Source organism: Rana temporaria, chromosome 2 (assembly GCF_905171775.1).
Source record: "Rana temporaria chromosome 2, aRanTem1.1, whole genome shotgun sequence".
In the NCBI taxonomy this organism is placed as follows: domain Eukaryota; kingdom Metazoa; phylum Chordata; class Amphibia; order Anura; family Ranidae; genus Rana; species Rana temporaria.
This window is the reverse complement of record NC_053490.1, coordinates 108,457,268-108,529,356: the sequence shown is the minus strand read 5'-3', so window position 1 is coordinate 108,529,356 and position 72,089 is coordinate 108,457,268. Positions and strand designations below refer to the sequence as shown.

Here is a 72,089-nt window from a genome sequence, read left to right as displayed (position 1 = left end):
GCAACCTCATCGGTAAATTATTGTTTTTACCAAGCTGACAGCCCCCCCCCCAGCCTGGGTCCTGTGCTTTGCCTGGCGGCCATTTTTTGGTACACCCCAGCAGCAGTGACACCCAGCATCCCCCCCCCCTTTTCCCCTCCATAGCCGTCAGTCTTTTGATCCAGGGTTTTGATCCGATCGCCTTCAGGGATCAGGAAGGAATTTTTTTCCCTGCCGCAGCACATTGGCCAGCTTGCCCAGGGTTTTTTTGCCTTCCTCTGGACCAAACATAATTCCCCTTGAGCAAGGATTCTGCGAATCCTCTCTCACCCAACACCCGCACTCCCGCCCACGGTGACTGGCAACAATGGTTAAATTGCGATACTCTGCAGAAACCATTTGGGGTCTGAGACAATTCGCAACTATATTACCTGCCGTCACCACAATAGCCTTAAAATCAGATCAACTCTTGAGATTCGATCATCGATCGATCATCAAAAATTTCAACCATCCAACACAGCTCAAGCACATATCATGTGCGTTGCTTAACACTAGATCGGCAGTTAAACACCGATCAGAAATCCATGATTTCTTACTACAAAACGATCTAGACTGCCTCTTTATTACAGAAAGTTGGCTGTCGGACGATTGCAACACCATTCTCGGAGAACTGGTACCAGCAAATTACCGCATCTTAACGGAAAATAGAATAGGGCAAAGAGGAGGAGGCCTGGCGGTGATTCATAAGTCTCAGATTGCAATCACTAAACCGGTCCTTCAAAATCCTCTACCTTTTATGGAAACCCTTACGCTTCAACTTCAAGCTCACTCTCAGGAGACCGTTCACATTCTCCTCTGCTATAGGCCCCCTGGGCCTTAATCGCAGTTGCTTCCAGCATTAACGGAGTTTATATCCACTTACGCCCTTAACAGCAATCATCTTTTGCTGCTCGGGGATTTCAATCTGTGGGCCAACTCCTCACAGGATCCCATCGCGGAGGCCTGCATCGACCACCTGGAAGGGATAGGACTTCAGCAACTCATATGCGGACCCACGCATGCTTCAGGTCACACACTCGACCTAATTTTCAGACAAAATCTGAAAATAAACATTGTGGGCAATGAACCTTTGCCATGGACAGACCACCATGCAATTAGCTTCATAATTCCCAGAATTCCACTAGCTATGAAGGTTCCCAAGCCGGTCACAATACACTGGGCTAGATCTCAGAAAAGGCTCCACTCGGAACTTTTCAGATCCACCCTGGGAAACCGAATTGAGGGTATTCCTCCTCAGCTAGCAGCTTCAGATACACTGGATGCCATAAATACAGCTCTGCTACAGTCAGCCGACTTAGCAGCACCAAAGCGCAAAGTCCGCGGCCGGGCAAAAAAGTCCAGCTGGTTCAATAACCAGCTGTCGCTTCTGAAGCAAGAGCGCAGAAGGGCGGAAGCCGCCTGGAAAAGAAGTCCTTCAGATGACCGCCTCAACTTCTACAAAGCAGTAACAACACGATATCACAAGGAAATTTTCAAAGCCAAAAAACTTCACTTTTCCATGGTGATTAACAGCGCAATGAATCGCCCACGCGAACTCTTCAGAATGGTCACCAAGACCATGAATCCAGGATGTCTTGAAGTCCCCACTTCAGACTCCCAAGAGTTCTGCAATGAACTATCGGATTTCTTCATCAACAAAATTGAAAAAATTCGGGTAAGTATTCGGCAAAACAATACTCCACTCAGTCCCCTCTTCAATCAAAACACCGACAGAAAGCCTCTACAATCAACTAAGTTCACTTTGGAACCCATCTCCATCGATACCACCAAAAAATTAATTGGTGCGTTGAGGAACAGCACTGCACCCAACGACATCATTCCCACCAAGCTACTGAAGGAATGTGCCGACATCCTGGCGCCTCCAATCACACAGCTTATAAATCAGTCATTTAAGGAAGGCATAGTGCCTTCCCTGCTGAAAGAGGGCACAATCCTGCCGATCTTGAAAAAAACTAATTTGGATCCTATGGACCCAACTCACCGCCGTCCCATAACAGGCCTAAATGCTCTGTCCAAGATAATGGAGAAAGTGGTGGTAAATCAGCTGCAACAGCATCTGGATACCCACAACCTACTTGATCCATTTCAGTCCGGGTTCCGCCCCGGACACGGGACAGAAACGGCTTTACTGAAAATATGGGACGATGCGCTCGAGGCCGCAGACGAAGGAGAATCTTGTCTCCTGGTTCTACTGGACCTAAGCGCAGCCTTCGACACAGTAGACCATAAATTGCTACTGAGACGACTCACAGAAGTCGCCGGAGTCACAGAAGACGCCTTACCATGGTTCTCCTCTTTTCTCGGAAACCGATCACAAACAGTGAAACTGGGATCTTTCACGTCAGAAAAACGCACGGTGCCATGTGGGGTCCCCCAAGGATCCCCCCTTTCACCAGTGCTGTTTAATATCTATCTTCGTCCTCTCTTTGATATTATCAGTAGCCAAGAACTACTTTATCACTCTTATGCAGACGACACGCAATTGTATTTTCGCATCTGCCACAAAAAGGATCATCATCTCAGATTAGAGAAATGTCTCTCTTCAATAGAAAACTGGATGACTAAGAGTTATCTCAAACTCAATAGCGCTAAAACAGAACTGTTTATCTTCGATGCCAGTCGGAAGAGACTACCAGTAACAAACTGGACACCATCGCCCATTCTGGGACAAATCATCGCCCCTAGCTCCAAAGTCAAAAGTCTAGGAGTCACGTTTGACACCTTCATGACAATGGACGCACAAATAGGGTCAGTAGTCAGCGGGGCCCACCATTTGATGCGCCTACTACGCAGACTTATTCCATTTATCCCCAAAGAAGACGTAGCAGTCGTGGTGGGAACAATCGTGAATTCCAGACTGGACTATGCAAATGCCCTTTACCTCGGGCTCCCCAAGTACCAAATCGCTCGTCTTCAAGTCGTACAGAATACGGCCGCAAGACTTGTGACTGGGAAAAAATCTTGGGAATCAATCTCACCTTCACTGAGATCCCTTCACTGGTTGCCAGTGAAAGACAGAATTGTATTCAAAGCACTCTGTCTGACACATAAGTGCATCCATGGGAAGGCTCCTAGATATCTATGCGACAAGATCAAACCGCACAATTGCAACCGCATTCTGCGTTCCACCGACCAAAAATTGGTCATGGTTCCTAAAACCAAATACAAATCTAAAGGAGAAAGAAGGTTTGCTTTCCAGGGCCCCAGGCTTTGGAATGCTTTACCAACCAGCATTCGGTTGGAGCAAAACCACCTGTCTTTCAGAAGGCAGATCAAGACCCTGCTTTTCTGATGGCATGAGACACAAACAACCAGCGCCCAGAGGCGATTCAGTTCGCATGTGCCGCGCTATATAAATTTTTCATTCATTCATCAGGGCCCCATCAGGAATTATGGGGCCCCTTACACAGCTGCCGCCTGAAATTGAGAAGCGGGGAGGCTGCCACGAATTGAGAAGCGGGGGGGGGGGGGGGCTTTACAAAGAAATAAAGAAAAATATATATAAAAAAGGGGGGTAGCCATCCGGGGGCCCTGGGGGCCTCTGTCTGGACCCTTTAATAAAAAGAAAAAAATATATATAAAAAATATATATTTAAATGTATTTATTTTTAAAAAGGGGGGGTTGCCATCTGGGGCCCTGGGGACCTTTAATAAAATACATTATATATATATATAAGGGCCCAGAGGTCCCGGATGGCAACCCCCCCTTTTTTTGTAATTAATTTTTCTAAAAAAAAAATGTGTGTGTGTGTGTGTGTGTGTGTGTGTGTATATATATATATATATATATATATATACATATATACACACACACATTTTTTTTTTTTGAAAAATTTATTACAAAAAAAGGGGGGGTGCCATCCGGGACCTCTGGGCCCTTTAATAAAAAATTAATAAAAAAAAAAGGGGGTTTGCCACATGGGGCCATGGGGACCTCTGAGCCCTTTAATAAAATATATATATATATATATATATATATATATATATATATATATATATATATATATATATATATATATATAAAAAATAATATAAAAAATAAATAAAAATAAATTATAAAAAAAAGGGGGGTTGCCCTCTGGGCCCTTTAATAATAATAATAATAATAATAATAATATAATATATATAAAAAATAAAAGAAATAAAAAAAAAATATAAAAAAAAATATTTTTTTTTTATAAAAAAAGGGGGGGGGGGTTGTCATCCAGGGCCCTGGGGATCTCCGGGCCCCTGGGGACCTCCAGACCCCTAAAAAAAATGGCCCTTTAATAAAAAATCACAATAAAAAAAATTAGCTACCTAGCGGCAAAAGTGACACTAATACAGCGATCAGAAAAATGATCGCTTAGTGACACTGGCAATAGGGGGTGAAAGGGTTAACTAGGGCAGTGATCAAGGGGTTAAAACTTTATTAGGGGGGTACTGGGCTACCCTGAACCTAACACTAACTGCCTGTCACACTAACTGTCACACTGACACTAAATGCAGTGATCAGTACGAATATGATCACTGCATTCAGTGACACTGTGACAGGGGGGTGGGGGGGGGGTGATATGAAGGGGTTAATGTGCCTATGTGTACAAGTGTCAGTGTAGTGTTGGTGCGACTTACTGTGACGTCTTATCTCCTCTAGGCGGTTTGAAAATACCGCCGACAGGAGAGCTGCATCACTTCCTCTGCCAGTGTTTACATTTTACAGGCAGAGGAAGTGACACGGCGGGACACGACGGGATTGGCCGAGAGCGATCACGAGGGGGCGGACAGAAACGAACAGCCGCCCTCTCAAGACGGATCGTTCCCCGAGGTAAGCCGCCCGCCGGAGGGGGTCCCGATCGGACCCCCGACCCGCTAGAAGGCAGGGACGTATATATACGCTCATCTGCCTGTACGTACCATTCTGTGGACGTAAATAGGCGTGCGGCGGGCGTTAAGTGGTTAAAGGGGGTTGCCATCCGGGCCCCTGGGGACCTGCGGGCCCCTTACAGGTTTACTGCCTGTACCCCCTTGATGGCGGCCCTGCTAGACATTACCCAATCAGGAAGTTTCAAGCCAGCCATAGAGGCACTAAAAGACAAGGCATGCAGAGCCTACTATGCCATCAGGAGACTGCTGTACCACCTAAAACCACCCGTGAGAGTCTGGCTCAGAATATTTGATAGCGTCGTCGCCCCAATCCTTCTTTATGGCAGTGAAGTTTGGGGTCCTGTCACCTACCCAGACCAATCCAAATGGGACCCCAGCCCAACAGAAATATTCCATCTGGAATTCTGCAAGCACCTCCTCCAAGTCCATCGGAGCACCTCCAACAGTGCTTGCCGGTCCGAGTTGGGCAGATTTCCCTTACTTCTCGCAGTACAGAAGAGGGCGCTATCATACTGGGACCACCTACAAAACAGCAGTCCCAACTCCTACCACCATAAAGCCTTACTGGACAGTAAGAACCAGTCCAAGCCTTGTGGCCTGCAACAACTCATCAACACCTTGTCTATCCCAAACTCTCAACAATTCGGCCTGACAAAATCTCAAATAAAAACCATAATGGATAACTCCAAAGAAAAACACGTGGGAGAATGGAGATACGAAATAAAAAACTCCAAAAAACAATTTACCAGTCACTGCAGAGAGACTACAAACTGGCCCCGTACCTGGAGGTGCTACAAGACCCCAAAGACAGACAGACAATGAGCCTGTACAGACTGAGTGCCCACAGCCTGGAAATGGAATTAGGACGGCACAGACAGACCTACAAGCCCAGGGAGAGGAGACTGTGCCAGCAATGTGACCAGGGGGTCCCTGAGGATGAGGAACACTTCCTGTTACATTGCCCCAAGTACTCATCAGTGAGGGACACTCACTTCCAGAGACTCTCCACTCTCATCCCGGACTTCAATTCTACAGGAGAGAAGAGGAAACTCCAAATTCTACTGGGAGAAGAGGAGCCAATGGTGAAGAGAGCTGCCCAATATGTGACAGCATGTCACAGACTGAGAGGGACATGAGAAACTGAGGACTTTCACAGACTTATGTCCATTCCCCTTTATATTACCCCCCTTCCCCTTTTCCTATACAAACTCAACTGCTTTGGCAATGTATTTGGTCCTGCCAATAAAGATTATTTGAATTGAATTGAGAGAGGAATATAGAGAGGAGTATAGCGAGAGAGAGAGAGAGAGAGAGAGAGAGAGGTATAGAGAGAGAGAGAGGAGGATAGCGAGAGAGAGGTATACAGAGAGGAGTATAGCGAGAGAGAGAGGTATACAGGGAGAATAGCGAGAGAGAGGAGGATAGCGAGAGAGAGAGTGGAGGATAGCGAGAGAGAGAGAGGAGGATAGCGAGAGAGAGAGGAGGATAGCGAGAGAGAGAGGAGGATAGCGAGAGAGAGAGGAGGATAGCAAGAGAGAGAGAGAGGAGGATAGCGAGAGAGAGAGGGGAGGATAGCGAGAGAGAGGAGAATAGCGAGAGAGAGAGAGAGAGAGAGAGGAGGATAGCGAGAGCGAGCGGAGGATAGTGAGAAAGAGGAGGATAGAGCGAGAGAGAGAGAGAGAGAGAGAGAGAGAGAGGAGGATAGCGAGAGAGAGAGAGAGAGAGGAGTATAGCGAGAGAGAGAGGAGTATAGCGAGAGAGAGGAGAATAGCAAGAGAGAGAGGAGGATAGCGAGAGAGAGAGGTATACAGAGAGGAGTATAGCGCGAGAGGGAGAGAGAGAGGAATACAGAGAGGAGTATAGAGAGAGAGAGAGAATACAGAGAGGAGTATAGCGAGAGAGAGAGCGAGGTATACAGAGAAGAGTATAGCGAGAGAGAAAGAGGAGTATAGCGAGAGAGAGAGAGATATACAGAGAGGAGTATAGCGAGAGAGAGGTATACAGAGAGGAGTATAGCGCGAGAGAGAGAGTAGTATAGCGAGAGAGAGGATAGCGAGAGAGAGAGAGAGAGGTATACAGAGAGGAGTATAGCGAGAGAAAGCAGGATAGCGAGAGAGAAAGAGAGAGAGGAAGATAGCGAGAGAGGAGGATAGAGAGAGATAGAGAGGAGGATAGCAAGAGAGAGAGAGAGGAGGATAGAGAGAGATAGAGAGGAGGATAGCAAGAGAGAGAGAGGAGGATAGAGAGAGATAGAGAGGAGGATAGCAAGAGAGAGAGAGGAGGATAGCGCGAGAGAGAGAGAGAGAGAGAGAGAGAGAAGTATAGCGAAAGAGAGAGAGAGAGAGAGAGAGGTATACAGAGAGGAGTATAGCGAGAGAAAGAGGAGGATAGCGAGAGAGAGAGAGAGAGAGGAGGAGAGAGAGAGAGAGAGAGAGAGAGAGAGAGAGAAGAGGAGCCAATGGCGAAGATAGCTGCCCAATATGTGACAGCGTGCCACAGACTGAGAGGGACATGAGAAACTGAGGACTTTCACAGACTTATGTCCATTCCCCTTTATATTACCCCCCTTCCCCTTTTCCTATGCAAACTCAACTGCTTTGGCAATGCTAAAATGTATTTGGTCCTGCCAATAAAGATTATTTGAATTTGAGAGAGAGAGAGAGAGAGAGGAGGATAGCGAGAGAGAGAGAGAGAGAGAGAGAGAGAGAGAGAGGAGGATAGCTAGAGAGAGGAGGATAGCGAGAGAGAGAGAGAGAGAGAGGAGTATAGCGAGAGAGAGGAGTATAGCGAGAGAGAGGAGTATAGCGAGAGAGAGGAGTATAGCGAGAGAGAGAGAGAGAGAGGTATACAGAGAGGAGTATAGCACGAGAGAGAGAGGAATACAGAGAGGAGTATAGCGAGAGAGAGAAAGAGAGAGAGAGGTATACAGAGAGGAGTATAGCGCGAGAGGGAGAGAGAGAGGAATACAGAGGAGGAGTATAGCGAGAGAAAGAAAGAGAGAGAGAGGTATACAGAGAGGAGTATAGCGCAAGAGGGAGAGAGAGGAATACAGAGAGGAGTATAGCGAGAGAGAGAGAGAGAGAGAATACAGAGAGGAGTATAGCGAGAGAGAGAGAGAGAGAGAGGTATACAGAGAAGAGTATAGCGAGAGAGAGAGGAGTATAGCAAAAGAGAGAGGTATACAGAGAGGAGTATAGCGAGAGAGAGGTATACAGAGAGGAGTATAGCGAGAGAGAGAGAGGAGTATAGCGAGAGAGAGAGAGAGAGAGAGAGAGAGAGGTATACAGAGAGGAGGATAGCGAGAGAGAAAGAGAGAGAGAGAGGAGGATAGCGAAAGAGAGGAGGATAGAGATGGAGAGAGAGAGAGAGAGGAGGATAGCGCGAGAGAGAGAGAGAGAAGTAGAGAGAGAGAGGAGAATAGCGAAAGAGAGAGAGAGAGAGAGGTATACAGAGAGGAGTATAGCGAGAGAAAGAGGAGGATATAGAGAGAGGAGTATAGCGAGAGAGAGAGAGGTATACAGAGAGGAGTATAGCGAGGGAAAGAGGAGGATAGCGAGAGAGGAGGATAGCGAGAGAGAGAGGAGGATAGACTTATGTCCATTCCCCTTTATATTACCCCCCTTCCCCTTTTCCTATGCAAACTCAACTGCTTTGGCAATGCTAACATGTATTTGGTCCTGCCAATAAAGATTATTTGAATTTGAGAGAGAGAGAGAGAGAGAGAGAGAGAGGGGAGGATAGCGAGAGAGAGAGAGGAGAATAGCGAGAGAGAGAGAGGAGTATAGCGAGATAGAGAGGAGTATAGCGAGAGAGAGAGAGGTATACAGAGAGGAGTATAGCGCGAGAGGGAGAGAGAGAGGAATACAGAGAGGAGTATAGCGAGAGAGAGAAAGAGAGAGAGAGGTATACAGAGAGGAGTATAGCGAGAGAGAGAAAGAGAGAGAGAGGTATACAGAGAGGAGTATAGCGCGAGAGGGAGAGAGAGGAATACAGAGAGGAGTATAGCGAGAGAGAGAGGAGTATAGCGAGAGAGAGAGAGGTATACAGAGAGGAGTATAGCGAGAGAGAGGATAGCGAGAGAGAGAGAGGTATACAGAGAGGAGTATAGCGAGAGAGAGAGGAGGATAGCGAGAGAGAAGGAGAGAGAGAGGAGGATAGCGAGAGAGAGAGAGAGAGAGAGAGAGAGAGAGAGAGAGAGAGAGAGAGGAGTATAGCGAGAGAGAGGAGAATAGCGAGAGAGAGAGGAGTATAGCAAAAGAGAGAGAGAGAGAGAGAGAGAGAGAGGTATACAGAGAGGAGTATAGCGAGAGAAAGAGGAGGATAGCGAGAGAGAGAAAGAGGAGTATAGCGAGAGAGAGAGAGAGAGAGAGAGAGAGAGGAGTATAGCAAGAGAGAGAGAGAGAGAGGTATACAGAGAGGAGTATAGCGAGAGAAAGAGGAGGATAGCGAGAGAGGAGGATAGCGAGAGAGAGAGAGGAGGATAGAGAGAGAGGGAAGTATAGCGAGAGAGAGAGGTATACAGAGAGGAGGATAGCGAGAGAGAGAGGATGATAGCGAGAGAGAGGAGGATAGAGTAGAGAGAGAGAGAGGAGGATAGCAAGAGAGAGGAGGATAGCGCGAGAGAGAGAGAGAGGAGTATAGCGAGAGAGAGAGGAGAATAGCGAGAGAGAGAGGAGTATAGCAAAAGAGAGAGAGAGAGAGAGAGAGGAGTATAGCAAGAGAAAGAGGAGGATAGCGAGAGAGAGAGAAAGAGGAGTATAGCGAGAGAGAGAGGAGTATAGCAAGAGAGAGAGAGAGGTATACAGAGAGGAGTATAGCGAGAGAAAGAGGAGGATAGCGAGAGAGGAGGATAGCGAGAGAGAGAGAGAGGAGGATAGAGAGAGAGAGAAGTATAGCGAGAGAGAGAGAGAGAGAGAGGGGTATACAGAGAGGAGGATAGCGAGAGAGAGAGAGGAGGATAGAGAGAGAGAGAGGAGGATAGCGAGAGAGAGAGAGAGAGAGGAGTATAGCGAGAGAGAGAGAGGAGAATAGCGAGAGAGGAGTATAGCGAGAGAGAGAGAGAGGTATACAGAGAGGAGTATAGCGCGAGAGGGAGAGAGAGAGGAATACAGAGAGGAGTATAGCGAGAGAGAGAAAGAGAGAGAGAGGTATACAGAGAGGAGTATAGCGAGAGAGAGAGAGAATACAGAGAGGAGTATAGCGAGAGAGAGATAGAGAGGAGGATAGCGAGAGAGAGAGGTATACAGAGAGGAGTATAGCGAGAGAGAGAGGGGAGTATAGCGAGAGAGAGGATAGCGAGAGAGAGAGAGAGAGAGAGAGGAGGATAGAGAGAGAGAGAGAGAGAGAGAGGAGGATAGAAAGAGAGAGAGAGAGAGGAGGATAGAGAGAGAGAGAGAGGAGGATAGCAAGAGAGAGGAGGATAGAGAGAGAGAGAGAGGGAGAGGAGACTGTGCCAGCAATGTAACCAGGGGGTCCCAGAGGATGAGGAACACTTCCTGTTACATTGCCCCAAGTACTCGTCAGTGAGGGACACTCACTTCCAGAGACTCTCCGCTCTCATCCCGGACTTCAATTCTACAGGAGAGAAGAGGAAACTCCAAATTCTACTGGGAGAAGAGGAGCCAATGGTGAAGAGAGCTGCCCAATATGTGACAGCATGTCACAGACTGAGAGGGACATGAGAAACTGAGGACTTTCACAGACTTATGTCCATTCCCCTTTATATTACCCCCTTCCCCTTTTCCTTGCTTTGGCAATGCTAATATGTATTTGGTCCTGCCAATAAAGCTTATTTGAATTTGAATTTGAGAGAGAGAGGAGGATAGCAAGAGAGAGGAGGATAGAGAGAGAGAGAGAGAGAGAGAGAGAGAGAGAGAGAGGAGGATAACAAGAGAGAGAGAGGAGGATAGTGAGAGAGAGAGAGAGGAGAATACAAAGAGAGAGGAGTATAGCGAGAGAGAGAGAGAGAGAGGTATACAGAGAGGAGTATAGCGCGAGAGGGAGAGAGAGAGGAATACAGAGAGGAGTATAGCGAGAGAGAGAAAGAGAGAGAGAGGTATACAGAGAGGAGTATAGCGAGAGAGAGAGAGAGAATACAGAGAGGAGTATAGCGAGAGAGAGATAGAGAGGAGGATAGCGAGAGAGAGAGGTATACAGAGAGGAGTATAGCGAGAGAGAGAGAGGGGAGTATAGCGAGAGAGAGGATAGCGAGAGAGAGAGGTATACAGAGAGGAGTATAGCGAGAGAGAGAGAGAGAGGAGGATAGAGAGAGAGAGAGAGAGAGAGAGAGAGAGGAGGATAGCAAGAGAGAGGAGGATAGAAAGAGAGAGAGAGAGAGAGAGAGAGAGAGAGGAGGATAGAGAGAGAGAGAGAGGAGGATAGCAAGAGAGAGGAGGATAGAAAGAGAGAGAGAGGAGGATAGAGAGAGAGAGAGAGAGGAGGATAGCAAGAGAGAGGAGGATAGAGAGAGAGAGAGAGGGAGAGGAGACTGTGCCAGCAATGTGACCTGGGGGTCCCAGAGGATGAGGAACACTTCCTGTTACATTGCCCCAAGTACTCATCAGTGAGGGACACTCACTTCCAGAGACTCTCCGCTCTCATCCCGGACTTCAATTCTACAGGAGAGAAGAGGAAACTCCAAATTCTACTGGGAGAAGAGGAGCCAATGGTGAAGAGAGCTGCCCAATATGTGACAGCATGTCACAGACTGAGAGGGACATGAGAAACTGAGGACTTTCACAGACTTATGTCCATTCCCCTTTATATTACCCCCCTTCCCCTTTATATTACCCCCTTCCCCTTTTCCTTGCTTTGGCAATGCTAATATGTATTTGGTCCTGCCAATAAAGCTTATTTGAATTTGAATTTGAGAGAGAGAGGAGGATAGCAAGAGAGAGGAGGATAGAGAGAGAGAGGAGGATAACAAGAGAGAGAGAGGAGGATAGTGAGAGAGAGAGAGAGAGAGGAGAATACAAAGAGAGAGGAGTATAGCGAAAGAGAGAGAGGTATACAGAGAGGAGTATAGCGAGAGAAAGAGGAGGATAGCGAGAGAGGAGGATAGCGAGAGAGAGGAGGATAGCGCGAGAGAGAGAGGAGGATAGCGAGAGAGAGGAGATAGCGAGTAGGGGTGCAACGGATCGTGCCCGATCCGCGATCCGAACGGGTCGACCTGTTGGATCGGCACAGTATGCGATCCGCGGAATGCACCGGCGCTGCAGCCTTAAGAAAGACCGCGGCTTCGACCTAGCTCCGGAGCGGTCGGCCATCTTGGTACACTCGGCGGCGGTGCGCGCTCGTGGATCTTTTCTATTCTGCAAGAGCGCGCTGACTCTGCATGCAACCTGAGTACAGTGAGACGGACCGAGTACATCAGTACAGTGAGTTGGCTAATGGCTATTACAGGGGAAAAATGGCTATACACACAGTGTTACTGTTTACTAGTGTGGGGGCAATGTTGGCTATGACTATTATTACAGTGGCAAAAATGGCAATTACAGTGTTACTGTTTTACTAGTGTGGGGGCAATGTTGGCTATGGCTATTAATAATAGCCATAGCCAACATTGCCCCCACACTAGTAAAACAGTAACACTGTAATTGTCATTTTTCCCACTGTAATAGTCCCAAAAATGTGTCAAAATTGTCCAATGTGTCCGCCATAATGTCGCGGTCACGAAAAAATAAATCGCTGATCGCCGCCATTGGTAGTAAAAAAAAATAATAAAAATGTAAAAAAAGACAAAACTTTTGTTTGCCTTGTGTTTTTTTTTTTTTTTTTACTGATCCGAAAATGATCCGATCCGTGACTCCTGATCCGATGATCGATCCGATCCGTGTGTTTTTTGATCCGTTGCACCCCTAATAGCGAGAGATAAGTATATGCCTTTAAACGCACTGCAAACACACTAAAATGCATGTAAATGCAGATGCAGAAATGCACAGTGAACACAGGGATTGTGGTGTAAACAAGCCTTAAATCATGAAGAAAACAGTTAAAAAAAAAAAAAAAAACATGCAGGAGGCTCCGCCCACCTAAGTATATTCTAGTGTTCTGAAAAAAGAAAGTTCCAGGCCCTGCACAGTGACATCACAAAGCTAACCCCCACAGAGCCTTTATATTCCAGACGCATAGGGCTCAGCCTCAGATAACACAGAGCGTTGAGGAGTGTGGATGTGTTGTTATTTGTCTCTGACAAAACAAGCGAAAATGAACAAGTTATTGTCATTATTTCTTATTGTGTTGGCCATGCCAATTGCAATGATCAACGGATTACCGATTCCATCAAAAGGTTAGGACTCTATTATATATTTGTAGTTTTCATTGGAATAAAGAAGAGTACACATTATACACATTGCACTTTCATATTCGGAGCTTTGCTTTACTCATGTGACTTAAATCTTCCTGGATTCATTTGAAATCAAACTGTCACTTTGTAAAACATGAACCTTCCCCTCCCCCGAAGTGTCAGTTATTTATGAAAATGACAAAGACCCTGAAAGCTTTGTGAAGTGAGCCCAATACACTGCAGTGTAGTAGATAATAGAAGCCATAGAGATCCATCCTATATACAGGACATGGGAATCCCAGTGTACATCACATGGAGGGAGGAGATTACAGCTTCTTTACAATTACTTACATATGGTCACAACACCCGTGTGAGAAGGCTGTGCTGGAAGCAACTTCATCACCCTAGAAATGGCATTCAGGGAACGGTTACTAGACATACAATAACCCGCCCCTCACCTAAGTCACGCCTATATCCACCCCATACCCGCCTCTCATCTCCACCCCCTACATACCTTCTAGCACCGCCCCCTTTTGAGAATAGGGAACCAAGTATGATTCGTAAGGAGGTCTGGCTGCAGAGTGGAGCTCCACCGATGACAGGAAACATATGGCCTCCACTCCAATTTTTTTTATTACTGAACTTCATTGGGAATCTCTGCAGCTGAAGCGCCATAGGAAACATGTGTCCTCCACCTTTTTTTAAATGAACTTTAATGTAACAAAACAACAAATAGACAACACTACAGGAAGTGGAGCCTGGGATTTGCAGAAACACAAGATATTTTTGGGAGGTTTTGTACTTCCTGTTAAAGTGCTGTCCTTCAGTTAAAGCGGAGTTCCACCCAAAATTGGAACTTCCGATTATCCCACTCCTCACCCCCTTACATGCCACATTTGGCATGTAATTTTTTTTGGGGGGGGTGGGGGCTTTAGGAGGAGTGGGACTTAGGGTTGCCACCTCATCCCTTTAAAACAGAACACATATTAATTACACAGGTTCTGTGGCTAATTAAGGTGGTAATTAGGACTCATTTGGTGCCTTACCTGCATTCAATTAGCCTCAGAACCTGTGTAATTCATATGTGTTCTGTTTTAAAGGGATGAGGTGGCAACCCTAGTGGGACTTCCTGTCCCACTTCCTCCTCCCGCTGAGAGGCTGGTTAGGCGATTAAGCTTAAATGCCTACAACAGCCCCCCCCTGTAGGCGATCGCCTAGGACACGTCACAGGTCCTAGGTGATCTCCTGTCCAATCAGACGGCGCCGGGCCATGCCGCGCGCACATGCGCAGTGCCGCTTGCGCATGTGCAGTGGGTGCATGGCCGTGAAGCCGAAAGCTGTCACGGCCGGGTGGCCCACAGTTGAAATGAAAACGCCGGCCGGGGAGGGGGGGAGAGGAGCGGAGCCCCGGCCGACGCGTCGATGGAACGCTGGAGCAGGTAAGTGTATTTTTATTAAAAGCCAGCAGCTACACTTTTTGTAGCTGCTGACTTTTAATAAACATAAAAATTGGCTGGAACACCCCTTTAACTTTGTAAACTGTATTGGTTTGTAAACAGCGATTGTTTAACCACTTCAGTCCCGGAAGGATTCCCCTCCCCCTTAATGACCAGAGCATTTTTTTGCGATACGGCACTGACAATTGCCAATCGTGTGACGCTGTACACAAAACACAAATTTATGTTCTTTTTTACCCACAAATAGATTATTTAGGTGGTATTTGATCACCTCTGCAGTTTTTATTTTTTGCGCTATAAAACACAAAAAGAGCGACAATTTAAAAAAAGAAAAAATAAATAAATTGTTTTTACATTCTGCAATAATAAATACCCCAACCCCCCCCCCCCCCCCAAAATATATATATATATATATATATATATATATATATATATATAATGAATTTATTCATCAGTTTAGGACAATATATATCCCTGTACATATTTTTGGTTAAAAAAACAAAAAACTCACAATAGGCGTATATTAAGTGGTTTGCACAAAAGTTATGGCATCTACAAACACTGGGATAGATTTTAGGGATTTTTATTTATTTTTTATTGTTTTTACTGGTTTGTGATTTTTAGCGCGGACAAATCTGACCCCAAATAACACTTTTTGGGGACCAGTGACATTATTACATTGATCAGTGCTATAAAAATGCACTAATCAATGTAAAAATGACACTGGCAGGGAAGGGGTTAACTGTGTTCCCTGGGTGGCTGCCTGGGACATGACAGATATCACTGTTCCCGATCACAATAGACAGTTCCCAATATCTAGCAAGAGAGACAGTCCCATATATACAGCAAGAGAGACAGTCCCAATATCCAGGCAGCATTATAAGACATCCCCATATCCTGACAGCGGCATTACTAGACAGTCAAGCAGCCCCTATATTCATCCAGCAACAACACTGACAGTTTTAAATAATTACCAAAATCAATGTACAGTCTTCCTCAGGCAGTGAGCAGTCAGAAGTTTCAGGACAGGACACCACACTGCAGCTCTTCCTCACACTCACAGGAACATCCACTCTACTACAGGGAGAGGCAGAGTGCAGCTGATATTGCTCCACTCTCTTAAAGGGGTTATAAAATAAAATAAAAAATCCCCCCTAAATAGCTTCCTTTACCTTAGTGCAGTCCTCCTTCACTTACCTCATCCTTCCATTTTGCTTTTAAATGTACTTATTTCTTCTGAGAAATGCTCACTTCCTGTTCTTCTGTCTGTAACTCACCACAGTAATGCAAGGCTTTCTTCATGGTGTGCAGAAAGCCTCTTGAGGGGGGAGGGGGCGAGTAGGCAAGTCAGGACACTCTCTACTTTGCAGATAGAGAAAGGAGCTGTGTGCTAGTGGGCATCCGGACACTCCTGCTCGCCCTTTCCCCCCTCAAGATGCTTTCTGCACACCAAGAAGAAAACCTTGCATATGGTGGTGAGTTACAGACAGAAGAACAGGAAGTGAGCATTTCTCAGAAGAAAAAAGGACATTTAAAAGCAAAATCGAAGGATGAGGTAAGTGAAGGAGGACTGCACTAAGGTAAAGAAAGCTATTTAGGGAAAAAAAACATTCCTTTACAACCCCTTTAAGGCTGCTGCCGGTACTATAGGAGCTGTGTCGGCTTATGTGGCCGCCAGCTGACTCTGCGGGCTGAGAGCTGCTTAAAACAAGCTATATATTAAAAAAAAAACTCTGCTCCCTGTCAGAAGTACCAGAACTCAGTTCTGGCACACACACACAAAATAACTGAATATAATATAATAGGATTGTACTTATCTTTCTTAGATAATATAAAATTAATATTTGTATTTATTTTCTCTTCTGTGATTATAGATCCGAATGAACGTTATAGATATGTTGTGTATGAGCCGTCAGGCAAGGAGTACAAGATTGAGATATTTCTACCTGAGCCAATAGTTGAAGATACCAAAGCTGATGAGAAGGATTTACCTGCGGAGTCCAACCTCACACCTGAGGAGCACAAAGTAGACGTGCTATATGCACCTGAAGAATCCAATCTCACAGCCGAGGAACACAAAGCAGACGTGCTATATGCACCTGAAGAGTCCGAGCTTGCCCCCGAGGAACACAAAGCGGACGTGCTATATGCACCTGAAGAGTCCGAGCTTGCACCCGAGGAACATATAGCGGACGCGCTATATGCACCTGAAGAGTCCGAGCTTGCACCCGAGGAACACAAAGCGGACGTGCTATATGCACCTGAAGAGTCCGAGCTTGCACCCAAGGAACATATAGCGGACACGCTATATGCACCTGAAGAGTCCGAGCTTGCACCCGAGGAACACAAAGCGGACGTGCTATATGCACCTGATGAAACCAATCTCACAGCTGAGGAACACAAAGCAGATGTGCTATATGCACCTGAAGAGTCCGAGCTTGCCCCCGAGGAACACAAAGCGGACGTGCTATATGCACCTGAAGAGTCCGAGCTTGCACCCGAGGAACATATAGCGGACGTGCTATATGCACCTGAAGAGTCCGAGCTTGCACCCGAGGAACACAAAGCGGACGTGCTATATGCACCTGAAGAGTCCGAGCTTGCACCCGAGGAACACAAAGCGGACGTGCTATATGCACCTGAAGAGTCCGAGCTTGCACCCAAGGAACATATAGCGGACGCGCTATATGCACCTGAAGAGTCCGAGCTTGCACCCGAGGAACATATAGCGGACGCGCTATATGCACCTGAAGAGTACGAGCTTGCACCCGAGGAACACAAAGCGGACGTGCTATATGCACCTGAAGAGTCCGAGCTTGCCCCCGAGGAACACAAAGCGGACGTGCTATATGCACCTGAAGAGTCCGAGCTTGCACCCGAGGAACACATAGCGGACGCGCTATATGCACCTGAAGAGTCCGAGCTTGCACCCGAGGAACACAAAGCGGACGTGCTATATGCACCTGAAGAGACCGAGCTTGCACCCAAGGAACATATAGCGGACACGCTATATGCACCTGAAGAGTCCGAGCTTGCACCCGAGGAACACAAAGCGGACGTGCTATATGCACCTGAAGAATCCAATCTCACAGCTGAGGAACACAAAGCAGATGTGCTATATGCACCTGAAGAGTCCGAGCTTGCCCCCGAGGAACACAAAGCGGACGTGCTATATGCACCTGAAGAGTCCGAGCTTGCACCCGAGGAACATATAGCGGACGTGCTATATGCACCTGAAGAGTCCGAGCTTGCACCCGGGGAACACAAAGCGGACGTGCTATATGCACCTGAAGAGTCCGAGCTTGCCCCCGAGGAACACAAAGCGGACGTGCTATATGCACCTGAAGAGTCCGAGCTTGCACCCGAGGAACATATAGCGGACGTGCTATATGCACCTGAAGAGTCCGAGCTTGCACCCGAGGAACACAAAGCGGACGTGCTATATGCACCTGAAAAGTCCGAGCTTGCACCCGAGGAACACAAAGCGGACGTGCTATATGCACCTGAAGAGTCCGAGCTTGCACCCGAGGAACATATAGCGGACGCGCTATATGCACCTGAAGAGTCCGAGCTTGCACCCGAGGAACATATAGCGGACGCGCTATATGCACCTGAAGAGTACGAGCTTGCACCCGAGGAACACAAAGCGGACGTGCTATATGCACCTGAAGAGTCCAAGCTTGCCCCCGAGGAACACAAAGCGGACGTGCTATATGCACCTGAAGAGTCCGAGCTTGCACCCGAGGAACACATAGCGGACGCGCTATATGCACCTGAAGAGTCCGAGCTTGCACCCGAGGAACACAAAGCGGACGTGCTATATGCACCTGAAGAGTCCGAGCTTGCACCCAAGGAACATATAGCGGACGCGCTATATGCACCTGAAGAGTCCGAGCTTGCACCCGAGGAACACAAAGCGGACGTGCTATATGCACCTGAAGAATCCAATCTCACAGCTGAGGAACACAAAGCAGATGTGCTATATGCACCTGAAGAGTCCGAGCTTGCCCCCGAGGAACACAAAGCGGACGTGCTATATGCACCTGAAGAGTCCGAGCTTGCACCCGAGGAACATATAGCGGACGTGCTATATGCACCTGAAGAGTCCGAGCTTGCACCCGAGGAACACAAAGCGGACGTGCTATATGCACCTGAAGAGTCCGAGCTTGCACCCGAGGAACACAAAGCGGACGTGCTATATGCACCTGAAGAGTCCGAGCTTGCACCTGAGGAACATATAGCGGACGCGCTATATGCACCTGAAGAGTCCGAGCTTGCACCCGAGGAACACAAAGCGGACGTGCTATATGCACCTGAAGAGTCCGAGCTTGCACCCGAGGAACACAAAGCGGACGTGCTATATGCACCTGAAGAATCCAATCTCACAGCTGAGGAACACAAAGCAGATGTGCTATATGCACCTGAAGAGTCCGAGCTTGCCCCCGAGGAACACAAAGCGGACGTGCTATATGCACCTGAAGAGTCCGAGCTTGCACCCGAGGAACATATAGCGGACGTGCTATATGCACCTGAAGAGTCCGAGCTTGCACCCGAGGAACACAAAGCGGACGTGCTATATGCACCTGAAGAGTCCGAGCTTGCACCCGAGGAACACAAAGCGGACGTGCTATATGCACCTGAAGAGTCCGAGCTTGCACCCGAGGAACATATAGCGGACGCGCTATATGCACCTGAAGAGTCCGAGCTTGCACCCGAGGAACCCAAAGCGGACGTGCTATATGCACCTGAAGAGTCCGAGCTTGCACCCGAGGAACACAAAGCGGACGTGCTATATGCACCTGAAGAGTCCGAGCTTGCACCCGAGGAACATATAGCGGACGCGCTATATGCACCTGAAGAGTCCCAGCTTGCACCCGAGGAACACAAAGCGGACGTGCTATTTGCACCTGAAGAGTCTGAGCTTGCACCCGAGGAACACAAAGCGGACGTGCTATATGCACCTAAAGAGTCCGAGCTTGCACCCGAGGAACAAATAGCGGACGCGCTATATGCACCTGAAGAGTCCGAGCTTGCACCCGAGGAACACAAAGCGGACGTGCTATATGCACCTGAAGAGTCCGAGCTTGCACCCGAGGAACACAAAGCGGACGTGCTATATGCACCTGAAGAGTCCGAGCTTGCACCCGAGGAACATATTGCGGACGCGCTATATGCACCTGAAGAATCCGAGCTTGCACCAGAGGAACACAAAGCGGACGCGCTATTTGCACCTGAAGAGTCCGAGCTTGCCCCCGAGGAACACAAAGCGGACGTGCTATTTGCACCTGAAGAGTCCAAGCTTGCACCCGAGGAACACAAAGCAGACGTGCTATTTGCACCTGAAGAGTCCGAGCTTGCACCCGAGGAACACATAGCGGACGCGCTATATGTACCTGAAGAGTCCGAGCTTGCACCCGAGGAACACAAAGCGGACGTGCTATATGCACCTGAAGAGTCTGAGTTCACAGGTGGATGGCGACAGACGGCAGTTGAGGAGGATTTAGCTACAGAGTCCAATCTGTCAGCTGAAGATACCAAAGCAGATGATACAAGTGTACCTGCGGAGTCCAAGCACACAGGTGAAGATACCAAAGCAGATGAGATGGTTGTACCTGCGGAGTCCAGGCTCACAGGTGAAGATACGAAGGCAGATGAGATGGATGTACCTGCGGAGTCCAAGCTTGCAGGTGAAGAAACAAAGGCAGATGTGACGTCTAAGCCCCCAGACACCCAGGATACAGGTAAGAGAATATAACGTGATCATTTGAAGTCAGTGCTCTAACCAATTACTTAAATTTTGTCTGATTCTTGCTTTAATGGCCACAATTCAAGACACGGGTGGGTCTGCAAGCATCACCCATCCCTACAAAAGTCTGTTTAAAATTCAGGGGGTAAATTATCGGGCAAACAGTGACTGCATCCTATCAGATGTAATCATTGTTTGGCAGCACCAGCAGCCATGGCTGCCTGAATATAATAGAGATCCCTTCATCCATGCTGCTATTAGGGAAGACTTACACAGTGGGCAGGAACACTATTTGAGGGGTTTGAAAACTTGGGTGACTTCTGGGGAATTGAATTCCATGCACATTCTGTCTGTCTCATAAATCCCCGGGGGCCAGGCCAAAACGGCAGCAGGAGGTGGAACACAGAGTACCCTCCGTTCTTATGCTTGGCTGTGCACCGACCAGCTGCCGAGTCCATAATTTTATAGATGCTTGCACAGTCTTTTATTTTTTGGTAGTTCTAGGGGACTTCCATACACCCCTCTGGTGCTGTCCCTGCATGGATGTATATTTTATAAATGTCCAATAGTAAAAGCACTTATGGAATTTGGGGTTCTAAAAAAGAAGGGCCATTATCAGTTCTAAGCAAATACACATTCTTTGTCATGAAGTAAAACGCCTGTGTGAGAAGGAAGTAACCATCCCCTGACTCAGGAGCCACACACCTATGTCAAGTCATTGCCTCAGTGAATAGGTTCTGGCCCACTGCCCCAGAACTAGCATGCAGCACATGAGCCAGGGAATATCTACTTCAAGCCAACAAGGCTTTCTCTCAGGCCCCATACACACGACCGAGTTTCTCGGCAGAATTCAGCCAGAAACTCGATCGGAGCTGGATTCTGCCGAGAAACTCGGTCGTGTGTACACTTTTCAGCAAGGAAGCCGACGAGGAACTCGTCGGGGCGAATAGAGAACATGTTCTCTATTTCCTCGTTGTTCAATGAGGAAAGTCAGCCCGCCGAGATCTCGGTGGCTTCCACACTGAACTCGACGAGGAACTCGATGTGTTTGGCACGTCGAGTTCCTCGGACGTGTGTACGGGGCCTCACTTATTTTATCACAGCCACAACGGCCAGAACGGTGCAAGGCAGGCTGGAATCTGATTGCCCGCTGTGGGGAAATAATAGCCGTTCTTATGCTGACAATTATCTAGAAAACCCAAAGGACTTCTAAACTCTAATCAAATTTTTAATGTATAAATAACATTCATGATTTTGTATCCTTGTAGATAATGTACCTGAGAAATGTATATCTTTGTTTCTTTTCTGTTATTCTAGGACTAGATTTGCTGGGTAGAGACTATCAGTATATTCCAGCCCTGGGAAAAGACAATGAATATCTGGCCATTTTGCCAGGTGGTCAGAGGATGCTGGATGAACCCGAAGGCCAAGATTCCTCAGAAGATGTCCGGGCTTGGTATCACACCAAGGTGCAAGGTAAGTGAAATGTTCTGAAATAAGAATGGGCTTAATGCAGCTAGTGTAATATTAATTATGATTTAAAGCACAGCTCCAGCCAAAACTTTTATTTTTTTAGTTAATATGGTGTGGGGAGGAGTTGGGAAGATTTCTTCTTACATCCTGTGTGCTCTCCAGAACACAAAGGGAGGTAATCTCCCCAAGTGAGGAGACATAACGTTTGTTCGCAATTTCCCCACCTGGAGTTCCACATGATTAATTTTACCCAGCTATGTTATCCCGATACATTGAGGCCCCGTACACACGGCCGAGGAACTCGACGTGCTTGGCACGTCGAGTTCCTCGTCGAGTTCTGGGATGAAGCCGCCGAGGAGCTCGGCGGGACGCCTTCTCCCATAGAACAACGAGAAAATAGAGAACATGTTCTCTATTTTCTCGTCGAGCTCCTCGGCGGCTCCATCGAGCCAAAACTGTACAGACGACAGAGTTTCTCGGCAGAATCCGGGTTTTGACCGAGTTTCTCGGTGAATTCTGCCGAGAAACTCTGTCGTGTGTACGGGGCCTTAGAAGTTCTTACATGTGCTCTTATCATTGACAATAACGCTTTATTTCCTTCTTTTTGTTGAAGTCCCTATTTGGCTCCTGGCTATCATGACGGTGATACTCAGTGGATTTATTTTCATGTTGGTCGTCATCTGCATCTGCAAAGCAAAGAATCAGTAAGTATCCACAATTTATACAATTGAAAATATTTGTATTTATTTTTCTGTTTGGCCAGTACTTCAAGACATGTGCCGGTGACAACCTGTGCTATTAAAAATGGGTCACTGATCCTGTACTTCGAGGCATGTGTTGGTGACTACCTGTGGTATGACATGGGCCACTGATCCTGTACTTCCAGGCATGTGTCGGTGACTACCTGTGGTATGACATGGGCCACTGATCCTGTACTTCCAGGCATGTTTTGGTGACTACCTGTGGTATGACATGGGCCACTGATCCAGTACTTCCAGGCATGTGTTGGTGACTACCTGTGCTATGACATGGGCCACTGATCCAGTACTTCTAGGTCTGTGCCAGTGACAACCTGTCATACCACAGATCTCTAATCCAGAACATTCATGCCTGTTTTGGTGTCATACCATGTGGGCCCCTGATACAGTGTTTCTAGGCTTATCCTGCTGTTTACCTCTGACTGTATTTGTTGCCCATTTTTTCTATTGTCCACTATAAACTAAACTTTTTCTTCTTTTTGCAGGTGGAAACAAAAATCAAGATTAAATGAAACAGACCAACTGACAAGCGTTGTTGTAAAATAAAACAATAGATTTTACAAGGAAAGGAAGTTTTTTACCAAGCCAACAAATGAGGAAATGGAACTATATCTTCGAGGACGTGATTCAGGAATTGGAAAGAGAAGGGAGTGAGATGGGTGGGGTGGGTGAGAAGGGAGGGGTGGGTGCAGAGTGCAGAGGGTGAGGTGGGTGTGATGGGTGCAGAGTGCAGAGGGTGAGGTGGGTTCAGAGGGTGAGATGGGTGGGGTGGGTGCAGAGGGTGAGAAGGGAGGGGTGGGTGCAGAGTGCAGAGGGTGAGGTGGGTTCAGAGGGTGAGATGGGTGGGGTGGGTGCAGAGGGTGAGATGGGTGCAGAGGGTGAGGTGGGTGGGATGGGTGCAGAGGGTGAGGTGGGTGCAGAGGGTGAGATGGGTGGGGTGGGTGCAGAGTGTGAGGTGCAGAGTGCAGAGGATGAGGTGGGTGCAGAGGGTGAGGTGGGTGCAGAGGGTGAGAAGGGAGGGGTGGGTGCAGAGTGCAGAGGGTGAGGTGGGTGGGATGGGTGCAGAGTGCAGAGGGTGAGGTGGGTTCAGAGGGTGAGATGGGTGGGGTGGGTGCAGAGGGTGAGGAGGGAGGGGTGGGTGCAGAGGGTGAGGTGGGTGGGATGGGTGCAGAGTGCAGAGGGTGAGGTGGGTTCAGAGGGTGAGGTGGGTGGGGTGGGTGCAGAGGGTGAGGTGGGTGCAGAGGGTGAGGTGGGTGCAGAGGGTGAGGTGGGTTCAGAGGGTGAGATGGGTGGGGTGGGTGCAGAGGGTGAGGTGGGTGCAGAGGGTGAGGTGGGTGGGATGGGTGCAGAGGGTGAGGTGGGTGCAGAGGGTGAGATGGGTGGGGTGGGTGCAGAGGATGAGGTGAGTGCAGAGGGTGAGGTGGCCGGGATGGGTGGGGTGGGTGCAGAGGGTGAGAAGGGAGGGGTGGGTGCAGAGTGCAGAGGGTGAGGTGGGTGGGATGGGTGCAGAGGGTGAGGTGGGTTCAGAGGGTGAGATGGGTGGGGTGGGTGCAGAGGGTGAGAAGGGAGGGATGGGTGCAGAGTGCAGAGGGTGAGGTGGGTTCAGAGGGTGAGATGGGTGAGGTGGGTGGGGTGGGTTGCAGAGGGTGAGGTCGGTGCAGAGGGTGAGGTGGGTGGCATGGGTGCAGAGGGTGAGGTGGATGGGTGCAGGGTGCAGAGGGTGAGGTGGGTTCAGAGGGTGAGATGGGTGGGGTGGGTGCAGAGGGTGAGGTGGGTGGGATGGGTGCAGAGGGTGAGGTGGGTGCAGAGGGTGAGATGGGTGGGGTGGGTGCAGAGTGTGAGGTGGGTGCAGAGGATGAGGTGGGTGCAGAGGGTGAGGTGGGTGCAGAGGGTGAGGTGGGTGCAGAGGGTGAGAAGGGTGGGATGGGTGCAGAGTGCAGAGGGTGAGGTGGGTGGGATGGGTGCAGAGTGCAGAGGGTGAGGTGGGTGGGATGGGTGCAGAGTGCAGATGGTGAGGTGGGTTCAGAGGGTGAGATGGGTGGGGTGGGTGCAGAGGGTGAGAAGGGAGGGGTGGGTGCAGAGGGTGAGGTGGGTGGGATGGGTGCAGAGTGCAGAGGGTGAGGTGGGTTCAGAGGGTGAGATGGGTGGGATGGGTGCAGAGTGCAGAGGGTGAGGTGGGTGCAGAGGGTGAGATGGGTGAGGTGGGTGCAGAGGATGAGGTGGGTGCAGAGGATGAGGTGGGTGCAGAGGGTGAGGTGGGTGCAGAGGGTGAGATGGGTGGGGTGGGTGCAGAGGGTGAGAAGGGAGGGGTGGGTGCAGAGGGTGAGGTGGGTGGGATGGGTGCAGAGGGTGAGGTGGGTGCAGAGGGTGAGATGGGTGGGGTGGGTGCAGAGGATGAGGTGAGTGCAGAGGGTGAGGTGGCCGGGATGGGTGGGGGGGGTGCAGAGGGTGAGAAGGGAGGGGTGGGTGCAGAGTGCAGAGGGTGGGATGGGTGCAGAGGGTGAGGTGGGTTCAGAGGGTGAGATGGGTGGGGTGGGTGCAGAGGGTGAGAAGGGAGGGATGGGTGCAGAGTGCAGAGGGTGAGGTGGGTTCAGAGGGTGAGATGGGTGGGGTGGGTGCAGAGGGTGAGGTGGGTGGGGTGGGTGCAGAGGGTGAGGTGGGTGCAGAGGGTGAGGTGGGTGGGATGGGTGCAGAGGGTGAGGTGGATGGGTGCAGAGGGTGAGGTGGGTTCAGAGGGTGAGATGGGTGGGGTGGGTGCAGAGGGTGAGATGGGTGCAGAGGGTGAGGTGGGTGGGATGGGTGCAGAGTGCAGAGGGTGAGGTGGGTGCAGAGGGTGAGATGGGTGGGGTGGGTGCAGAGTGTGAGGTGGGTGCAGAGGATGAGGTGGGTGCAGAGGGTGAGGTGGGTGCAGAGGGTGAGGTGGGTGCAGAGGGTGAGAAGGGAGGGGTGGGTGCAGAGTGCAGAGGGTGAGGTGGGTGGGATGGGTGCAGAGTGCAGAGGGTGAGGTGGGTTCAGAGGGTGAGATGGGTGGGGTGGGTGCAGAGGGTGAGAAGGGAGGGGTGGGTGCAGATGGTGAGGTGGGTGGGATGGGTGCAGAGTGCAGAGGGTGAGGTGGGTTCAGAGGGTGAGATGGGTGGGATGGGTGCAAAGTGCAGAGGGTGAGGTGGGTGCAGAGGGTGAGATGGGTGAGGTGGGTGCAGAGGATGAGGTGGGTGCAGAGGATGAGGTGGGTGCAGAGGATGAGGTGGGTGCAGAGGGTGAGGTGGGTGCAGAGGGTGAGATGGGTGGGGTGGGTGCAGAGGGTAAGAAGGGAGGGGTGGGTGCAGAGTGCAGAGGGTGAGGTGGGTGGGATGGGTGCAGAGTGCAGAGGGTGAGGTGAGTGCAGAGGGTGAGGTGGGTTCAGAGGGTGAGATGGGTGGGGTGGGTGCAGAGGGTGAGGTGGGTGCTCTCCTCTCCACCCCCCCCCCCCCCCCAGATTCCAGTACAGTCAGAGCTCCACATTCAACTTTCCTCGTTCTACTCACAGCGCTCTTTCCTCGTTCTCTTCACTTCCGCCCCCCCCTGAGCTCAGCTGAGCTGAATAGTCCGTCGGACGGCCGCGGAGCTGGCAGTGGTGAGGCCGGCTGAGCGGCCCCGACTCACGGAGCAGCCCAGATGACGCAGCACTTTGATAAGGGATGGGGACCCCGGCCAGAAGGACATGGATGCGGCTCATCCCGAGGAGCCGGCCACGGAGAGGCCGGCAGCGGATGAGCAGGGCCGGCTCAAGCAGCTGCAAAATCAGGCACAAAATTGACATGTGGCCGGCTGCCGCGGCCCACCGGGCATATGCCCGGTGTGCCCTATGGCCAGTCCGGGCCTGGGGTGGTTGTACAACAGTCCGGGCCAGGACAATGGGTGGGCAGGAGGAAAAGCTGCCCTGGGCACTGTGGTATTATGTGGGTTTGGGGGGCACCACAAGAAGATTAGAGGGAGGGGAATTGTGTTGGGTGGAGGAATTTTGGGAGTGACAGGGGTTAACAATTGAAGATTTGGTGAGGTGTGTGAGAATAGCTAATTCTAATTGGGGGGGGGGGGATTTGTGTTAGGATGGGGAAGAGTATTTGTGCTAAGAGGGAGGATTAGGGGGGTTTGTGCTATACAAGTAATATGCTAGAGGGGATTTTTTTTTGGGGGGGGGGTGGGGGTGGGGTTGTGCTAGTAGGAGTGATTGGGGTATTTGTGCTAGGAGGGTAAATTTGTGGGGGGAGATTTTTTCTAGGATAGGGGGATTAGTGAGGGGAATTTCTGCTGAAAGGGGGGGGTGGAGGATTGTGCTTGGAGGGGAAAGTTGAGGAATAGAGGATTTGTACTAGGAGGGGGAATATTTATTCATTATTTTATTTTTTGGTGAGGGGATCGATTTTTATTTTTTGGGGGTGGGGTTGCTGACACATAATGCTCATACATAATGGGGGGGGGGGGCGCATTTGGTATGTTTGCCCTGGGCAGAGAACACTGCTATGAAGGGGCAGGGGGCACTACAATGGAGCAGGATGTACAACAATCAGGGCCAGGACAAGGGGTGGGCAGGAGGAGAGGCTGCCCTGGGCACTGTGGTATTATGTGAGGTGGGTGGGCACCACAAGGAGATTGGAGGGAAGGGATTTTGTGTTGGGTGGAGGAATTTGGGGGGTGACAGGGGTTAACAAATGGAGATTTGGTGAGGTGTGCTAGGAATTTTAATTTGGGGTAAAGTTGATCCAGGGAAAATCCGATTGCCTCTCGGGGGATCAAGAAGGAATTTTTTTCCCCTGCTATAGCGAATTGGATTATGCTCTGCTGGGGTTTTTCACCTTCCTCTGGATCAACTGTGGGTATATGGGACTGTATGATACTGTTTTATTTTTCATTTTTTTTATGGTTGAACTGGATGGACTGGTGTCTTTTTTAAACCTGACTAACTATGTAACAATGGAGCGGGATGGCAGAGGAAACTGCTATGGGGGGGCAGAGGGCACTGGACACTGCTTTGGGGGTGCACAGGACCCTACTGTTAGGGGGAGAGTCAGAAGATGCTACTGTGTTAGGTGAAGTTTCACTTTAAGTTGACCGGAGATGAATCGAAGTTCGGCGGGCTGTTCAGCACTGCTGTATAGACATGTCCATTCATTATCGTCCGACTGCATTTTCGTCCAAATTTCTGGGATTTTCGTGTTATTTAATAAAATACTCTTTTTTCCCAAGATTACTCCCACGATATGTAAATCAGCGACTACATCGCTGTAGAAGGTGATTTCACTATCACAGTTAAAAAAAAGAGCGTATATGCTGAAGTATGGGGGCAGGGGTGGAGGGGTGATTTGCCCCTAACATTAGGGGCGGATTGCCCCCATGCTTCTGCATATATTTTTTAGGCACAGATTGCGTTAATATTTTTTTGTTTTTACAATGTTTTATTACATTTGCTTTGCAGTTATTGTATGTCTTACTGTTATAATGTAATGTTACTTTGTTTTATTGTTAACCATCATTTGCTTAGCAGGTATGCCATTCAACTGCAGCACTGATTTATTTATCTTGACAGCAACAGCGTTTGCTCCCACAATACGTAAATCAGTGACTCCAGTGCTATAAAAGGACGATTCCACTATCACAGTTAAAAAAAAAGAGCATATACTGTATGCCGAAGCATGGGAGCAGGGGTGGAGGGGTGATTTGCCACTAACATTAGGGGCGGATTGCCCCCATGCTTCAGCATATATTTTTTAGGCACAGATTGCGTTAAAAAAATGTTTTTTACTATGTTTTATTGTATTTGCTTTGCAGGTATGGTATGTCATACTGTAATGTTACTTTGTTTTCTTGTTAACCATCATTTGCTTAACAGGTATTCCATTCAGCTGCAGCACTGATTTATTTATCTTGACAACAGCGTTTTCTCCCACGATACATAAATCAGCAACTCCAGCAATGTAGAAGGTGATTTCACCACCATAGTTAAAAAAAAAAGAGCATATATGCCAAAGTATGGGGGCAGGGGTGGAGGGGTGATTTGCCCCTAACATTAGGGGCGGATTGCCCCCATGCTTCAGCATATATTTTTTAGGCACAGATTGCGTTAAAACATTTTTATTTTTACAATGTTTTATTGCATTTGCTTTGCAGTTATGGTATGTCATGCTACCAGCATTTCATGACTTAGGTTTCACCGTATATAAACAGCGCCATTGGGAATTGCATTTTGTCTAATGAGACATCATCTGGGGTGCGTGCCATTTTATTTAATAAAATACCGTATTTATCGCGGTATAACGCGCTCTGGCGTATAACGCGCACCCCCAAAGTGGCCCCCAATCCTGTGGGAAAAAAAGATTTTTTGTTTTTTTGTACTTACAGTTTTGATGTCTTGCGCGGCGTCCATCTGCGGCCTCGTCGGGTCCGGCGTCCTTCGGCGGCGTCCTCCCGCTCGTTTCCCGCCACGACTTTGAATACTGCGCCCGCATATAGCGAGCGCAGTACACTCGTGAATCTTCGGGCAGGCTCGGGCGCCTCTCGCACTGACGTCCTGTACGCTCAGGACGTCAGTACGAGAGGCGCCGAGACTGGCCGAAGATTCACGAGTGTACTGCGCTCGCTATATGCGGGCGCAGTATTCAAACTCATGGCGGTAAAGCGGGTATCGGCGTATATCGCGCACCCACGATTTTGCCCTGATTTTCAGGGCAAAATAGTGCGCGGTATACGCCGATAAATACGGTACTCCTTTTTCCCACGATTACTCCCACGATACATAAATCAGCGACGCCAGCGCTGTAGAAGGCAATTTCACCATCACAGTTAAAAAAAAAAAGAGCATATATGCCGAAGTATGGGGGCAGGGGTGGAGGGGTGATTTGCCCCTAACATTAGGGGCGGATTGCCCCCATGCTTCAGCATATATTTTTTAGGCACAGATTGCGTTAAAACATTTTTATTTTTACAATGTTTTATTGCATTTGCTTTGCAGTTATGGTATGTCATACTGTTATACTGTAATGTTACTTTGTTTTCTTGTTAACCATCATTTGCTTAGCAGGTATGCCATTCAGCTGCAGCACTGATTTATGTATCTTGACAGCAACATCGTTTTTTCCCACGATACGTAAATCAGCGACTCCAGCACTGTAGAAGGTGATTTCACCATCACAGTTAAAAAAAGAGCATAAATGCCCGAAGCATGGGGGCTGGGGTGGAGGGGCGATTTGCCCCTAACATTAGGGGCGGATTGCCCCCATGCTTCAGCATATATTTTTTAGGCACAGATTGTGTTAAAAAAAATATATTTTACTAGGGTTGTCCCGATACGATACTAGTATCGGTACCGATTCCAAGTATTTGCGGGAGTACTTGTACTCCCGCAAATGCCCCCGATGCCTAGCCGAATACTCCCCCCCCCGCTGCCACGCCGCATCCCGCCGCCGCTTGGTTAATACGGGCGGGGAACATTACAGCTTTCATTTGAATAGCTGTAGTGTTTCCCGCCGCGTATAGACACTCCCCCTTGCTCGGGTGATCTGTCCAATCCCGAGCAAGGGGGAGTGTCTATAAGCGGCGGGAAACACTACAGCTATTCAAATGAAAGCTGTAATGTTCCCCGCCCGTATTAACTAAGCGGCGGCGGCAGCATCAATGTATGGGGGACATGGCTTTTTATGGGGGGACATGGCTGCTTATAAGGGGGACATGGCTGCATATATGGGGGACATGGCTTTTTATGGGGGGGACATGGTTTTTTATGGGGGGGACATGGCTGCATATGGGGGGACATGGCTGGATATGGGGGAGACATGGCTGCATATGGGGGGACATGGCTGGATATGGGGGGGACATGGCTGCATATGGGGGGACATGGCTGGATATGGGGGGGACATGGCTGGATAGGGGGGGGGACATGGCTGGATAGGGGGGACATGGCTGGATATGGGGGGACATGGCTGCATATGGGGGGGTACATGGCTGAATATGGGGGGGACATGGCTGCATCTGAGGGGGGACATGGCTGCATCTGTGGGGGGACATGGCTGCATTTGTGGGGGGACATGGCTGCATTTGGGGACACATTTAAAAAAAAGTATCGGTATTCGGTATCGGCGAGTACTTGAAAAAAAGTATCGGTACTTGTACTTGGTCCTAAAAAAGTGGTATCGGGACAACCCTAATTTTTACAATGTTTTATTGTATTTGCTTTGCAGGTATGGTATGTCATACTGTTATACTGTAATGTTACTTTGTTTTCTTGTTAACCATTATTTGCTTAGCAGGTATTCCATTCAGCTGCAGCACTGATTTATTTAACTTGACAGTAATAGCATTTGCTCCCACAATACGTAAATCAGCGACTCCAGCGCTGTAGAAGGCGATTTGACCATCACAGTTAAAAAAAAAAGAGCATATATGCCGAAGCATGGGGGCGGAGGGGCGATTTGCCCCTAACATTAGGGGCGTATTGCCCCCATGCTTTAGCATATATTTTTTAGGCACAGGTTGCATTAAAAAATGTTTTATTTTTACAATGTTTTATTGCATTTGCTTTGCAGTTATGGTATGTTATACTGTAATGTTACTTTGTTTTCTTGTTAAACATAATTTTCTTAGCACGTATGCCATTCAGCTGCAGCACTGATTTATGTATCTTGACAGCAACAGCGTTTTCTCCCACGATACGTAAATCAGCGACTCCAGCACTGTAGAAGGTGATTTCACCATCACAGTTAAAAAAAAGAGCATATATGCCGAAGCATGGGGGCTGGGGTGGAGGGGCGATTTGCCCCTAAAATTAGGGGCGGATTGCCCCCATGCTTCAGCATATATTTTTTAGGCACAGATTGTGTTAAAAAAAATATTTTTACAATGTTTTATTGTATTTGTTTTGCAGGTAGGTATGTCATACTGTTATAGGGCTGCGCATCTTCACTGGTCTCACGATTCGATGCGATTACGATTATCAAGTCCACGATTCGATTCTGCGATGCATCACGATTGCAGCGCAAGTGCGCATGGCTCTCCCCCCAAAATACTAAAGGAGATGATCAGAGACTGCAGACATGCTACAGGAGATGATCGGAGACTGCAGACATGCTACAGGAGATGATCGGAAAATTGCAGACATGCTACAGGAGATGATCGGAGACTGCAGACATAATACAGGCGATGATCAGAGACTGCAGACATAGTACAGGAGATGATCAGGAAGAGCGACATTTAATGCTTTTCAAAGTGTTGTCAGTGAGAGCCACTCACCCTGGTACCTGTAGAGCTTACCTTACCTTTTAAATTTATTTATGAGCTTTTTTTAATTACAGGATACTTTACACTCAGTGACAAATATTTCACAATAATGAACAATGTGTCTTACTTTATGTGACTTCCACGGAAAGATAAAACATGCATATTACAGTTTACTGAAACATATGTGTCACATCGTTTTCAATTTTCTATACAGGTTTGCCTTAGGCAAAAAAACAGCATGTGTTACATTCTGGAATTCCCTTTACCAAGTGGAAAAATAACATTGGAAAAAAAAATAACTCCTTTTGCTCTTATAGCCATTAAAAGCTTAGCTCTGACCCAATACAAAGTGCTTGACTCTTTCACAAAATCAACTAAACTTTGGGGTGTGCCATAAGAGGACTCGGTCACCAATGGATTTTTGTAAGTGAGAGCCCCTCACCCCGGTACCTGTAGAGCGGGGAGCTCGGTTGTCAGTGAGGTGTACAGGCTGCGCTCCTCCCGCCTCCATCCCTCTCCTCCTCAGATCATCCGGTACGGCCCGCTCCGCTCTCAGGAACTCCATCCAGGGATCACAGGGGGTAGGAAACGTGACAACAGGACGACTGGAGCGTGTACAGGCGGACACGCCCACATAACTATCCTGAGCAGCAGAGTAGGCACGTACAATCAGGTCCTGTGGGAGGAGCTGTGCGAGTCATCCAATCACTGCGGGCCGGGCAGTCACATGAGCAGTCACAAACACTGGGAAATTAGGTAACGGCTGCACGGAGAGTTCTCCCGGGTGGGGGCGGGGCTAGACATTGATTATTATGATCGCCTGCATCGGAATCGCATCAGTGACACCCGAATCGCGATGCACCGATTAAATTCGACACCCCTAACACCTGATAGTAAAAGAAAGCTTACTGGTGTAAAGTGTAGGAACCTCAACCCATTACAGAAAAAAACTAAGGTGCGCTGATAGTCAAGTGCTGACCCTAGTTCGAACAACCAACAGTGTTATACATACAGCTTGTAAAATAAGAATTGAACATGTAACCATTTTTCTAGGTAAATATTTCTAAAGGTGCTATTAACATTAAATGTTCACCACATTTCAGCAACAACCCATGCAATGCATACATACAAAGAAACCAAAACAAATTAGTTTAGAAATTAAGTTACATGTAATAAAATGGAATGACACAGGGAAAAAAATATTCACCACGTGAAGAAAGGGAGGTGCAAAAAAGGCATGGAAAGCCAAAACACCAGCTGGAATCTATCAGTAGTTAGAAAGCAATCCTACCCCTTGTCAGTGCAAATTACTATCAGCTGGTTGTATCTCAAATGATGGCCTATAAAAAAGGTATAATTACCAGGGTGTCACAAGAAATATCTCATGATCAAACTTATTGTTGCAAAACATACTGATGGCATTGTTTACAGAAGCATTTCTAAACCTGTTCCAGTGAGCACTGTTGGGGCCATAATCAGGTAGTGGAAAGAACGTAATTTCACTATAAACCGGCCACGACCAGGTGCTCCTAGCAAAGTTTATGACAGAGTGAAAAGAATTAAAAGTAGTCCAAGAACCAAGGACCACTTGTGGAGAGCTTCAGAAAGACCTGGAATTAGCAGGTACAATTGTTTCAAAGAAAACAATAAGTAATGCAATCAACTGCCATATCCTGTATGTCCGCTCACCATGCAAGACTCCATAGGTGGAGAAAAAGCCTGTTGAAGCTTGTTTAAAATTTTCTGCACAACATTTAGACAAGCCTGTGAAATACTGGGAGAATATAGTCTGGTCATATGAGCCCAAAATTGAACCCTTTGGATGCCATAATACACACCATGTTTGGAGGTCAAATGGCACTGCACATCACCCCAAAAACAGCATACCAACAGTGAAGTTTGGAGGTGGGAACATCATGGGGATAGATGGGGGGAGGGTTATGGCAGGTGACAAGAAAGTTCCCATGTTGCAAACAGCCACTGGAAATAATAGTGCCATTTGTACTACTATAAATTATATGAAAAACACCGGAGAAAAATGTAACAATACATTTAAGTGTTTGTTCACCAATGCCAGAATTCTGCCAAGCAAAATAGGTGAGCTGGAAGCTCTGGTGCATGAGGAGAGCTATGATGTAATCGGTATTGCTGAAACTTGGCTTCAATCCTCACATGACTGGGCTATTAATATTCCTGGCTATGCTCTTTCGGAAAGACAGGGTAAAAAGGAAAGGTGGAGGGGTCTGTCTCTATGTGAGAAGTGACCTCAAAGCAAGCGTGAAAGAGAACCTGTTTGATGGAGAGTGTGATGAGGCTGAAGCATTATGGGTGGAACTGCATACAGATGTGCGTAGTTCAAAATTAATCATTGGAGTTTGTTATAAACCACCCAATGTTAATGAGGAGGTGGAGACTCAGCTCCTTGCACAGATGGGAAGGGCTGCAAGGGCTGGGACGGTGATAATAATGGGGGATTTTAACTACCCAGAAATTGACTGGATTAATGGCACTTCTGGGACAGTTAAAGGACAAAAATTTAAAAACCTATTGCAGGACAATTTTATGGTGCAGTTTATTGAGGCCCCAACTAGGAATGATGCTGTTTGACCTGATAATCTCAAACCATGCAGAGCTTATTACGAATGTTCAGATAAAGGAACACCTGGGTAGCAGTGATCATAACATGATTTCATTTAATGTTAACTATAAGCAAGAAATACATACAGGAAATATTAAAACACTAAATTTTAAGAGAGCAAATTTTCCAAGGATGAGGGCTGCTCTCCAGGACTTGGACTGGGAGGGACTATTGGCACAGATGAACACAGAACAGAAATGGGAATTCTTCAAAAAGACTGTGTGGAACCTCACTGCAAAGTATGTTCCCATGGGTAATAAGTTTAAAAGGCTAAAAATAAAACCTATGTGGCTCACGGTCAAAGTTAAAAAAGCTATAAACAATAAGAAAGTAGCTTGTAAAAAATATAAAAATGAAGGAACACTAGTGTTGTTTAAATGTTACAAAGAATATAACAGGATATGTAAAAAGGAAATCAAGGATGCAAAAATTCAAAACGAACGACAGATTGAAAAAGATAGGACAAACCCCAAAAAATTCTTTAAATATATTAATAGTAGGGTTGTCCCGATACCGATACCAGTATCGGTATCGGGACCGATACCGAGTATTTGCGCTAGTACTCGTACTCGCGCAAATACTCCCGATACCAAAATAGAATACTTTTTTTTTATTTTTATTTATTTTTTACATCGAGCACAAATTGGATGGCACCATTGGATGGCACTGATAGGTGGCACTGGCATTGATTGAATGGCACTGATGAGATGCACTAATAAGCTGCCTCCCTGCACTGATGCACTAATGGGCACTGATCTGCACTGATAGGTGGCACTGGCTAGCTGCACTTTTGGGCACTGGCAACGATGAGCTGCACTGATAGGTGGCACTGGCAGTGATCACTCCTTCAATGATATGTAGTTTTCCAGTACCGTATGCTAAAAAACAGCCCCACACCATGATGTACCAGTTCTTCATAATTCTAAAGAAAATATCTTTGGTCTGTATTGTGGTTTGAAAACGGTCACATGACATTAAAAAAAAGTATCGGTATTCGGTATCGGCGACTACTTGAAAAAAAGTATCGGTACTTGTACTCGGTCCTAAAAAAGTGGTATCGGGACAACCCTAATTAATAGTAAAAAGGTGAAGTCTGAGCATGTAGGCCCCTTACAAAATAATCTAGAGTGGGTGACTGGGGACAAAGAGAAGGCAAATTTATTAAATTATTAAATTTATTAAATGCTTTCTTCAGCTCTGTGTATACAATGGAGCATGGGGGAGCTCATGTCCAAAATGGGGGTGGGAGTGACACAGCCCCAAATCCACAATGGCTCAAAAGTGATATGGTCCAGAAATATTTAGACAGAATAAAGGTGGATAAAGCACCTGGACCTGATGGCATCAATCCACGGATCCTAGGTGAGTTGAGCTCTGTCATTTCAAAGCCACTGTATCTAATATTTAGGGACTCATTAAAGACAGGAATAGTACCACTGGATTGGCGCAGGGCCAATGTGGTGCCCATATTTAAAAAGGGAACAAAGTCTTTACCAAGTAACTATAGACCAGTTAGTTTAACTTCTATAGTTGGGAAGATACTGGAACGTTTAATAAAAGACCACATGGATGAGTTCTTGCTGGAAAAAAACTATTTAAGCAGCAGACAACATGGATTCATGAAAGACAGAAGTTGTCAGACAAACCTGATTTCTTTTTATGAAGAGGTAAGTAAAACCCTGGCGTGGCTGTGGACGTGATATATTTGGATTTTGCAAAAGCGTTCGATACAGTTCCGCACACACGGCTCATGTGTAAGGTAAGGTCTACAGGATTGGATATATCAGTTTGTAAATGGATAGAAAACTGGCTGAAAGACAGAATTCAGAGTCGTGGTTAATGATTCTTACTCTGAATGGTCCAAGGTTATCAGTGGTGTACCCCAAGGTTCAGTGCTGGGACCCTTACTTTTCAATATATTTATAAATGATATTGGGTCTGAGATCAAAAGTAACATTTCTGTCTTTGCAGATGACATCAAGCTATGCAGTGGAATAAAGTCCTTGCAGGATGTCTCCAATTTACAAGCCGACCTCAATGCTCTGTCTAATTGGGCGACTAAGTGGCAGATGAGGTTTAATGTTGATAAATGTAAAGTTATGCACTTGGGGGCTAAGAATATGCATGCGTCATACATACTGGGGGGATCTGTAGTGGAGAAGGATCTGGGGGTTTTAGTTGATCATAAGCTCAACAATGGCATGCAATGCCAAGCTGCGGTTTCCAAAGCAAGCAAAGTCCTTTCTTGTATTAAGAGAGGTATGGACTCCAGAGACAGAGATATAATTTTGCCCCTGTACAAATCATTAGCAAGACCTCATCTGGAATATGCAGTTCAGTTTTGGGAGCCATTTCTTAAAAAGGATATCGGAGAAAGTGCAGAGAAGGGCAACCAAACTAATAAGAGGAATGGAGGAGCTCAGCTATGAGGAAAGATTAGAAGAACTAAATTTATTCACTCTTGAGAAGAGGAGAATAAGGGGGGATATGATCAACATGTACAAATATATAAGAGGTCCATACAGTGAACTTGGTGTTGAGTTATTCACTTTACGGTCAACACTGAGGACAAGGGGGCACTCTTTACGTCTAGAGGAAAAGAGATTTCACCTCCAAATACGGAAAGGTTTTTTCACAGTAAGAGCTGTGAAAATGTGGAACAGACTCCCTCCAGAGGTGGTTCTGGCCAGCTCAGTAGATTCAATAATAGGTGAAATTAGTGCAGCGCAAAAAACGTAAAAATATATATATGATGCTGGTATATGGCCAGCACATTTATGTATAATAAAACAGACCAAATATGTAAACTCAGAATAACGATCCAAAGTCCATAAATGTCGAATAAATAAAATAGATGAAGTAGATATCCACCACGTGATAAACCACCACACTTAAAGTGATCCCTCCACCGTTAGGAATGGCTACTCTCACCTTCATGCGTGGACCACTGAATTAACAAATGGTCAATTAGGCAGGTCTCACAGTAAACAGGAACCAGGCTGATGTATTAGATCCTCATTTAGGCAACCATACCGCATAGGACAGGTACATGGAAAAAGATATCACAGACTAAGTGCTCTCTGTTGCAATAGGTAGATTTATTCACAAAAGAATATAGAAGTCAGGCTACTCACATTTGGCCAGACTAAAAACGGCATGAAGTACAATCATGAACAGATGAAGACGGCTGAAGAGCGACGTGATGTGCAGGCTCCTAAACCCCCGAAACTAGCTCAGTAGATTGCTTTAAGGAAGCCCTGGATTCTTTCCTAAATGTACAGAATATAACTGAGTACTAAGATTTGTAGGTAAAGTTGATCCAGGGTAAATCCGATTGCCTCTCGGGGGATCAGGAAGGATATTTTTCCCCTGCTGTAGCAAATTGGATCATGCTCTGCTGGGGTTTTTTGCCTTCCTCTGGATCAACTGTGGGTATGAAGTTGGGTGTATAGGATTGTACTTTTTATTTTTAATTTTTGTGGTTGAACTGGATGGACTTGTGTCTTTTTTCAACCTGACTAACTATGTAACTATGGTGTGGAGCTGTTTTTCAGCGTACAGGGACTGGCAAACTTCATATCATTAAATGAAGGATGAATTGAAAAAAATGTACCAAGATATTGTATATAAATGTCTTCTGCCATCTAATAGGATGATGAAGATGAAACAAAAGTGGACATTTCAGCAAGACCATGATCCCAAACACAAAGCCATATGAACTCTCAATTAGTTTCAAAGAAAGAAAATAAAGCTGCTAGAATTGCCCAGCCAATCACCTGACTTGAATCCAATTCAAGATCTATGGAAATAACTAAAGATCTGAGTTCATAGAAGAGGCCTACAGAACCTTCAAGATTAGAAGACTGTGTGGAAGAATGGGTCATAATCAGCCATCTTGAAGCTGTCATTACCAAAAAAAGGATTTTGTATGAAGTATTAAATACATTTCTGTTAGCCTGTTCAATACTTTTTCATTCCATTTTATTACACAACAATTTTTGAACTTATTTGTATGGATTGCATTGGATCTTACTGAAAATGTCATGTCAATATCACCCTTAGAAATATATTTACCTAAAAAAATGGTGAGTCCAAGATTACAGTTATTTAGAAAAAACACAATTTGCAAAGTTGATATTTCTAAATTCCCTGCTTGTTGATTACCCTTCAGGCCTCATGCACACTGGGTGTTATCAAAAAGCTAGTAGCTTTGCAGTGAATTTTCTTTGCATTTTTTAAGTGTTAGCAGTATTTTTTGTTTTTTCAATGGGACCAAAGATGTTAAAAAAACACTGGCAAGATGACGTTAGAGCGTGTTTACAGCTGAAAAACCCCTCTCAGAACCCACTAGTTTTTAGAGGAGGGTGGGGGGGGGGGGGGTCCAGACAAAAACAGTTGATAACAGCCCGCATGGATACATAGGATAACATGCTGGAGAGTTGGACTGTAGAAAAAAAACGTCTGAAGCCAAAAACAGCAGCTGTAAAAACGTCCAGTGTGCATGAGGCCTTATTTAGAGAATGACATGACTGACAAAGGTACACAGATGTAAATAAAAATTACTAAGAGACATTAAACCTGTATTTTATTTAGATGAATACGCATCAAAAAGGCAACATTTATAAACTTTTTCTTTAAAATATATCCTAAAATCAGTGTACAAAAGCATCAGCATTAAAACCAAGTTGCACAAGCAGCCATAAGTTGTGTTGAGCTGAAACGTATTGATGCCGGTAGGAACAGAGGCCAGTCTACAGACCAGCTTTATTAAAGCCAAGAAAGGCAACATTGCTCTGTATACACTGCACAAACATCCATACTGAAAATGGAAAATAAAAGGGTATCACATTGGCAAACGTACTCATAATAGTTTCTACTGCAAATTTATCACCAACATGGAAATATGGAGTTAGATTTTTAATATGCCTAGAATTCTATTTTTGCTTGTTTTTTTTAAGAACATTTGCCACTGCTGGGTTGAGAAACTACAAGCTAAAAACAATGCTACACACCGAGTTACAGTATAAACAAACTTTAGCAAACTGCTAAAAAAAAAGTGTAAAGTGACAGCAAACATGATGTGCCTACACATACCTTTATTTTTCTTACAAAACACTTGGAAACCTGAAACACTGGGCACTAATTTTGTTTTAGGCCCCTTTCACACGAGGTGGATCAGTAATGATCCGCCTCCTTATGCTCTGTTTGCTTAGCGGGGATCGCTCTGTTGATCCCCGCTGAGCTGCCAGATGACAGGGCGGTCGCTGCAGTTTCTCCGCTCTCCCCTATGGGGGGATCGGATGAACACGGACCGTATGTCCGTGTTCACCCGACCCGCAGACTGAAGGAAAAATAGGGTTTTCTTCTGTCTGCAGAATCGGATCTTTGCGGAGGCGAACGAGATCGGGTGTCAGCGGATATTCATAGGGACCAATGTATGTCCCTTTTTCATTCGCAAACGGATGGATGAAAAAGCGGACATACGGTCTGCACGTGTGAAAGGGGCCTTAATGACCATTGCTTTTGTATTATCATCATCATGTAAATACGTACAAAAACGAATGTCTCAATCTAGTTACTAAAGATAACATTGCAGTATTAGATTCTGGTACACAATGGCTTTGCATTTGTTCCACAAAGTTTATGGGATTCCTCACAAGAGCTCCGTAGTATGTCAAACTTATGAGTAGGGTTGTTTCCAGGGCTATTCATTTTACATGCCAGAATCAAAGCTGTGGCCCAACCTCGTCCTGCCTGACGTACCTCGCTACTGGTCACAAGAACATAACTTAAAGTGATTGCTAACATTATTTAAAAATAAATAAAATAACAAACATGTTATACTTGCATGCTCTGTGTAATGGTTTTGAACAGAGCAGCCCAGGTCCTCCTCTTCTGGGGTCTTCTGTCAGTGCTGCTGGCTCCTCCCCCCTTCAAGCTGCTTGCTACAGGGGAACTCACACGGGCACGATCTTGAGCTGTGTCCATAGATACACATACAAGTGTGGCTCCGTCCCCCCCCCCCCCCCCCCACCAATCCCTGCTCTCTCCTCACAGACTGCTGCCACCATGTCCAGTGCGAAGGGGGAGAGAGCTGCTGCTTTTGGGCACAGTGCTACAGTGCTGGATTGAGATTAGTATGCAGAGGGGCTGGGGAGGCGGGATCTTCTGCACAGAAGGCTTTTTACCTTAACGTGCCACCAATCCCACATCATAAACAAATATCAATCACACTAGGTTCAGACCTACAGTATGCATTTTTTTGTGCCTTTTTCAGTCCATTTAACATGGTTTCCTAGGGTACACGCTCACAGCTATATATATGCGTATATTTCTGGAAAGGGTCAGGGATGTTTTTTACCGCAGGAAATTGCGTGTAATAGACTTCAATGCATCCACACCAAAAAACACAAGCTACTGACAGCTAAATGTAAAGAAATAATTGTAGGCAATAAAAATAAAAAATCACTGTAAATCCGCCGCAATGCCGATAACACCATTTTCGCATTTAATGTTTCCGCGGCAGCAATTTTTGTGCATCTCTAGTGTATACACAGTGGTAAATGACTGCCCACTCCCTTCCTCTTCCTCCATGCCTGCTAACCAGCTAAACACAATGGGGGTTGGATATTACATGTTGATTAATGGAGGGATCACCTCCCTCTTATTCCAAGACACAGGCTGGAGGGGTGTGACACAGCCTGTGACTGGCAGGAATCCACCCACACCATGTTACTACCAAAAAATAATAAAGATTTCATTTCAAATATATATTTGTATGTCAATTTAAAACCGTTAATTGATATTTTTTTTTGATTACTCTGTATTCCAAAGCCATTTGGAAGCCTTGATACTGAGAATCTGAAGGTTTGGGTCTTCTGGAAGAAACTAATATGTATGTGCAAGCCTGCTGTCACTTTACCAACATTAAAATAGTGTCTAAAACTCTTTAAAATTGATGTATTCCCCAAAAAATGAAGTCAGTTTAAGTGAATTAAAAATCATATACACCAATATGCAAGATACAACTATGCAAAATGAATGCAAGCACTACTATTAAAAATCTTCTTGGATTAATTCAATTTCTTTCAGTCTTAAAAGGAGGTGTTGTAATCCACACACGATTTCAGCAGGGGGTGGACAACCTATCAAGAACTCAGGAGCCAGTACAATCTAAGACTTTCAGGGAAGATATGCTGACAATGGTCCAGATTCAAGAAGCACTTGTGCCCGCGCAACCATAGGTTACGCAGCGCAAGTGCTTACTTGCTCCGATGTAACGAGTGCTCCTGATTCAGGAACCTCGTTACACCGACTGCAGGCTAAAATCTGCGCGGCATAAGGCTCTTATGCCTCGCAGATTTTAGGCTGCATTCTTGCGGTGGCCGCTCCCATTGTGTATCAGCGTGTAGTATGCAAATTGCATACTACCACTGATTCACAAGCTTGCGCGGGCCCCGCGCAAGCCAGGTACGGAGTTTCCGTACGGCTACTTTTAGCGCAAGGCTGCCCCTTCTAATAGTAGGGGCAGCCAATGCTAAAGTATAGCCGGCCTTCCCGCGCCGTGAAATTTTAATTTCACGGCGTTTGCGTAAGTGAAACGCGAATGGCGATGGACGCCATTCACGTTCACTTAGAAGCAAATGATGTCCTTGCGACGTCATTTGCCTCAATGCACGTCGGGAAAGTTTCCAGACGGAGCATGCGTTGTACGCTCGGCGCGGGAGCGCGCCTAATTTAAATGATTCCCGCCCCCGGCGGGATCATTTAACTTGCGCGCGCTTACGCCGGGCAAATTTGCCGGCGCGCCCTCGCAATTCACGGAGCTACTGCTCCGTGAATCGAGGGCAGGGCAAAATCGTTGCCCTTCTCCCCCGCAAATATCGCGCAATTCTACTTGAATCTGGGCCATTATCAGCAGGAATGGCTCAAACAATGTTAGCTGCTATGTTAGCATTTGGGCTACTTGGCTCCCAGGATTTTCCAGCACTGATCTCGGGTGCTGTTCCAGACTTCTGCTCTTATTTATTGAAATAGAGTGCAATGTTCGGCGACATGCACCAGCTAATTTCATAAATCCCCCGTTTAGGGATGTTTGTTTCATACTATAGCTTACATTTTAGATCATGTTGATAAAACATGTATTCCTGTTCATATATGCTACATAAATACCCGGATGATAAACTTGCCTTGCTTCCACAGCATCTATATTAGATAATGGAGCATTTGTGACACTTTTGGTACACATTTTAAAACCTTACTTATAACACATATACATTTTCATTTTTTTTTTTTTTGCAACATGAAGGAAACATACTTTATATTTCCATGAATACTTTAAAACTGCATTTAAGAAAAAAAAGTGTTGCAGGTTATGATAGATGGAATTATACCCATAAAAAGCCTAATAAATATCATTACATCTACATGGAAGTCAATACTCTGTGGCATTGTATTCTCCCAAACACAAGACTGTTAAAGGCATGATATCCAGTCACAATATATGGCACATTGAATGAAGCACACATACAAAAGCCACAAAGTCACTCCACATTTGAGGTCTTCTTCGTGGTGCAGGAGGTGGGACCTGCAAACACGCTGCATTTTTCTCAAAGTGCTTGTCGCTGACACTATGGATATGTATATACAAAAGTTTCCCTCTGAGGGGCAGAGTTATTTGCAACTGTATTAAGCAATATCTTCGGTTATAAAATACGAGTATGCAGGGACCCTACATGATAGTACAGAGATATTTAAAAATAATTCAAACAATAAAAACAGTCTTCTCCCTCAGAAAGCAAGCATCCGAGAATGCAAGCAAGCAGCAAGGTTCCCGTCACAGTACACGACTGATCAGTGGTAACAGAGGGAGGTTTTCACATCTGATCCTGAAGGAACTGACCAGACACTGAACACATGTAACCATTCACTATTATCTCTTAACCCACCCTTGTAGATATTTCTCATGTTCATTTAAAAACTGGAGAAAGTGTAGCAGCACACAATGTCTACAATGCATCCTTCACAGAGTGGTGAACATGCCATGGCTCTTGGTATTCATGGCAATCAGATTTTGTGCAAATGCCACCACTGGAGTGATTTAGGGCAAGAGAGTTATATGGGAAAGGAAAAAATAAAAAAAAAACCCTCCCCATCTTGAAAATGGTTGGATCAAAACAGAGAAGACGTGTGGGGTGATGGTATGTGTGTGTTAATGAGGGGAGGTATATTATATACAGATATAAAAAGATTTTAGCTTTTCACAGCCTCCTTTTCTTTGCTTTCTGTATCCTCTGGATAGGCATGCCACGTCAATCTCTCCTCATAGAATGCAATAACTATTTGTGGACATTTCACATTGGCTTCTTTTGCTAGCACCAGATCGGCTTCATCAGAATCTTTCCTATGAAAGAAAACATGTGTTAATGATGTTTTTCTTCACCCTGCTTGGGGCAACCATACTTCTCAGATCCTTAGGTCTTCTGAATACCAGATTGGGGTGGGGAGGGATACAGGTCTTTAAGAATGGATCAGCTGCCAAGATTTTCCAGTTTCTTTTGAAGATTTTTTGAATAGTTGGGGCTCTGTTATTATATCTAGTGCAAAACCGTACCGTCTGGGTTTCATTCTCAATATGTTTTACGTTTTTTTCACCTGTTGTCCCATCTTTCTCATAGAGCTGGAAATATTTTTGGAATGCTTCCTCAATATGTGATTCACCGTACCCTTTTCCCCTGAATTTTTCTCTTAATATGATGCTCTGTGCTTCGTAATCTTCCTTTTGAGTGCAAGTTCGTTTAAGACGACAGAACTGTCCGAATGGTACATTTTTGATCCATCTTGGATGGTGCTGACTTGAGGCGTGTAAATATGAATTTCCTGCGCTTGGTTTGAAATGGGTCTTAGAGAGTATCTTGCCATTCTCTTCTGCCCTCAGCTCTAGGTCTAGGAATATCAGTGACTCTTGGTCCACTACATGTGTGAATGAAATTCCGAACGGGTTGTTGTCACAATGTGTCAGGAATCCATCCAACTCTTTGTCGCTGCCATTCCATATAATTAGGATGTCATCTATGTAGCGGGAGTATAATATCAGGTTCTTTGCAAATGGGTTGTTAGCCCATATGTATTTGGACTCCCAGTACCCCATGAATAGGTTTGCGTAACTGGGAGCAAACCTGGCCCCCATAGCAGTACCTCTTATCTGTCTGTAGAAGCAATCTAGGAAAGAGAAGTAATTGTGGGTGAGGGTGAACTCGATACAGTCCCGAATGAATTGTGCTTGACGCGGGTTGAATTGATGTGCTTCTGCCAGGTAATATTCTATGGCTCTTAGCCCAAACTCATGTTGTATACATGTGTACAGTGATACCACATCCAGTGATAACCACCTGTATCCTCTTTCCCACTTGTATGAGGTGAGGATTTCCAAGGCGTGTCCCGAATCCTTGATGAAGGATGGTAGATTGGTCACTAGACTTTGCAAGAAGAAGTCTAGATAACATCCCAAATTGCTTGATAAACTATCAATTCCTGCAACAATCGGTCGACCCGGTGGTCTCTCTAGGCTCTTGTGAATCTTTGGTATATGATAAAAATGTGGGACTACTGGGTGTTTAGAATACAGGAATTTGAATTCACTTTTTGTCAGGATCTTATCTAGTATAGCTCTTTCTAAAAGTTTCTTAAGATCCTTATTGTATAGTGTTGTCGGGTCCCATAGTAGTCTCTCATAAGTGGTGTTGTCTTCAATCAGTCTATAAGCTTCTTCCAAATACTGTTCTCTATCCTGTATAACGAGGCCTCCGCCCTTATCGGCCTTTCTTATTATAATGTCTGAGTTGTTCTTCAGGCTATTTAGGGGTGCCTCGAGGTCTATGGTGGAGTTCTTTTTGCCTTTCTGGCTACTTTTTCCACAGACCTTTTTAAATTCTTTCAGGACAACCTCATAGAATGTAGATATGAAGTTGCCCTTGTTCCAGTAGGGATAGAAGCTTGACTTGGCCCTAAAGTTTGTGTCAATTACAGGCTCTTTTCCTGTTGTGACAAGAGGTTCGTTTTGAGACCCCACCGTTCCTTCATTATACAATTCTTCCAATATTTCTAGTATATCTTCCTCCAGTGGCTCTTCCTCACATGATGTGGTACCAAGTGTCATCCAAAAACTCACTGGGTGCACCATTAATTTCTTTGAGCCTGAAGAACCGCTTCACCGTAAGGTTGCGTATGAATTTGTTGAGATCAATAAATAATTCAAAAAGGTTTGGGGCACTCGCTGGTGCAAAATTAAGACCTCTTCTCAACAGTTTCAATTCATCCTCAGTGAGGACACATTTGGACAGATTGAATATTTTAATAGTAGAGTGATTTTCTACTTCTTCAGTTCTCTTCCTGGATTTCTTCCCTCCCCTCTGTCCCCTTGTCGTAGGTTTCTCATTCTCCGAGTGTTTGGGGGGGAGGGGGTGGGCCTTGCTGTTAGATTTTTCTGAGCTGCGGGTCTTGTCCACCCCGCAGCTCCCTTGCCAAAAAAAGGAGAGGTGTTGGCGTCTTTTTTGGCTATTATTGCTATTTTGGATTTGCATCCTCCTATAGTGCCCTCGCTGGTAGGCTCTATTTGAGTTTCTTGTAGTACAGGTTCTAGTTGGGACTGCTCCACCACATCTAGATTTTCCTCATGTTGTGAGCGATTGTCAATTTTTGTGGGGGTGTTTAATCCAGCTGCTTTTTCATTAGGCGCCATATTCGCATTTGTCACCCCTTGGGCCTCCTTATGTACCCAAGGTGGAGGAAAGCGATCCTGTATAAGTGGTCTGACAGGTTCACTATGGGGGATGTCTCCATTGTTTCTATTCCTAATATTGGTGTTTCTAAATTTGGTTTTTAATCTATTTTTGTGCTGTTGTTTTGTCCTGTTCTCACGTCTATTATTTTTATTATTGTTTTTATTTTTGTTCTTATTTTCATTAGTGCTAGTGGGACGGTTGTCGATATTTCGTACTGAGTAGTCTAATTGGGGGTGATTTGTGGAGGGGCTGGCGCCTCTATGTGTTGCTTCTTCTGAAGGTGGCAAGTTCTGCTCTCTCCTCCAGTTGAATTCACATCCTGATAGGTAGTCTTGTCTGTCTCTTTCAAATTTCCCTGACTTTCGAATAATCATTTCTGATTCAAATTCCATGATTTGCTCATTTATATTAGTATCCCATTCTGAGAACCCTTCTATGTCAATAAATATAGCTAACTCATCCTGTACATTGCTAATGTCAGTTTTTATATTTTCCATATTTCTTTCTCTTTGTTTTATGATCATTTCTAGCCATGTTTTATTATACTGACGCATTTTTATAACCCACTCCTGATGTAAATCATCATCTAAAAAATTGACCAGTTTGTTAATCCTTAACCCTCTAGGGATTCTGTTGACTTCTAGATATTTTTGTAGCAAAATAATGTCCCACCATTGTGTCATTTCATCTTCTAGCAGATGTTTCAACCTATAGAATGCAGATATCATTTTTTCTTCTCTAACCGATATACTGTCAATGTTCGTGTTCGTATCCTGTTCCTCTGGTTGTTGTTCATAGTTGTCGATGCTGTTTAGGAAGCCTTTAGCTAGTGAAGCTCTTCTTAGTTGTCTTTCCTCTATGGACAGTACCATATTTAGTTTGGATCACAGTTCATATATCTCTTTCGGACCCTTGGTACACACTTGCACTAATCCCACATAGTTCCAAATATCTGGCAGCTGGAGTTCCCAAACGGAAAAAAATAGCAAATATACAAGAACAAGTCTCCTGCGCTCTGATATTTTATAGGGAGTACTATGAAGTGGTGCAGTTCAATTAAAAGTTATCATCTAGAGTCTTGCAGCCCTCCTCAGAATCGTGGGAATTCATGAAACTATAAAAGAGAAGAAAGAGAGCGGAGGGCGCACCGACCTCGTGTGATACTGATAAAATATATTTATTCCAATAGTAAAATCAATGGTTATACTCACAAAATTGGAGTTAAAATCAGGCTTTAAAAATAAGTACAGCAGATGTCCAGCATCGTCAGTGGAACACGAATAATCGTTTGAACCAATCAGTAGATGTAAAAGCTGACGCGTTTCGGGGGCGTACCCCTTTCCTCAGAGCTCAACAAAAACAAAGGATTGGAAAGTCCCTGGACCACAATTTTTGATCAAAAAGGAAGCTACAAATGTGGTGTGAACACCTGTGGCAATTGCACACATATGCAACACAGGAAAAGAGATGTCATTGGGGTGGATGGAAGACGCCACATGATTAAACAGTTCATCAATTGCGGAATTGCCTTTGTGATATACGGCATTATATGCCCATGTGGCCTACTATATGTGGGACGTACATCACGTCAATTAAGAACTAGGATGAATGAGCACAGGAGTAGTATTCTAACTAAAAAAGACAAAGGCTCTATACCAAGACATTTTAAAGAAGCTCATGACAGTGAAGTGGAGGGCCTAAAAGTGTTTGGCATAGAAGCCATCCAAAACGGTCTGGACAGTGGGAAAAAATACCAGATCTTCTGTAAAAGAGAGGCCTACTGGATCTTCACCTTGGGCAGCATGGTCCCGAATGGGTTAAACGAAGGGATCGAACTGCACACTGTGACATGAGTAACTGTACACCAGTGGGACAATAATGAAAGAGGTCGACCTGATTCAAGTCCACCTAGTATTACACTACATCCCTCCTGTCTTATTGTCATCCACCACTAGGGCTTCTTCCCCCTCTTTTTCCCCTTTTTTTAAAAAAATTATATGAATATACATCAGAAACCTAATTAGATATTAATACATTATTATGAGCAAATAGATACAATAAGTAATTATAACATCAATTTTAACTATATCATTTAAAATTATTAATTACAACAGTAATAGATACAAAACAGTAAATACTATGTTAGGCACTAATGTAACATCATTGAGGGATTTTTGTCACTATTTATTTGTATGTTACATCTTGTTGATATTTAGATGTCTAGAGGGTCTGCAGTCCCCCTAATTTAGCCACTATGTGGGATGTGGGTGTCTATGCATGGGCACAGATATGCACACCACTATTGATACAGCGTTTCAACTGTAATTCCCTTTGCACGCAGCCCCATCAAAGTTCCTGTGGAGTTCGGCTAAAAGCATTAATCTAGAAAAATAATGTGTCTCTAATGTTACCTTTCCACCCTCCAACCACTAGAGGGTGGATATTGAGGTTTACTTTCCCCTTAGGATCTTACTACTATGGAGCACAAGTGACCTCTGCACCCTCCACCACTAGAGGGCAGACATTGAGGTCCACCTTCCATAGTGCAATGCTACCATAGAGTCGCAGTGACGTCACAGTCCTTATGCTGCAGAGCTTGGAGCAGTTTGTCTCCCCTCTGCGCATGGGGAGACGTCTCACTGACACAGTGCGCGGCGCGCGGTACATCGCGAATGAGGCGCGCGGCGCGGCGCGCGCACGCGCACCAATCGCTGGAACGCACCGCCATCCTATATGGCTGGCGTGCGTTCCAGCAGACAGAGATGGAGCATTTACATTGATCCTGTGGAGACAGGCGAAAAGGGGTAGTCAGGTAAGCCCCATTTGTTTCTCCACTTGGGAATCACACAGACGAGCACCCCTTTCTCCACATACTTGGCCCACAAATACACATTGTTAGCCAATGATGGGAGACAGTGTCTATATGAAATGACAGTTTTAAAACATAAACAATTTATACTGCATTGCTGCTTTGAGACCACCCTCATCTAAGGGATAGGTGCTCTGAGGATTTAGAGGAGGGGTCCCTGAAAAAACGCCCCCCTCTTACCTGGGAGGAGTACACCTTGACATTGACCTATCAGCATAGGTCTGCCTGTCCACATGTGTGGGCGTGTGTGTATGTGCATGTGTATATATATTCCCACAATCACCACGGCGAGGGAGCACTGCAGACCACGTTAGCTCTGAGGAAAGGGGTACGCCCCCGAAACGCGTCAGCTTTTACATCTACTGATTGGTTCAAACGATTATTCGTGTTCCACTGACGATGCTGGACATCTGCTGTACTTATTTTTAAAGCCTGATTTTAACTCCAATTTTGTGAGTATATGTCATGGTCTTACCTCTCTCCTGTCTCCTTCGTTTGACATGTGCTGGCGGCCATCTTGGTTTCTGGGACTCTTGTAGCCTCCCACCCTGCGGCTCCTCCTTCCCACTGGGAGGAGCTGGATGCCTGGCTCACATATATAGGAGCTCTGTGGCTTCAGTTCCTTGCTTGGTCCTCCTGTGTTCACATGCTTCTAAGACTGCTGCTGCTTCTGGTTCCGATCCTGGCTTTGTCTGACTTCCCTGCTGGTTCCTGATCCTGGCTTCGTCTGACTTCCCTGCTGGTTCCTGATCCTGGCTTCGTCCGACTACCCTTCTGGTTCCTGACCTCTGGCTTCGCAAGACTCTGTTTAACCATCCGTTTGGACTTTTGCTTTACAGCTTGATTTTCAATAAAGCCTTCTTATTTTCACTTATCTCTTGTTGTACGTCTGGTTCATGGTTCCGTGACATTAGGACCAAGCCATGAATTTTGACGGTACAGGGCTATCCTCGCTACCCACGCTGGTTGCCAGACTTGATCAGCAGGATTACCTGTTGGGTCAGTTCGCCGTGGCGTTGCAAACCCTGCTTGAACGCACGGCTCATTTCGCTCCCGTTGCCGATGGGTCGGTTGTCGCTCCTGGGCCCGCTCCTACTGCCGCTCCGGTTGTTGCGCCAGAGTCTACCCCAACACCTGTTGTTGCGCCTGCGGTGTTTCGGGGTATGACCGGTTCTGCCCCCCTTCCACAGCGATTTGGGGGAGAGCCAACTCAGTGCCGAGGTTTCCTTAACCAAGTGGGCATTTATTTCGAGTTGCTGCCACATGCCTTTCCCACTGAGAGATCAAAGGTGGGCTTCTTGATCTCGCTGCTCTCGGACAAGGCCTTGGCCTGGGCCAGCCCTTTATGGGAGAACAACAATCCGGTGGTTGCCGAGTTTTCCGGTTTTGTTGCTTCTCTTCGGAAGGTATTCGATGTGCCGGCTCGCGCCGCCTCTGCTGCGAAGCTCCTTATGTCCGTCAGACAGGGTTCACGATCCGTAGCCGAATACGCCATTGAGTTTCGTACCCTGGCAGCAGAGGTGGGCTGGAATAATGAGGCTCTGGTCGCTGCTTTCTCTCATGGTCTCTCGGATGCCTTGAAGGATGAGGTTGCAGCTAAGGACCTACCAGTGGAGCTCGAGGCTCTTATTTCTTTCCTGATTTTGATTGACACCAGACTCAGGGAGAGACCTTCCTTTAAGGAGAGCCTGCGGAGGCCTCCTAACAGTTTGGCACCTACGTTTGCTGTCCCACCCGTGCCTCCCTCTCCTCCCACGCCTCCTGGGGTTGACTTGTCTGGGGGTGAACCCATGCAGCTGGGGTTTGCTCGCCTGTCCGAGGGGGAGAGGGTACTCCGGAGACGCGAGGGCCGATGCACGTACTGTGGTCTCGGTGGGCATTTTCGGTTGGCATGTCCGAACCGTCCGGGAAACGCTCGCACCTGAGATCCTGTCGGGGGCAGATCTTGGGTGGAGTCTCCTCGTCCCCGGTTTCCCGTGTTGATAAACCACTGATCACTGTTGTCCTCTCCTGGGTCGGGGGCTCGGTGACGACCCAGGCGTTGGTGGGCTCTGGTGCTGGTGGTTTTTTCATTGATAGTGAGTTCGCTGCCGCCAATTCCATTCCTCTGCAGGCTCGAGGTTCCCCGCTGGCTCTAGAGGCGATAGACGGCAGACCCCTCCAGCCGTCACACGTGACTCATGAGACCCTTCCAGTGGGGATAGCCATTGGTGCCGTTCACAGAGAGTCAGTCTGCTTCCAGGTTATTTTGTCTCCACACTACTCGGTGGTCTTGGGGTACCCCTGGCTCCAGAAGCATAATCCGACTTTTGACTGGAGATCGGCCGAGATCCTCTCATGGTCACCACAGTGTGGGGCTAGTTGCATCCATGGGCCTGTCAAGTTGCTGTGTACTTCCTCGGACTCTCTGTTGCCTCCTGAATACGAGGAGTACCGGGATGTATTCGATAAGGTGCGCGCAGTTGCCCTACCTCCGCACCGCCCATACGATTGTGCCATAGAGTTACAACCTGGTGCCGTTCCTCCTCGCGGCAGGGTCTATCCACTGTCGGTTGCGGAGAATGAGGCCATGGAGGAGTACGTGATGGAGGCGCTGTCCCGTGGTCACATTCGCAAATCCTCGTCCCCGGCAGGGGCTGGATTTTTCTTTGTGAAAAAGAAGGGCGGTGAGTTGAGGCCTTGCATCGATTACAGGGGCCTTAATCGCATCACGATCAAGAACGCTTACCCGATACCCTTGATTTCCGAGCTGTTCGATCGCCTTAAGGGGGCCACGGTCTTTACCAAACTCGACTTGAGGGCGGCATATAACCTGGTAAGGATCAAGGCGGGCGATGAGTGGAAGACCGCGTTTAACACCAGGACCGGTCATTATGAATCCTTGGTTATGCCCTTTGGGTTGTGCAATGCGCCCGCAGTCTTTCAGGAATTCATCAACGATGTTTTCCGTGACCTGTTGCAGCAGTGTGTGGTGGTCTATTTGGATGACATCTTGGTATACTCTGAATCCATGGAGGCCCACATTCTGGATGTCAAGCGAGTGTTGCAACGGTTACGAGAGAACAAGCTGTTCGGTAAGCTTGAGAAATGCGAATTTCACCGATCCCAGGTAACCTTCTTAGGTTACATCATTTCCGCTGAGGGGTTCTCCATGGACCCTGAGAAGGTTTTGGCTGTCTTACAGTGGCCTCAGCCCAGTGGTCTTCGTTCCTTGCAGCGCTTTATGGGCTTCGCCAATTATTATCGGAAGTTCATCAGGGACTTCTCCATGCTGGCCAAGCCTCTCACGGATCTGACCAGGAAGGGCAGTAATTCCCAGGTCTGGCCGCTCGAGGCCATCCGGGCTTTTGAGGCCCTAAAATCCGCCTTTGTGTCGGCCCCGATTCTGTCTCATCCCAACCCTGGGTTGCCCTTTGTCCTCGAGGTGGACGCATCTGAGACGGGAGTAGGCGCCCTTCTGTCTCAGCGTAGAACACCAGAGGGTCCGCTGCTTCCTTGTGGGTTTTACTCCCGGAAACTGTCACCCGCGGAGTGCAACTATCAGATTGGTGACAGGGAGTTATTGGCCATAGTGCAGGCTCTCAAAGAGTGGAGGCACTTGCTCGAGGGTTCCGTGGTTCCGGTTCTCATCCTGACGGACCACAAGAATCTGACCTACCTTTCTGAGGCCAAGAGATTGACACCACGTCAGGCCAGATGGGCTCTGTTCTTGTCACGTTTTAATTACGTGGTCTCCTACCTACCCGGTTCCAAGAACATCAGGGCGGATGCCTTATCACGGCAGTACTCCGAGCTGTCCAGGGAGGAATCTATACCGACTTCGGTCATACCTCCGAATCAGATCCTGGCCGCCATTCGCACCAGCCTGACCTCTCCCCTTGGTGAGCAGATTTTGGCGGCTCAATCTGGTGCTCCCTCTGGGAGACCCAACGGCAGATGTTTTGTGCCTGAGGAGTTGCGCACTCGGTTGTTGCGAACCTACCATAACTCCAAGACATCCTGGTAAGAATCAGCTGTCCTGGGCTGTTTCACGTCTGTTCTGGTGGCCTTCCCTACGTTCCGACATCGCCGCATATGTAGCGGCATGCTCCGTTTGTGCCCAGAGTAAGTCCCCTCGGCACCTTCCGTTGGGCCTGCTGCAACCCATAGCCACCGGGGAGCGCCCATGGTCACACCTGGCGATGGATTTCATTGTGGATCTCCCTGCATCCCGAGGCCATACGGTCATTCTCATGATTGTGGATCGGTTTTCCAAAATGTGCCACTGTGTTCCTCTCAAGAAGTTACCCTCTGCACAAGAATTGGCCACGATTTTTGCCTGGGAGGTCTTCCGGTTGCACGGTTTGCCCAAGGAGATAGTGTCGGATCGGGGGAGTCAGTTTGTGTCCAGGTTCTGGCGCGCCTTTTGCTCCCAGTTGGGGATTCATCTCTCCTTCTCCTCGGCCTACCACCCTCAGTCCAATGGGGCCGCAGAACGATCCAATCAGGCCTTGGAGCAATTCCTTCGTTGCTATGTCTCCGATCACCAGGACAATTGGGTTGACCTCCTGCCTTGGGCTGAGTTTGCCAGGAACACGGCGGTGAACTCTTCCTCTGGGACGTCTCCCTTCATGGCCAATTATGGGTTCCAACCTGCCGTGTTACCGGAGGCATTCTCTCCCCAGGATATTCCGGCTGTGGAGGATCACCTTTCCGTCCTACGCGCCTCTTGGGTACAGATCCAGAAGTCCCTTGAGGTCTCTGCGCAGCGCCAGAAACTCCAGGCTGACCGCAGACGAGCGCCTGCTCCTTCCTACCAGGTCGGAGACCGTGTATGGTTGTCCACTCGCAACCTCAACCTTCGAGTGCCCACTCCCAAGCTGGCTCCTCGCTTTGTTGGTCCCTTCCGAGTGCTTCGCAGGGTAAACCCGGTAGCCTATGCCCTTGCGCTTCCTCCTGGCATGCGGATCTCCAACGTGTTTCATGTCTCCCTGTTGAAGCCACTGGTGTGCAATCGCTTCACTTCCTCGGTTCCTCGGCCTCGTCCGGTCCAAGTGGGCAATCATGAGGAGTATGAGGTGAGCAATATCCTGGACTCACGCCTGGTCCGCGGTCGGGTGCAGTTTTTGGTCCACTGGCGTGGTTACGGTCCAGAGGAGCGTTCCTGGGTTCCCTCCGCAGATGTCCATGCTCCTGCCTTGCTCCGAGCCTTCCACGCACGTTTCCCTCAGAAACCGTTTTTTGCACCGCGGAGGAGGGGCCCTTGAGGGGGAGGTACTGTCATGGTATTACCTCTCTCCTGTCTCCTTCGTTTGACATGTGCTGGCGGCCATCTTGGTTTCTGGGACTCTTGTAGCCTCCCACCCTGCGGCTCCTCCTTCCCACTGGGAGGAGCTGGATGCCTGGCTCACATATATAGGAGCTCTGTGGCTTCAGTTCCTTGCTTGGTCCTCCTGTGTTCACATGCTTCTAAGACTGCTGCTGCTGCTTCTGGTTCCGATCCTGGCTTCGTCTGACTTCCCTGCTGGTTCCTGATCCTGGCTTCGTCTGACTTCCCTGCTGGTTCCTGATCCTGGCTTCGTCCGACTACCCTTCTGGTTCCTGACCTCTGGCTTCGCAAGACTCTGTTTAACCATCCGTTTGGACTTTTGCTTTACAGCTTGATTTTCAATAAAGCCTTCTTATTTTCACTTATCTCTTGTTGTACGTCTGGTTCATGGTTCCGTGACAGTATAACCATTGATTTTACTATTGGAATAAATATATTTTATCAGTATCACACGAGGTCGGTGCGCCCTCCGCTCTCTTTCTTCTCTTTCCTATGACATCATTCACACACTATGGTTACCTGCGGTTTTGTTCCCCGCGGTTTTGTGCGGATAGAAAAAATAGAACTGGATGCGTCCAGCTGCGAAATTCCGCAGCTATCGGCACATAACCGCAGGTAACTGCATTGCTGCGTTTGGTATGAATCTTGAGGGGAAACTCCACACCAAATTTCAAATAAAAAAACGGCATGGGTTCCCCCTACAGGAGCATACCAGGCCCTTGGATCTGCTATGGATTTTAAGGAGACACCCCGTACGGCGAAAAAATGGCGTGGGGTTCCTCCCAAAATCCATACCAGACCCATATCCGAGCAGCAGCCCGGCCCGGCCGCATGCCCTCAATATGGGGGAGTAGGTGCTTTGTAGCAGGGGGGCGCCCTGTGGCCCCCCAGCCCAAAGCACCTGTCCCCATGTTGATGAGGACAGGGCCTCTTCCTGACAACCCTGGCTGTTGGTTGTCGGGGTCTGCGGGAGGGAAGCTTATCGGAATCCGGGACCCTCCTTTAAGAAGGGGGCCCCCAGATGCCGGTCCCCCACCCTAGGTGAATGAATAAGGGGTACATCGTACCAGTAGCCATTCACCTGGCGGGATTTTTTTTTTAAAAAAAAACACACTACACAGGGTTTTTAAAGTAATTTATTAGTCAGCTCCGGGGCCCCCCCTCTCTTCTTTAGCTCTTTTACGAGGCGGGGGCCTGCTTCTTCGATGTCTTCTGGGGGGGGGGGGGGGCTGGTCTTCACCACCGTCTGGTTCTCTTCCGCCGGGGGGGGGGGCACTTTCTTCTTTAGCTATTTTACAGCGGCCCCCCTCCCGGCACAAATCTACAGCATAGCAGAAGTAGTGAGATCTTTGCTTTGCAGATCCTCACCAAATCTCATAAGCCTAATGCCGCGTACACACGATCATTTCTCGGCATGAAAAAAAACAACGTTTTTAAAAACGTCATTTAAAATGACCGTGTGTGGGCTACCATCATTTTTCGGCTTCTGAAAAACGACCCAAAAAATATTCGAACATGCTGCATTTTTTAACGTCGTTTTAAAAAAAATCGTTTTTTTGGGTTGTAAAAAATGATCGTGTGTGCTAAAACGACGTTTTAAACCCGCGCATGCTCAGAAGCAATTATGAGACAGGAGCGCTCGTTCTGGTAAAACTATCGTTCATAAAGTGAGGCACGGAGCCAACTGCAAGTCAGCGTAGGGCCGGCATGACAGGGTTAACAGAACCCTGGTAGCTGGGGGGGAGGAGGAGCAGGAGCGGTGGGAGGGGAGATTATATATATCTCCCACCATCCAGTTTCCCGGGCAAGTCAGGCGTGGGGGAGCGAAGTTCCCACCCACCCTCCCTAGTTTTTGAGGTAGAAAAAAATGGACTGATGGTACTTGATAATTTGGTATGTGTTTGGGTGCTGTTTTTGTGTTTGTTTCTTTGCAGGTGAGGATTACATCGTCGTGGCAGTGGCGGGTGTTTTTCGGACTTTGCAGGAGAAGATATTACCCCAAAGATGGACACCAGTACCCAGTGGTGGGATGGTTTCTGAAGGGGTTTCTAGTTCCCAGTCTACTAATGTAGCTGGAAGGTTGGTGAATTGGGGGCACTGCGGTCAACGGTCGTCTTTGAGACAGTTTCGGCTTGAGGCCTATGACCAGAGGTTAGGACACCGCAGTGCCAAATAAAGAGTTACAATGTTACAAAGTTAAAATGTGAACAAGTTTAGTGGTTACTGGGTCCTGCAAAGTCCAACACCATTTAGGAGAGGTATTATCTCAGGAATTTACGTGTTTGTTGTTATGTTATTGGTTATTTATTATTTAAAGAGTATTTAAAATAAAGGAGGCTGCTACGGCCAGTTTTTACTCCAACATTAAGTGGTGGTCTCATTATTTATTAAGGGGTAATGTGGGGGTATTAACTGGAAAAGGGTCTTAGCGGTCAGGGTGTATTCTGGTATACCATAGTCATGGAGTAAGCACATTCATCACGCTGTAACAGACAGAAAAGCGTGAATCGTCTTTTACTAACACGGAATCAGCTAAAGCAGCCCAAAGGCGAATAGAACTTCCCCTTTAGAGTGCCGTTGTACGTGTTGTACGTCACCGCGCTTTGTTCATCATTTTTTTTAAACTATGGTGTTTGGGCAACGTCGTTTTTAATGATGAAGTTGGAAAATCTTCGTTTTTTGGACATGCTGAAAAATTACGTTTTTTTCATGCCGAAAAATTATTGTGTGTACGGGGCATAACAGTCAATGTATTCTCATAGGAGTGACAAGGCAAAAGGCACAAGAATGATACGCAAATCTACTCCCACCCCCATTTAGAGCCTATTCTATCTACCCTGTAAAGGAAAGATCTGTATACAGGTACATTCTGAGGGCATTTCGTCCATTCACATGATTGGGTCCCAGCGCTGGTTTCAATTGAGAGGAAAGATCGGCGACAATGGCTGCAGAGTCTGGGCGATTATGTCACCCATAGGCTTATTACTATGTGGCATCCATTGTTGGCGGTCTCTTCTCTACACTGATTCTGATGCTGAGACCCGATCATGTAATCGTACCGGAGCACTCTCAGAGTATGTAAGTATACAGATCATTCCTTGTACAGGATTAGAATAGGGGTGGGAGTATAGCTTTAAGTATAGTTCGTGGATTGAACTTCCACTTTAACCACAAGGTCCATGTGTCAAGCTGGCCATCATGGGGGAATAGTGACTGGCACTGTTCATCCAAAGTCCTTTTTGATCAGCAGCTGCCCCCACTGTGGACCACTTCTTCTTTTTGTTCTGGGGTATTTGTAGTTTAATTATTAATCCCAGCTCTACTGGGCCAAAACTAGGGATGGAATCTGTAAATTTGCACAGACCTTGCAAGTGTCCAGGGCCCTTATGCAGCATTCTGGGCTGCCTGGCTGCTTAAGTGTGTGCTTTAACTTTTATTATGGCTCCATCAGCAAGTAGCTCGTAGGCTAAAGACAGCCAATCAAATAATTAAGCATGCTTGACTGGTTTACCTGCTGAAGTACAGAACAAAACATATAGCCAACCAAATGTAATCAAATGAATGCACCAACCCAAAAGTACATCTGCTATGGGAGTGAGTGAGTGAGTGAAAAACTTATAGAGCGCAACACTTGCGAACTGAATTGCCTCTGGGTGCTGTTTCCATTCCTTCTGTAAGGAAACCCTTTTCCTCAGAAGAGATGAGTTTTAATCATTCTCCTGAAGGCCAAGTGGTCCGACTCCAGTCAGATGGTGGTTGGTAGTGCATTCCACAGGCGAGGTCCTTGGACAGCAAATCTCCGATCTCCTTTGGATTTGTATCTTGCCTTGGGTATTTCCAGTAGGTTTTGATTTGTTGATCGCAGAATGCGATTTGGGTTATAGGTTTTTATTTTTTCGCATAAATATTGGGGAGCGTTTCCTTGAATACACTTGTGTGTTAGGCAGTGCCTTAAAAGTGATTCTGTCTTTCACTGGTAACCAGTGAAGAGATCTAAGCGAAAAGGAGATCGACTTTCCAGTCACTAATCGAGCGGCCATATTTTGAACGACTTGCAGACGAGTGATTTGGTATTTGGGAAGTCCTAAATAAAGGGCATTAGCGTAGTCCAGTCTGGAATTGATGATTGTTCCCACCACGACTGCAATGTCCTTTTTAGGGATAAAGGGGGTAAGTCAGCGTAGTAGGCGCAGCAGATGATGGGATCCGCTGACTACTGACCCTATTTGTGCATCCATCTATCTGTATAAATGTATACTATTTTGATAGCTGACAGGTTTTTACTAAGGCAGGGAGCCCTGCTTCTTGAGCGGAGACAGAAAGGAGCCAGTGACTGAATACAAAATGTCCTCCTGATTGACAACTGCATAACCAGTATGGGTCTTACCATCTTTAGTTAAAAAAAAAAGGAAAAGAAAAGAAAAGGGGGTCCATCTACAAAATGAAAAAGATCTTTCCTGCACAGGCCTTATAGCAGCTGATTACTACATCATCGATTCAACACGTGGCTCTCCTTTGTTTCTGGGTTTCAAAATTGGTACACCTTTTGATTGTTAGATTTGTAGATAACACAAATTCATATTTTGTGAATCTTGTTTTTGACAAATGTTTTGTTTGGGCTCTTTACAAATATTCCTGTACAGAATGTGGGACTAATAATGTTAAATCATGGTCCAAAATAGGGTTGAACTAATACTGGTATTGGTATCAGTGCTGATACTAATTTGAACGAGTATCGGTACTCCTACAAGTGCTCCGATACCAGCAAATGATACCTTCTGGCTCAGTTCTTTCAGCTGTCAGTGGGATTTCTCCGCTAACAGGCGAAATGTAAAGAAAAGAATGCCGGCAATTATTGGTTGTTAAGGAGCAGGGCCGCCGCGACCTTAACAACCAATGACTGTTCATGAGAGCCGGGGTTTGCAGCAGCAATGTCCTCCAACACACCCCCAGGATTCTACTGGCAGGAACTGAAGACCCTGTGGGAGGTGCCATAGAGATACCAGAACCCGTCCAGTGGGCTCCGGGGGTTAAAGTTCGGTGTGGTGAGTGGAAAGTATATGCGGGCGGTGCACAGCCCTGCTGCAGAGAGAGCTACCTGCATGTGTGGGTTGGGTGCCCTGCGGTGGGAGTCATTGCTCTCCATGCATGTCCTCCTTACCCAACTGCCTGCAGCCATGTACAGCCTATGTGCCCTGAGCCAGCACTGTATTACTGGGGATTAGGACAGGACTCTGCACTCCTCTCTGCCTCTTCAGGAGAAACTTACAACGCTGCCTGTCATTGCAGCTGTGTGAGTCCTACAGGCTCTTCACACACAAACTTTCCCATAGACAAGTGCTGGGCTGTGTGCACAGGGGCAAGAGACATGGAACAATCACAGGTTGTGCAATCACAACACACTTCTAGGAGCTTTCTGGAGCAGCAGATCAGATATGATGTCAGTCTTTAATTGTCCCTGACAGATAGGGGCTGTCATTTGCAGACCTTCACCGAAGATGTTCCTTTCACTTTGGGTTATGCAGTGCCCTGCATAACCCAAAGTGCCCTGCATAACCCACTGCGGACATGCTACGCCACTGTCCGCAGTGGCGTAGCATGGGTTGTCAGGGCATGAAATTTGCGCCCCCTAACCCGTGGATTTTTTAGCACTCCCTTCCACTAGTACAGTAATACTGACCAACCTGATTCCTACACCGACCTACCTGATCACTATACTAACCTACCTGATTCCTACACTGACCACTAAACTGACCTATCTGATTGCTATACTGACCACTACACTGACCTACCTGATTCCTACACTGACCACTAAACTGACCTATCTGATTGCTATACTGACCACTACACTGACCTACCTGATTCCTATACTGACCACTATAGGAGAGGTAACTGTCAGCGCAGTTACAAAGTACATGTATAGGTAGGGGTATGGTGATTAGTCCATTAGAAATAATAGTAACAGGCAGTTCAATGGTTAAAAATGCAGGTGATTTGGCTGTTCAATGGCGGCTGCTGTCCTCAGAGAGCTGACTCTGTGGTAAACAAAAGAGGGGTAGAGAAAGGAAGCGCCACCTAAGTGCAGTATTTAAGAGGTTCTTTTAACCACTTCCCGACCTCCTCATGTACATTTACGTCGGCAGACGTGGGTGGGGGGTCCGATCGGGACCCCCCCCTGGTACATGCGGAGGTCGGGTCCGCTCGGGGAGCGATCCGGGACGACGGCGCGGCTATTTATTTATAGCCGCTCCGTCGCGATCGCTCCCCGGAGCTGAAGAACGGGGAGAGCCGTGTGTAAACACGGCTTCCCCGTGCTTCACTGTGTCGGCGCATCGATCGCGTCATTCCCTTTATAGGGAAGACACGATCTATGACGTCATTCCTACAGCCACACCCCCCTACACTAGTAAACACACACAAAGTAAACCCTAACTCCTACAGCGCCCCCTGTGGTTAACTCCCAAACTGCAACTGTCATTTTCACAATAAAGAATGCAATTTAAATGCATTTTTTGCTGTGAAAATGACAATTGTCCCAAAAATGTGTCAAAATTGTCCGAAGTGTCCGCCATAATGTCGCAGTCACGAAAAAAATCGCTGATCGCCGCCATTAGTAGTAAAAAAAATAAAAAAAATAAAAATGCAAAAAAACTATCCCCTATTTTGTAAACGCTATAAATTTTGCGCAAACCAACCGATAAACGATTATTGCGATTTTTTTTTACCAAAAATAGGTAGAAGAATACGTATCGGCCTAAACTGAGGAAAAAAAAAATTTTTATATATGTTTTTGGGGGATATTTATTACAGCAAAAAGTAAAAAATATAGCATTTTTTTCAAAATTGTCGCTCTATTTTTGTTTATAGCGCAAAAAATAAAAACCGCAGAGGTGATCAAATACCACCAAAAGAAAGCTCTATTTGTGGGGAAAAAAGGACGCCAATTTTGTTTGGGAGCCACGTCGCACGACCGCGCAATTGTCTGTTAAAGCGACGCAGTCCCGAACTGTAAAAACCCCTTGGGTCTTTAGGCAGCAATATGGTCCGGGGCTTAAGTGGTTAATGACACATTGTACAAAACACACTTACAAGAAGGTAAGGAAAGAAGGCTCATCTGTAACATCCTGTAGTCCTCATCCCGGATCCATGGGCTGCTTAGAAGTGAAGAAAGCAGAATGTGTGGAGTCTTCAGGCTTGTCCCGTGAGGCTGGAACTGGCTTCATCCTGGTGGCCACAGGACAAGCCTGAAGACTCCACACATTCTGCTATGTTCACTTCTAAGCAGCCCATGGATCCGGGACGAGGACTACAGGATGTTACAGATGAGCCTTCTTTCCTTACCTTCTTGTAATTGTGTTTTGTACAATGTGTCATTAAAAAAACCTCTTTAATACTGCACTTAGGTGGCGCTTCCTTTCTCTACCCCTCTTTTCTATACTGATCACTACACTGACCTATCTGATTCCTATACTAATCTGCCCTCCTCCTTCCCCCCCAGTCTCCGCACGGTCACAATCCCTGGGATCATCATGGATGGTCTTCAGTGTACATTTACTCACTGCTGTGTCAGTGTCACCGCTGGAGCCTAAGCCGGGACTGCACCACAACTTATTTCTCATAGCGAAGCGGAAGAGCTCACAGTCTCCTAGACTGCACAGCGCAAGAGAAGCGCTGCAGGTAACCTGCCGCCCCTCTAAGTTTTGCCCCCGGGGCAACCACTCCCCTGGCCCCCCAATGCTATGCCACTGCCTCTACCTGCTTCCTTGTAGTCTCACGGACGCACTCATCAATGCCCATGACCAGGTGGGGACTTTAGTAATAATCTGTCACTACACACTGCAACTTGAATGTTTGCATTGGAAGGGATGTGCTGAGCCTGCACCCACTCCACCAATCCAGTGTACCTCTGTTATGTCACTCCCAGTAACAGAATATGGTCCCTTCCGGACCTCATGTGTGCTCTCACCTAAATCTTTCCTTCCCGTACCTTGACCAGGCCATAGAGCTCTGTGGCACTAGTCTGCTTTCCGGTTGCCATGGGAAACGGATTGCTAGGGCAGGAGCCAGAACACTGACCCCCTCACTACCGGAGACCTGCTACCTTACCAGGTACCACGTCTAAGGACTGGTTGCATGTTCCTTCACTTGGTTACCCATAGCAACTGCATTTCTCTTCCTTGCCTTGCCGAGGTAACATGTTGTAAGCCTTTGTCGTACAAGAATTTTCGTTCATCGGTCTCTGATCAGCTCTATGGTCAGCTAGTGGAACCACCAGCTGCATTCTCAGACTCCCTGAGAAAACCATGGAAGACGGTGGGGGGGATGTTCCCCTTCCACTGCTTGAAAAAGCAGTCTAAAGGCTAAATAGCCGCTAGGAGTTTTTTTTACACAAAAGCCGACCGATGGCTGAAAAGAATGATGCCAAGATGATATCCTCATTCGATCCAGCGCCGTGCATGCCTGCTGCTCTTCTCTCCCCTCAATTCTGAGTCTCGCTGGCTTTGCTGTGCCCTTGGCTTCCAGTGCTGTCAATCCATACCCGTGACGAGGGAGCGGGGGGCAGGGCCGTGTCCCGCTGTCTGTGTCAATGGACGCAGACTCGGATGCTAGCATGTACGAGTGCCCCCATGGGAAGCGGCTTCTTATGGGGGCACTGGACAGAGAGGAGGGGCCAGGAGCGCTGACAGGGACCCAAAAAGAGGAGGTTCACCAGCGCTTTGTGCAATTCCGTTGCACAGAGCAGGTAAGTATAGAGATGTTTGTTATTAAATAAAAAAAAACATTTACAATTACTTTAAGACTTTAGAACCACTTTAAGGAAAAGATTAGTTCAGAACCCCATTTAGTCACACCACATATGCTAGACAGGATGGAGAAGTCCCTTCTAATAAAGAACGGTGATCAGGGAAATAAGTCAAGCCCAACAGAAATATGGCAAATAGAAAAAAAAAATTCTGGCTGTAATGCTTGACTCCTCTCTGGTAAAAGTTGAATGACAAAGAGACAGAGGACATACTGTACAGGATATAGATAAAAGTAGATAACCTGAGTTGTTAACCTAGGGTGACCAGACATCCCCAGTTTCAGGGGACAGTCCCCTGATTGAAGACACTGTCCCCAGACCAAGTCTGTCCCTGGTTTTGTCCCCAGATTGGATTTAATAGAGGACAGGGGCAATTTCAAAGACAGTCATTGCAGAATTCAAATAAAAAAAATAGAATTACACACCCCCGCTCCGCCTTGCCTACTAGCATAGGGGGGTTGTATCTTTCCCATTATCTGTGCCCCTTTCTGATGATCATGTGCTGGTCGGAGCGGAGGAAATATTTCTTCAGCTTCGCTTGCATGTTCTTCTGCCTTGGCTCAAATCCTGGCCATCCACCTGCCTATCTCCTTGCCTTCCCTGGCGAAGTGATCTTCCTCCGCTCCCCATCCAGTAGTAGCTGGGGCCCGAAGACTTGACAGGCTGTGAGGTGGGCGGCGACGGGCATAGAGTCGCTGATTGTTGCCATTACTAGTAAAGAAAAAATATGTCCCTGGATTTCATTTTAAAAATCATGTTAACCTGGGAAGCAAAATGTTATTGGTTACCATTGTATTATAGTATTTTTTTTTATTTTTTAAAGAAAGTGCATTAACCACTTCCATACAGGGCACTTACGCACCTTCCCGCCCAAGCCAATTTTCAGCTTTCAGCACTGTCGCACTTTGAATGGCAATTGCGCGGTCATGCTACACTGTACCCAAACAAAATTGGCGTCCTTTTTTCCCCACAAATAGAGCTTTCTTTTGGTGGTATTTGATCACCTCTGCGATTTTTTTTTTTTGCGCAACAACTAAAAAAAGACTGAAAGTTTTGAAAAAAAATTACGTTTTTATTTTTTTCTGTTAATTTTTTTGTAAATAAGTTTTCTCTTTCAATTACGGGCACTGATATGGCGGCACTGATGAGATGGCACTGATGGACATCGATGAGGTAGTACTGACGGGCACAGATGAGGTGGCACTGATTGGCGGCGCTGGTAGGCGGCGATGGGCACACATAGGCGGCACTGATGGGCACACATAGGCGGCACTGATGGGCACATAGGCGGCACTGATGGGCACATAGACGGCACTGATGGGCACTCATGGGCGGCACTGATGGGCACTCATGGGCGGCACTGGGCACTTATAGGCGGCACAGATGGGCACTCATGGGTGGCACTTATGGGTGGCACTGATGGATACTTATGGGTGGCACAGATGGGCACTGATAGGTGGGCACTGGGCATGGATGGGCACTGTGGGGTGGCACTGATGGACACTGTGGGGTGGCACTGATGGACACTGTGGGGTGGCACTGATGGACACTGTGGGACGGCACTTATTTTTCCTATGTTGCCAGTCAGTGCCCATTTGTGGGCACTGATTGGCATCTTTTTTTATTTTTTAATGGTTGTGTTTTTTTTTAGACTTTTTTTTTTTTTTTTAGACTTTTTTTTTTTTTGCCCTTCCCTGGTGGTCCAGGGTGGGCTTCCCTAGTGGTCCAGTGTGGCGATCCGAGGGGGGACTGCGCTGATAAACAATCAGCGCGAACCCCCCCTGTCAGGAGAGCCGCCGATCGGCTCTCCTCTACTCGCGTCTGTCAGACGCGAGTGAGGAAGAGCCGTCAACGGCTCTTCCTGTTTACATCGTGATCAGCCGTGGTTGGACACGGCTGATTACGTGGTAAAGAGCCTCCGTCAGAGACTCTTTACCGAGATCGGTGTTGCGGGGTGTCAGACTGACACCCCGCAACAACGATCGCCGCGATGCGCGCCCCCGGGGGCGCGCAGCGGCTCAGAATCCTGAGGACGTCATATGACGTCCGGTCAGGATTCTACAACCACTTTGCCGACGTCAATTTGTCATTGGCGGGCGGCAAGTGGTTAAGGTAAAAAGTGCTCAGCCCCCCCTAAATACTCAACTGAGCCCGATTTAGATCCAGCGCTATGCACATCTGAAGCAGCTCTTCTCCCCTCTCCCCACTATCACAGGCTTGGATTAGAGCATTGGGAGCCATTGGCTCCAGCTGCTGTCAGTCAAAAGCTGTGAGCACAGCCTGGGGGCAGGGCCTAGTCCCACTGTCATTGTCAATTAAGCTTTTCATATCCATGTAACAATTTAAAAGAGACAGCGCACCCAACCAGCTTTAGTGACATTTCTTTGGGTGTTAATGTATTTAACCACTTGCCGACCGCCACACACACATATATGTCGACAAAATGGCATGGGAAGGCAAATGGGTGTACCTGTATGTCCCTTTAAATTTGCCACCCAGCGTGCCTCGTGAGTGTGCTCGCGGGTCCCGGGAACTCGATGTTCTCAGGCGGCCTGCGATTGCGGTCCGCAAAGGCAGAACATCGGGATGCCTTTGTAAGGCCTGGTTCACATCTATGCGAATTGGTTGCGGTTTAAACCGCATCCAATTCGCATAACATTATAAAATACATTGATTTCAATGAGGCTGGTTCACATATGTGTGTAGCGCTACCCCCTCAGGAGCCGCTGGTTAGATTGGGACGGCATGTTATGTTACCTCTATGATGTGTCTAGGGATGATGACAATGAGCAATGAAGGAATGTCCAGACAACTGGGTGACGTTTTCTGTGCTTTTATTCCTGGTCTAACATGACCAACAGTCAACTTGAGGTAGATAGAGAAAGGTTGGTGAAAGGAGAACTTAAAGATTCAGGCTATGGATAACAGAAGCAGTCCTGCCTCCAATGATAACTCTTGCTTCGCCGCCACTCCAGCCGGAGTGGGTGAAGTGCCCCTGGACAGGTCCCTCTCACAGGCCTGGCAGCCAGAGTGTCACTGGAAACCATTGAGAAGGAACAAGTCTCTGCCACCGACTTGGCTCTAGTAGAATTGAAATTGGGAGTGAGACCTCTGCCACAGGCCCAGTACTCAAGAACATGGATAGTAGAGCGAATCCTCTCAGTCAATAATTTGCCTGAATCTCCCTCAGGTAGATTTCCTATATTTGGGGTCACCGACTAACAGTTTGCAGCATACAACCTGTTAGTGTCCGGCCACCCAGATCCCCGATGGATCATCTAAGCCCTGTTGGATCACATGCCTCCGGGCTCACCTCAGACTGACTCCCCACCGAACAGCACAACTCGCTTGGGATCTTCCTATTGAAGTGTGAGGACCCAGTAAGTCACTGGGGCCCCTTTGCAGCTTTAGTTGCTCCGGCCTATGAGGTCCCAGAGTCAGGAACACCGCGTAGCACGTGCGCCCTGGCCTGGTAGGCCATATCGCCGGGGCCCGTGATGTGCGCATACCCTAAAGGTGGGTGCCGCACCTGGAACCAGGAACGTGCGAAGACCCCACAAAATGGCGCCTGCCCCAGAAATACCCTCCCCCAGCATGCCCTGCGAGGAAAACACTCCTCTGATTGGCTGCTGGAGAAAGGCGCCTCCGCCTGGACCACTCCGGCGTCACCTGCCATCCAGAGATGGAACTACATCTCTGGAGCACAGAATGACCCACAGGACAGCCCAGGGCTGGCAGCAGCCCAATTTAAACAAATCAAACCGATGAGAGCCAAGTTAATCTCTCAATCCCCCATTAAATTTAACATAGCACCTGTACTAAAAGTACACAGGCGCTACACGTGCGATGCATTCGCACTGCACATTGCCGTGTGCGTTTTCTAGGCATTACAGTGCGGCTCAGGTGCGAATTCAGACCCATTATCTTCTATGAGCACGCATCTGATTCGCAGATGTGTTAATTTCTCTTCAGAAATGTTTCTCATTCACCTCAATACACTTCCCCCCTCCCACTCCCCTCGCCCAGGTCTCCAAATTTGCAGCTAAAAGGGAGATGATCTGCTGAACAGTTCTCGTATCTGCAGAGATAAGAGAGCTGAAATTCGCTAGTGTGAATCCGGCCTAAACAAGGCATTCCCCTGTTCTGCCTAGCGACGTGATCGGGAACAGTGATCAGTGACGTGTCACTGGTAGCTCCTTCCCCTAACAGTGAAAATCCCTCCCTAGGACACACTTAACCCCTTCAGTGCCAGCTAGTGGTTAACCCCTTCACTGCCACGACACTTGCACGACAGTTCACACTGCCATATGCGAACTGCTGGGTAGTGTCATTAAATGTTAACGACACCCCCATTTCAGCTCGCGTATCGCACTGCGAACTGACAGTTCGGACATGAATCGGATCACATATGTGTGAACACCCATGCGATCCGATTCTGGTCCGAACAGAAAAAAGGGTCCTGTGCGCGTTTGGACCGAATGCGGTGCGATATCAGCCATACTATCAACGATGTATCCTGGCCTAGGCCAACAAGGCCCAGGCCTAGGGCAGCACTTTGCAGGGGGGCAGCAGGCTTGCAAATGTGGGCCTTAGCATCCAAGTGGTAATGATCCCCAGTCATGAAAGGAATAAATAAAAGAGGAAGCAATTCAAATGTAAATATACCAACATTTTTATTGTGTGTTTATGAAATTATAATTATGGACCTATACAGGCACGGACTGGCCATTGGGACTACCGGGAGTTTCCCGGTGGGCCGATGGCTCAGTGCGCCGGTCAGGTGCAGTCCTCAAGCTGCTCCTCTCTGACAGTGAGTAATAGCGATTTCACTCCTGTCAAGAGAAGCAGCAGCCGTCACTTGCTGAGTTTGAGTATTAGCCTTTCTGCTCCCTCCCGCCCTATAGGGGGAGATAGACAGCCGGCAGACTTTCCTTCCTCTCTCCCCTTATCACTTGTCACTTATCACATGACTGGAGAGAGAAACAATGCTGCCTTTCTGGAGAGCTGTAAATGAGTACATGTGGGAGGGGGAGGAGAGGGGGGCACTCTGATTCAAGGGGGGGACACTTTGATGGGGGATACCCTGGTGCAATGGGGGACACTCTGATGCAAGGGGGAAACTCTGATGAGGGACACTCTAATGCAATGGGGGACAGTCTGATGCAAGGGGGGCTCTCTGATGCAATAGGGGACACGCTGATGTAAGGGGGGAATACTCTAATGCAATGGGGGCTCTCTGGTACAAGGGGGGACACTCTAATGCAAGGGGGCACTCTGATGCAAGGGGGAACACTCTGATGTAAGGGGAGGCACTCTAATGCAAAGGGGGCTCTCTGGTACAAGGGGGGACACTGATGCAAGGGGGGACACTCTAATGCAAGGGCGCACTCTGATGCAAGGGGGAACACTCTGATGTAAGGGGGAACACTCTAATGCAAAGGGGGCTCTCTGGTACAAGGGGGGGACACTGATGCAAGGGGGGACACTCTGATGCAAGGGGGAACACTCTGATGTAAGGGGGGACACTCTAATGCAAGGGGGGACACTCTGGTGCAAGGGGGGACACTCTGGTGCAAGGGGGGACACTCTGATGCAAGGGGGGGCACTGAAGAGGAACACTAATGCAAGGGGGACTCTCTGCAAGGGGGATCTCTGATGCAAGGGGGGACACTTTGATGCAAGGGGGGACACTCTGATGCAAGGATGACTCTGATGGGGGATACTCTGATGCAAGAAAAACTCTGATGGGGGACACTTTGATGCAAGGGAGACTCTGATGCAAGGGGGACTCTGATGCAAGGGGGACTCTCTGATGCAAGGGGGGGGGGGTTTTGATGGGGGGACACTGATGTAAGAGGGACTCTGATGCAAGGGGGACACTTAAAATTAAAGTGAGCCGGTCTGGATGAAGTCCAGGGCCAAATATCTGTCCCAGTCCAGCCCTGGACCTATACACATTTTTTCCTTTTCCAACTATATATACTCTGATTAAACTAAGAGTCCTTTGGTAAAATCAATTGGCCAGAAGTGAAGATCTAGCGATCCTCTCGCACGTTTGCTGGCACACTTTTGACCAAGAGATTCCAAGCCTGCCCACCACGACAAGGTAGACTCTTCTAGGGCAGGACCTACACCCACTACACTAAGCTACCCTACTGGATGCTAGTCATCCTTTTTCTAATGTTGGATGGATGTTTGTAGTAGGCTTCATCCTATAATCTGTGTGTGCGATCTACTCTCTCCTAATTTGGTTGTCTGTCTGTGTGCATCTATCTAAAGCATGAAGCGGTCAGTTATGTACATCTGGACGTCGTCTGTTAGTGTAGGTCAGTGCATGCCAGTCATTGTATGTTGGCCAGTGTGTTAGTAAATAAATGTTCGTCCTGTTTTTACCTGGGCATGTAGCCCAACTTATCTGCAAGGCACCCCATTTTCTCTGGACCCTCCTGGTGGTAGATGAGTGCATATAGGTGGGGCCAGGGGGTAGTACCATTACGCTGGACGTGGGGGAGTGAGGACAGATGAAACTTGGGGGGAAGTTCCACTGGCCACACTCACCCCATACCCAGGGTGGTAGCATACCCTCTGGGTGGTAGATGAGTGCATATAGATGAGGGCAGGTGGTATTACCAGTATGCTGGGCGTGGGGGAGTGAGGGCAAATGAAACTTGGGGGGGAAGTTCCACTGGCCACACTCACCCCATACCCAGGGTGGTAGCGTCCCAGCTTGGTGGTAGATGAGTGCATATAGGTGGGGCCAGGGGGTAGTACCATTACGCTGGGCGTGGGGGAGTGAGGGCAGATGAAACTTGGGGGGAAGTTCCACTGGCCACACTCACCCCCATACCCAGGGTGGTAGCGTCCCCTCTTGGTGGTAGATGAGTGCATATAGATGAGGGCAGGTGGTCGTGGGGGAGTGAGGCAGATGAAACTTGGGGGGAAGTTCCACTGGCCACACTCACCCCATACCCAGGGTGGTAGCGTCCCCTCTTGGTGGTAGATGAGTGCTTATAGGTGGGGCCAGGGGGTAGTACCATTACGCTGGGCGTGGGGGAGTGAGGACAAATGCAACTTGGGGGAAAGTTCCACTGGCCACACTCACCGTAAAGCCAGCAGCGTTGGAAGAAGGTAAAACGGGTCTCTGCCAGTCAGGACTCATGCTGTCAGTGGGTGAAGTGGCGAAGCGGCTGCCTTTTTTGGGAGCGTGATCAGTGCTCCTGGGTAGAGCTTGCACCCGCCGCCCCAGCTGTGCTGTGATTTATTACAGCACAAGCTGATTTTTGGGAAGGGGGTCCCTGAATGGGCGTTTGGAAATGTGGTCACCCTACACTCACCCCATACCCAGGGTGGTAGCGTCCCCTCTTGGTGGTAGATGAGTGGGTGTATTGGGTTGTGAGGCAGTTGATCCAGAGGAAGGCGAAAAACCCCAGCAAAGCATGATCAATGCTGGGGAAATATTCCTTCCTGATCCCCCGAGAGGCAATCGAATATTTCCTGGATCAGCCCTGAGATGTGGGTGTCGGCGTGTGGAGAGCGGGGGAGGAGGGACAATCCCCCACACAGAGCTCCGGAGGGAGGAGCCATTGTCCAGACTACAGGTGGGTCACGACGTGTCTGTGTAATCTGCCACCTCTGCTCAGGCTCTGAGGAACTACAACTCCCAGCAGTATCTGTCCGCATGGGGAACTACAATTCCCAGCATGCACTGTGTAAGTAGTGGGGGTTCAGCTCCCAGCCTGGAATAAGATGCTGTGGGACTACATATCCCAGCATGATTTTTTCTATTGAGATATTACAGGTCCCAGTGATCTCTACATATCCCAGCCTGCTCCCCTCCCCCTCCTCATGGGGGAATTGCACCCCCCCAGTCCCACAACCCCACTCATCTCCCACCGCCCTTTACCCCTCCCCCGCATGCCCAACCGGCCCACCCTTATCCTGGGGGGAGGGGACCCACCACCCTTGGTGGGAGAGGAGTGTGGGGTGAAATTACCCCTGAGGAGGGGGAGGGGAGCAGGCTGGGGTATGTAGAGATTGCTGGGACCTGTAGTACATCTATAGAAAAAATCATGCTGGGACATATAGTCCTGTAACATCTTATTCCAGGCTGGCAGCTGAAGCCCCATTACATACACAGTGAATGCTGGGAGTTGTAGTTCCCCATGCGAACAGAGATTGCTGGGAGATGTAGTCCCTCTGTCCCCTTCCCACAGCATCCCTCCAGCCTATAGACATGAATTTTCTCCTCACAAAATGGAATGTCAAGGGAAGATGAAATCTCGGTTTAGAATTCTGGCAAGCAGCATCTTTGGAGCAGTGAGAGGAGCAGTGTGTATACCGCTCCTTCCCATTGAAAACAATGGGACACTGCGGTAATATCGCCAGCAATGCGCCTCTGCAGAGGTGCATTGTGGGCAGTATTAACCCTTTTTCGGCTCCATCTGTTGTTGGTGCTCCCCCCTCTCCACACTTGTGACAGTGCCCCCTCTAAATTTTTAGACAGCACCCCTCTTCTGGAGTCTGAATGTGGGCGACACACTCTTCTGGAGTCTGAACAATTTCTTCCAACTTGTTGGCAATCTTCACTCCCAAAAAAGCCCCTCCCATTTAAGTGCAGTCCATCCCTGCTATAGAGCCGTTAATTGACCGCAAAGTCAGCCCAGTTCTCCATGAAGCCAAACGCCTCTTCTCTGCACCAGTTCTTCAGCCACTTGTTAAGCTCTCTAAGCTCCTGATGCCTTTCTGGTGTGGCTTGAGGTACAGGCAGTATTTCTGAAAATACTGCCTTGGAGGTCCTTTTTTTCAACATAGTCCCTATG

The 72,089-nt window shown here is 47.5% G+C and overlaps 1 protein-coding gene across 1 annotated transcript; it reads left to right on the top strand.

Moving 5' to 3' along the window:
- Nucleotides 1–13,107: 13,107 nt before the first annotated feature.
- Nucleotides 13,108–23,265, top strand: LOC120928233. The gene is made up of 6 exons (XM_040339341.1): nucleotides 13,108–13,189; nucleotides 16,518–16,729; nucleotides 19,943–20,384; nucleotides 21,707–21,865; nucleotides 22,476–22,566; nucleotides 23,106–23,265. Exons 1-6 carry the CDS (start codon nucleotides 13,108–13,110, stop codon nucleotides 23,164–23,166), a joined length of 1,047 nt encoding a protein of 348 aa, XP_040195275.1. The 3' UTR covers nucleotides 23,167–23,265.
- Nucleotides 23,266–72,089: the final 48,824 nt, after the last annotated feature.

What these genes read in the sequence shown, in the direction of transcription:
- LOC120928233 (XM_040339341.1), top strand. Translation starts at nt 13,108, where the DNA reads ATGAACAAGTTATTGTCATTATTTCTTATTGTGTTGGCCATGCCAATT. An exon ending in CCCAGACACCCAGGATACAG is followed by an intron (nt 20,385 to 21,706) that starts GTAAGAGAATAT and finishes CTGTTATTCTAG; the next exon opens with GACTAGATTTGCTGGGTAGA. An exon ending in GTATCACACCAAGGTGCAAG is followed by an intron (nt 21,866 to 22,475) that starts GTAAGTGAAATG and finishes TTTTTGTTGAAG; the next exon opens with TCCCTATTTGGCTCCTGGCT.